Source organism: Ursus arctos, unplaced genomic scaffold (genome assembly GCF_023065955.2).
Source record: "Ursus arctos isolate Adak ecotype North America unplaced genomic scaffold, UrsArc2.0 scaffold_1, whole genome shotgun sequence".
NCBI classification, from domain to species: Eukaryota; Metazoa; Chordata; class Mammalia; order Carnivora; family Ursidae; genus Ursus; species Ursus arctos.
The window spans coordinates 38,384,853-38,456,941 of record NW_026622763.1 but is presented as its reverse complement, the minus strand read 5'-3'; positions in this window follow the sequence as shown (position 1 = coordinate 38,456,941).

Genomic DNA, 72,089 nt, shown 5'->3' with positions numbered 1-72,089 from the left:
AGAAATTGCCATATGTCCCAGCAATTCTAAGAATCCTAAGAGAAATGAAAACATAAATCCACATAAATAATTATACACAAATATTCAGAGCAGCATTATTCATAAGACTGAAAAATTGGAAGCCATCCAAATGTCTATTACCTAGTGAATGGATAACCAAAATGTAAAGGAACTTCAACATAGAAGACTATTCAATACTAAAGTGGAATGAAATACTGAGTCATATTTCAGCATCGATGATCTCAAAATAACATTAAGTGAAAGAAGCCAGACACAAAATATCAGATACTGTGTGATTTTTGCATATATGAAATGTCCAGAAAAGCAAATTTGTAGAGATAGAAAGCAGATCAGTGATTTTCTGGAACTGGGGGTGGGAGTGGAATTGACTGTAAATAGGCTCAAGGAATTTTAGGAATGAAGCAAATATTCTAAAATTGGATTATGGGGATAATTGTACAATTCTACAACAATTCAGAAATCATGAGTTATACATTTACGATAAGTGAGTTTCATGATATATAAATCCACACATAAATAAATAAAACTATAAAAATGATATATGCATCATGATAATATATAAAAGTTGAAAATATTTAAAGAACTTATTCTATTTAAGAGAAAATACTTTAAAAAAAGAAGAAGTTATATGAGGAAAACAAACATTAAATTTAAGATCAGATTGAAGAAGTTCAAGATCAGAAAGGGGAAGTGGCTTAAATTCTATCTATGTTTGTTACTAAATTAAATATAAAACAAACATAGAAAAAAGTTAAGGATTTTAAGCATTCCTATCATAATACTGTTAACATTCTAATAGTATATATATATTATATATATATCTTATATATTATATATATATTTGGTTTTAATATATTTATCATAAAGATAGATTTTACTATATAAGTTTATTGGTCTAAATAAGTTTCTCCAAATATTTGCTTGATTTGGATCATTTATAAAATGGTACATTCTACTTTATTCTATTCCCAGGATTATATATAAGGAATGTTTTTTCATATTTTTTATTTCGTATCAACACATCATTATTACTGATAATATAATTTTCCACCATATAGGTATGCCATCATTTAACCATTCCTGTCAGTGATATGAGTTGCTTACAGAAAGCAAAAGTTTGGTTATTATAAATAAGGACCTTATGATTTTACTTATTACTTAATTCTAACTCATCAAAATAAATCTAAGATAAGGTTGTAACTTGATGTTTTTTAGCTAATCTTTAGCTAATTTTTAAGACATCACTTACTGATTATTTTACTTTTTCCACTCATTAAATGCTACCTTATGCATAACAAATAGTAGATTAAACCATATAAGATTACTAATTTTGTAGATCTGGATAAAAAACAATTAAATATCAGTAATTTCATGTAGTTCAATCTAGTTAATATAACAGGACTATCTGTTATGCTCTTTTGATTTTTTAAGTTCTCCTTTATTTTGACACTCTGCTAATTATATGTTGAGTGGGTTGGTTCATTTCCTCCTTTTTTCCCTTAAATTAATGACTGTTTTTCTCACATGTTCCTTCATATATATATGAAAGAACATATATTCTAATATATCTATTAGATATACTCTGTCAGATTCCCCAAATAGTCCTTTATTTTAACTTGAATTGTGACATGCTTTTAGGTCAATTTGGGGAAAAATTACATGCTTACATATGTTGAGTATTTCTCTTTATTTGTCTGAATACAATCTTGGAAATTTTTTTGTTGGCCCATACATTCTGTGTTGAGGTTATTTCCCAGTATTTTATCATTTTTTTTCCTTGAATGAGGCAGTACGTATTATATTTTCTAATGATTTATTACTGTATATGTAATGATAGCCAATATTTATTGTACATATTCTACTTGCTGGCTACCATTTTAACTAGCTGTCTTGAAATCTCTAATCTTCACAACATGTGAGGCAATTACTAGTGTTAGCTCCATCTTTAGGAAAGAGGAAACCAAGGCATAGAAAGGTTAAATGACTTATCCATGATGCCACAGCTAGGAAGAAACTAAATGTAAACAGTTAAATTAAAATGTTCTAATTTTAACCTCATATCAAAAAGTTTTTTATTTATACATGTTTGTTGTATATCCTGTTACACAATCAAATTCATTTTTTAAAAGATTTTTAAAATTTATTTATTTGAGAGAGAGGGAGAGAGGGAGAGAATGAAAGAGAGAGAACACCAGGGGGCGGATGTGGTGGGAGGGGAAGGAGGAAACAGAGAAGCAGGCTCCCCACTGAGCAGGGAGCCTGATATTGGGCTCGATCCCAGGACCCTGGGATCATGACTTGAGCTGAAGGTAGATGCTTAACCAACTGAACCACCCAGGCACCCCCTTAACTGAATTCTTTTATTAGTTCTAACAGTATTTTAGGTATAGTTGCAGCTTCCCTGGGTTCTTCAGTTATACCTTGAACTATAGAATTAAACTTTCATTTGTTCCTGTCATCCTTTCTCCATGGAACAGAGAAAGATTCTTTTGTTCTCCCTAGATTAGGGATGTCTTTATCTCTAAAGAAGGGGAAGGGAAAAAAATATATATATATATATACACACACACATATATATTCCCCATTTTAATCCAACTATGAAGTTCTTGAGTCCATTGTTGTAGAGACTCAGTCAATCTATACTTTACCTAACAAATGTATACTGTTCTGTTTCATGCCGCAGTGTCTCTTAATCTGAAATACATAGGCAATACGTTAGTATCAAAAATTTATTTGTTCATATGTATGTATTAATGAAAAACCTCTAAAACTGCATGGTTCTGAAAATGTCCATAGGAGAAAGCAAACACATACTCAGCCTTTACTCACATAACCCCTGTGTTAACTTACACATATTTCGTAGTCAAAAAGCAGGAAAACAGTCTACGCACACACATCTAAGCATGAGAACCTAATTCCTATAAAATTTTACTAACAGGCTTATAAAACCTCTTTTTGCAAAAATTCTCACTTGAAGTTACAATAAACAGTTCTGCATAGCAATTAGATGTGTTTTTGCAACTTACTCTTTAAGTAGTTCAGATGGTAATAGGGGAGAAATTCAGCTTATGTGATTTTGATGTGTGACAAATCCAAGAATTGACAGAACCATGTAAATCATGTGTATTATCATGCCTCATCTGAATGTCTCTACAACATATACAAGTTGAAGGATTAAGTGTGAGAAGAGCTTTCAGAGCTGAATCGGTGCTGGGGGCTGTCTTGACACTGATTAAGACACTGACAGAGTGCACAAAAAACCATTTGTTGGCATGACATGTCAGATGGATGAAGAATCAGTCTTTGTCTATTGAGTTCAGTTTTCTTTCAAACTGACTTACAGATCAGCTGCAGTATTTTCAGAGGCAAAATAGTACATTGATTTTTAATATGGGCATTATGCAAAATACGTAGTAATGAAAACTTTTTAAAGAGGCTTTTGTATATAGTGTTCGTAAGCACAATGAACAATTGTGCACTAATTGAACAGTATTTCCTTCCATCTTCTACTTCTAAGAGCCACTCTTTAAAACAGTAGCTCCCATTAAAAGGCTAATTCTCTTTCTACCCATGAATAAACTGTGTGGTGAGGTTTACTTTTGTTTGGCACTGAAAAATAAATGATGGAAAATTGGAGCTAACAATATGTTCTGATTATTCCTATGGTATACAATATTCTCTGAATGTGACAAACCATGTTTATCTCACTAGAGAGAGCAAGTGAGGGAGGGAGAGATTCCCTGTGATTTATTGGCGTGTGTAGTGCTGTTAAATAGCCATTTTATTTTTCTGCCTTGACAATGGCGTATTTTATTTCACTTCTAAGAATTACGATTTTCATATGCAAAATCTTACCTAATTGTTGTATTGACGATGAGAAATAAAAGTTATTTGGAGCAGTAGTTAGGATCATTGGGTCCACCAAATTTTATGTTTCCCTTGTTACTATTCTAAATCATATTGTTTTTCCATTGTTTCTATCTAAGATGTTGAAAGTGGTCTATTTCCCACATTTCTACATTAAAAAAAAATCATAGCACAGAGCAGATTATGATTCTAGAATGCCAAATTTTCCAGTTAAGAAAGATTAGAAGATTATCTCCATATGCATTCTTGTTCCTACTACATTTCTAGATTAAGACTGATATTAATATAGAACTGCACTACCTAATATAGCCAGTATAAAAAAGGACATATTCCAAGAAATCATTGTATTAGTATCTCCTTAGTGATGATTGGCCTATGTCTATGGAAGGAGGTATTTCTTAAAGATATAGATGTTGTTGTTTTAATTTTTTAAACTATTAATTAATTAATTAATTAATTTGTAAGCTCTATACCCAATATAGGGCTTAAACTCACGATTCCAAGTGACATGCTCTACTGACTAAGCCAGTCAGGTAAAGATATTTTTCTGAAAGATGTGAGGAGAAACAAAAGACCACAAACACTCTCTTATCCAATCCTACTTGAAGTCAAAAATAAAAACCCTAAGAATTGGAAAAAAAAGAAAGCAACATTGTCTCCATTTGCAGATGGCATGATTTAAATATAGAAAATCCTTAAGACTCAACCAAAAAACTTGTAGGTCGAATCAATGAATCCAGTAAAGTCACAGGATAGAAAATTAACATATAAAAATTGGTAGCATTTCTATACACAGCAATGAATTTACTAAAATAGAAATGAAGAAATTGATCCCAATTGCAATAGCATCAAAAACAATAGAATACTTAAGCGTAAATTTAACTAAGGAGGTGAAAGGTCTTTACTCTGAAAACTACAAGTCATTGAAAGAAATAGAAAACACAAATCAATGGAAAGGTATCCCTCGTCATGGATTGGAAGAATTCATGTTGTTAAAATGTCAATACTACCAAAGCCATCTGTAGAATAAATGCAATCCCTATCAAGACTCCAGTGACACTTTTTTTACAAAAGTAGGAAATAACACTTCTGATATTTATATAGAACCACAAAAGACCCCAAATAGCCAAATAAATCTTAAGAAAGAAGAACAAAACAGGAGGCATCACATTCTGTCATTTCAAACTACACTATGAAACCACAGTCATCAAAACAGTATAGCAATGCATAAAAGCAGTCAAACTGACTAATGGAATAGAATCAAAAGCCCACAAATAAACCCAAATGTATATGGTCAAATAATAGTTGACAAGGGGGCCAAAAATATTCAATGGTGAAAAGACAGTCTTTTCAATAAATGAATAAAACTGAATATTCACATGTAAAAGACTGAAATTGGACCTATATCTTTCACCGCTCACAAAACTTCACTCAAAATCGATTAAAGACTTAAATGTAAGACCAGAAACTATAAAACTCCTGGTAGAAAACATAGGAATAAGGTTCCTTACAAGGGTTTTGGTAATGATTTTTTTTGGAGATGACACAAGTAATAAAATTAAAAATAAACAGTTGGACTACTTCAAACTAAAACTCTTATGTGCAGGAAAGATACCATCAACAAAATGAAAAGACAGCTTATGGAATGGGAAAGAAATTTGGACACCATATATATGATAAGGGATTGATATCCACAATATAAAAAAAAAACCACATATAACTCAATAGCAAAAACAACAAATAACCCAATTTTTAAAAATGGGCAAAGGATTGTAATAGACATTTCTTCAAAGAAAATTCATGAAAAGTCAACAGGTACATGAAAAAATGTCCCACATCAGTCATCATTAAGGAAATACAAATTAAAATTGCTATGCAGTATCATCTCATGACTGTTAGAATGACCATCACCTAAATGACAAGAGATAATAAGTGTTGGTGTGGGTGTGAAGAAAAGGGAACACTGTGACTGTGGGATTGTGAATTGGTACAGCCACTATGGAAAACAGGATGGAGGATCCTCAAAAAAGTAAAAGTAGAACTATCATATGATCCATTATTTCCACTTTTGGGACTATATCCAAAGGAAACAAAAACGCTAATTTTGAAAAAAAAAATCTGCACATCCATGTTCATAACATTATTTACAAAAGCAAAGACATGAAAATAACCTAAGTGTCCATTGATGAATGAATGGATAAAGAAGTTGTGGTATCTAGGGGCGCCTGGGTGGCACAGCGGTTAAGCGTCTGCCTTCGGCTCAGGGCGTGATCCCAACGTTCTGGGATCGAGTCCCACATCAGGCTCCTCCGCTGGGAGCCTGCTTCTTCCTCTCCCACTTCCCTGCTGTGTCCCCTCTCTCGCTGGCTGTCTCTCTGTCACATAAATAAATAAAATCTTTAAAAAAAAAAAAAAAGAAGTTGTGGTATCTATATACAATGGAATATTATTCAGCCATAAAAATGAGAAAATCCTACCATTTGTGACAACATGGATGGACCTTGAAGGCATTATGCTAAATGAAATGTTGGACAGAGAAAGACAAATACTGTGCAATCTCACTTATATGTGGAACCTAAAACCAAACAAAACAAAATAAAAACAAAAATAAACTCATAGAAAAAGTGATCAGACTTGTGGTTACCAGAAGCAGAGGGTACAGGGAGGGGAAATTGGAGGAGGGTGGTCAAAAGGTACGAACTTCCACTTATAAGATGAATGAGTACCGGGGACGTAATGTATAACATGATGATTATAGCTAACACTGCTGTATGACATACAGGAAAGCTAAGAGAGTTGTCGTCAAAAGGAGAATTTTTTTCTTTTTTCTTTTCTTTTTATTGTATCTATATGAGAAGATGGATATTACCTGAAACTATAGTGGTAATCATTTCACAACAGATGTAAATCAAACCATCATGCTGTATGCCTTAAACTTTTAAAGTGATGCATATCAATTATTTTTCAATAAAACTAGAAAAAAATAAATATTTTGTTTAAAAATGAAACTAAATCCAATCAAGGCTCTAGGTTTAGATATCAGAGGACAAAGAAACATATCAACCAATTGCAATAAAAAGGTCAATACATAAGATAGATAGATACACACAAACATATGAGACAGGTAGGGAAATTTAAACACCAATGGGCTATATGATGATATTAATACATTGCTAGTAATTATTAAATGAAATATGGTATTGTGAGCACATCTTCAAAAACTGTCCTTTTTAAATGAATTTTATTTTATTTTTTTAAGTAGGTTCCATGCTGGGGTGTCTGAGTGGCTCAGTAAGTTAGGCATCTACCTTCAATTCAGGTCATGATCCCAGGGTCCTGGGATAGAGCCCCACACTGGCCTGCCTGCTTAACGAGAAGTCTGCTTCTCCTTCTCCCTCTGCTCTTCCCCCCTGCTTGTACTCTCTCTCATGTGCTCTCTTTCTCTCAAATAAATAAATGAAATCTTAAAAAAAAAAAAAAAAAAGCAGGCTCCATGCTCAATGTGGGGCTTGAACTCATGACCCTGAGATCAAGACCTGAGCTCAAGAGTCAGATGCTCAACTGAGTGAGCCACCCAGGTGCCCCTGTATTGAATTTTTACATGTGAAATTCTATGCTGTCTGGGATTGGCTTCAAAGTAATCTAGCAAAGGGAGGGGGAAGTGGCTGGGGTATAAAACAACATTGGATAGGAGTTGATAATTACTACGGCTGTGTGATGAGTACACTGAGGCTCATTCATTACATTATTTTGTCTATATGTATGAAAATTTCCATAAAAATCATTTTTGAAAGATAAGCAGAAAAACATACTTTGTGGTTTATAAATTTTAGTTCTTTATCTGGAAGACTTTTTGGTATTTCCTATGTTTTATTTGAGGTTTTCTGCCTTATTGGTATTCCTTTGTATTTGTCCTTTGCAAATTAATATCTTTGCTTGTGACTGTTCCCCTGATTGTCAAGCCCATATAGATTTTATTTCATCCGAAGAAAAAGCCGTCCTCTTAAACTTGGGCTTATTCTTCATAGTTCTTGACATAGCATGTTTATCAATACTGCAAAATAACTCTTATTCTAAGAAAGCAATGTCTCGACTCCAATTCTGAATTCAAGTTTCTTTCTAGCTCATGATGGAGGACACAGCAACCCTACTGGGGTTAGTTCAATGATGTAGATGATCTTACGTAGTTACTACTTTATCTTATATATACTATAATAGCATTCTAAGTAATTAGAAATTAATAAGCATCATCACGTCAAGAAGAGGATGTACTCATTTTTATTATGCTAATTGATTTATAAGTCATTTTATAATCTTTAATCAATTAAAATGGAAGTGTAGTTATAGGACATTTCTGAGCTTAATACACAGTGTAACATGGAGAAACTGCCAGAAATGAAGAAGCAATAAAACTACATTTTAGGTTTTACAGAAATGTTAAAATCATTCAGATTATACTTCTATCCATTATATGCCCAACAACTACTATGTATAATTGGAAGCATTTGAATTTTGATTTTATGATATATGAAATCTCACTCTTAATTTCATCTAAATTATTCATAAGAAAGTATCACATGTCTCTTTAAAAGACAATATTTTCCTAAGACTTCTAACTTCTTTGCTCAGTCTCTAGAAAATACTATTGGTTTGGTAAATACTATGCTAATTATTACTGCTGTCACAACTGTCTTTTACTAAGTCTTAACCATGTTGCAAGCACTTTATATATATTCATTAATTTTTTAATATTCAAAATAACCTTGTAGTGATAGCCTTACTCCCACTGCATATTAGAAAACTGAGACTTAGAGAGGATAATTAATATGACTAAGTTTTTAATCTTAAATGAAGAGCTAGGTTTCAAGCTGAGATCTGAGTCCCTAAAGCCTACATTTCTTTTCAGCATACAGCATTATGTAGAATAACTGAAGCCATGTGTCAGAAACCTATTATAATTATAAAGACACCACCCCTCCAGCCTAATGTCAAATGCACTGCTCTTCACTCCAAGTGAATATCATGCACTTACATATTGCTGGCAAGCAAGGGGCACAAGATAGAAAAACAGAAATGATACCAACTCTTTGGAATGCACATTCCACTGAAAATGTTAAGATGATATTCTCAGTAAAAAAGGATCAGTTTGAGGTGACCTAGTATGTGATTTCAAAATACAAGAGGGCTAAATTAATCTGATTCCAGAAAACGTAACATATGAGAAAAATAAAGTCAAGAATAATGCATCATCTAAATATTAGAAAAATATATTTTACAAATAGATTTTGTTTACTCTGAGGTTAAGAACTTCTTAATTTATATAATATGTCTTTGAACACAAAAGTTTTCTTGTAGCGTCATATCTTTAACATTCTGATACATAGATTCACCCACATAAAATATATTTGGAGGGTTCTATAGGCAAATCTATCCCTTTATTTATATTGATAGTCCATGAAAAGATCCTAGGACTTAAAATTCTGCCCAAGAGGGATGCCTGGTTGGCTCAGTAGGTTAAGCATCTACTTTGGGCTAAGGTCATGATCCCAGGGTCCTGGGATGGAGCCCCGCATGGGGGGTCCTTGCTCAGCAGGGAGTCTGCTTCTCCCTCTCCTTCTGTACATTCTCTTTCTCTCTCTCAAGTAAGTAAATAAAATCTGTAAAACAAAAATAAAATAAAATAAAATTCTGCCCAAGAATTAAAATTTGGATCTTATTTTCTTCTCAAGAAAATGATTGTAGTGAGTTCTGCCATATCTCTTAAAAATCACAAATTTCCCATAATCACAGTTCAGATTAGTTGCAACTCTCCAGAGCAAACTTGCATATTTAGCAGCCATTAATTCTACAAGTGGTCATGCAGCCTTTCTCAGTCTGTGGCTACACATTGTTCTCTCACTTTCTCTACTCAATTCATACTGAATTTGGGAAACTTCACTTCTTTATAGCTTTTGTGTTCACTCTAGGTTCCAGGTAACACGAGCTGTTCTCCCTGCCTAAAACTCACTTCCAGCCCCTCTTCCTGGACTAACTCTCCCATCCTTCAGGGCTCCACTTAGACAACACTTTTTCCATTTGTTTGTAGCACATACAGGGATTTCTATTCAACAGCAGGAACCTTCCAGTATGGCAAGGGTTGGGTCTTCATCTTGATATTTGACCAATTCTCTCTCCTCTGGGGCATGGCAGCTAATACTTCCACTTTGTAAGTTTGCTAAAACAAAATCCGATCTATTTAGTGGGAGAACACAAGGGAAAGTTACTGGTTTTACATGGGGGTAAAGTGATTGTTAAAACAGGAACACTGTACATTAGGAAAACATAATGTTGCAGCCATAGGCTAAGTAGACAACTGCAAGTCGCTGTGTACGCTCTTTCTCCCATCACCACTGGACAGTACAGTGGGATGGACATCTAATTTCCAGAGGGCATCCAAAGAAAAGGAAATCAGAAGCGTGTCCTCTGCTGCTGATATGATATTTGTACTGACGATCCCAATCCCAGCTTGTCCAACCTGTTTCTTCGAGGCAGTCAATTTTATTTTTTCTGCAGAAATTGAAGGTTTCCATTCAAAATGACTCTCAGCTGTCACTCATTGGGCATCTACATGTAATACAATTGCTGCACCAATTGCTAGTAACCAAGATGGTGAAATTGAAGTGGGAGAGCTAGGTTCTTGTCTCATGGAGTCAAAGAATGAGTCTCATGGACAAAGGAGAGTGAGTAAAGTGATAAAGTTTTATTAAGCAAGGATACAGAAAAAGCTCTCAGGAGTGAGAGGGGCTCCGACAGCGTTGCCGAAGTGGGCTTTTAGAGTGGGTCTTTTATTGAAGGCTAACTAGGGAATTTATATCTTATTGACTTCTCCTACTGGCCGCACCATAGTTTAAGGCCTGGTGATAACACTTTTAATGGTTTACTTCTTTTTAGGGTCTGGTTATTCTTTGTTGGTCGCAGGTGACTGTCATAAAAAAGACACCCCTCTCGGACACCTAGGGCAGGATCATCTGGTTTGTTTCTGTATCTCTGGTTTCCTAATGCCTCAGCATTTTGGGGATTTCTGTGAGCCTGATCACGCAACCCCCTTACCTATTTCTCCCTACCTAGCCCCACCTGTCCTTTACTCAAAATCAGCTATTTGCTCGACTTCAAATATCTGGAAATCTTGTACCAGCTGCTGCAATTATGTCCCAGGTTAAAACTCTGCTAGGAGTAGAGAATTTTTAAGGAGGTGAAGAAATAGGTCATCCAAAGTTTGGCAAAATCTGTGGAAACGACGATAAATATCTGTTCACTTTACTTCATCGAGGACATCCTCTGATTATCTCTTTAGAATAAGAGCCAGCTCTATTTCTCTAGTTAACAAAAGTCTGCTTAGAAGAAAAAAATAGCACCGTGGGTATGCCATCTTAGATGTTTAAAGTGGAAAATGCCTAATTTGTGTGTTTTTGTGTGCATGCTTGTGTGCTTTCCGCATTTGAAACATGCCCTGCATACCACTGCACATCCAAAATCGGATGACGTACTCCCTTTATATGCTCTTATTGCCTCCTATACTTGCATCGTCATAGCACTGACCACACAGCACTGACTTGCTAATTAACTCAATGAAGGCAGGAAGATTATTATCATTCATTTTTGTGTCTGCAGTGCCTAAAAGAGCCCCAGTCACAAAGTAAGTACTCAGTATTCTGAATGAATATCATATCAATTAGAAAAGATAGAATAGAACATGGGTATACTTTTTACCACTGTCAACATATTCATGTAGATTCTTTATGTATGTTTTTGTGTATCCCAAATATCATTAATGCAATCAAAAGCACAACAATTTAGAAATTGTATGACTCCGACTCTCATGATAAAGCCAAAGTCCAATTGATCTTACTGCTCTGTTTACCCATCAACAAAATACACAGGAAGACAGGAGAAGTCCAAGAGCACTTTGCAGAATACTCAACAATACGTTTCTGCATTTTCAGGTGGTTGAAAACAGCAGCAAAAAGATTACTTTTTCAATTATTTTTAAATGAAAACACAAGCTGAACAGAGAATTCCACAGCAGAGGCCATAGTCAGAATGTCCTGGCATCAAGTGTCTCAAGATTCAATCAAGGGCAGAATAAATGCCCCGCTGAGTCATAACTCAGTGACACATCATATTACATTTTTCCTCCAAGAGCATTTTTGAATAGAATGTTACTGTACAGAGTCCGATTTTAGAAGTAAAAAATTGAAAGGTCATTTAGTCCTTTCTGAAGTGACCTGAAAGTTTTCTCTTTACAATACAGCATATAGTATTTTCTCCAGTTTGGTTTTTAAATATTAAATGTTTTTCTCAAATTTCCTCTGAAACTAATTTCCATGAATCTGGCTTCCCATTTCTCTTAGAGTAAGAGTCAAAGAACTTAGTGCTTTGGGCCCAACACGACCTGGCCCTTCCCTCTGCCCCCCCATTACATCTCTAAACTTTTCTAGTGCCCTTCATCTTGGTTGCCTTTTTCTAGCCTCTCTGTTTTTTGTTGTATATGGCCAGGAATGCTCCCACTTCAAGGCCTTTGCACCAGCTATTCACCATGGCGGGAGCACTCTTCCCTTTGATATCAACATAGATTCATCACGCTGGCCAATTTCAGACCTTTGGTCCAATGTCATCTCTCAAGAGGCCTTTCTTTGCCTGTTTTGGAACCTTGCCCCAGCACCCCTCATTTCTCTTATTCAGATATATATCTTCCATAGTATATACCACTTTCCAACATAGCATATAAATTACTATTATCTTTAGTGTGAGCTTCTCCCCTTTAGAGTGTAAGCTCCAAGCGGGAAGATCATTTTTTTTTTCTCTCTCTCTAGCACCTAGAGCAATCAGTACCTGGCATGTGTCAAGAAATATTCACTGAACAAATAAATGCAGTAGTTTTGTATTAAAAATAAAGTGTGCAGTTTTCCAAAGGGTTTAATGAAGATGAATAACTTATTGAAATGCTTAATTTAAAAGGGCAGAATTTTATGCAGTTTGATTACAAGTATGTGTGGTGATTTTAAAAAGAACAGGGAGGAGGAGGAGAAGGAGAAGAAGGTCTACACACAGTAAAACTCACGAAAATTGAAATTCTATGCTGAAACTATGAGTAAATTTCCCCTTCCTCTTAATTTTCTCAAACATCTAAATATTTAAAGAAGCATTATTTTAACAGTAAATAATAAACATGAGAAAAAAGTTAACTAAAATATATAAAATAACTTTAAATATTCTCTCTGAAGAACATGGAGATTTTCCAATAGTTTCAACGACCAATCCTTAAAGAGAATCTAAATTTAGGAAATGTGTTTTAATCTTTCTTGAGACTTTTTAAGTAAGGTGGAATTCAGTCATCTAACTTTGTCTTAAAACCCAGAGAACAGCATTCTCTTCAGGTACTTACGTTCGTCCTAAACCTCAGTGGTTTTATTTTGTTCTCCTCTTCCTTCTGCTAATTTTAACAGGAAGATTTAATTAGATAGAAGAGATTATTTTAGCCACCTTCAGTTGTATGAAAACCTCGGCTGTTTTCAGGAAAGAGAGTTTCAAAATCAAACCACATTCTATAAAAGCAAGTGCTACCCAATTCAATAGCACAACAGTTGTATAATAAGCAAATGCTTTCGGTATCAGTGATAGTTAAGTGTTGCTGTGTTTTAGCAAATGCACCAGCATTTATCGTAAGCACTTCACATCAACTTGAGTTCTTATTTCTATTTTTTATTTAAAAGAAAGTTTAACAAATAAAATAATAGGGAAGAATTTAAATCAAAAAACCTTTCATCCCACCCCTTTCAAACTAAAATTCCATCTTTCAGACAGGCACCCCTTTGAATTCAATGAATCCATTATCTGTTTGGATTATCTATTCAATTCACACACACTAATTCCCTCCTTTTTCTCTTTTCTCAGTATGTGTATTTAAATTTTGTATATTGGTTAAACATCTAAATTTAACTAAAATATTTCAATCTGTATTTCTTGTTCCATACACTTTCAGAAATACCTGTGTATTTTTATGAAAAATTCCAAGAGAGTCATTTTTTACTTTTTGCTTCAATAGAAAAATAAGTATATTTGAACACCACCTACTCCCTATTATATTCCTTTTTTTTAAGATGTTATTTTTAAGTAATCTCTACACCCAATGTGGCACTCAAACTCACAACCCAAACAAGAGTGGTGAGTCCTACTGACTGACCCAGTCAAGGGCTGCCTTCCTATTATATTCTTAAATTTTATTTTATTTTTTTAAAGATTTTATTTATTTATTTATTTATTTATTTATTTATTTATTTGAGAGAGAAAGAGAAGGAGTGGTGGGGAGGGGCAGAAGGGGGGAGAGAGAGAGAGAATGAGAGAAAGAGAGAGAAACAGACTCCCTGCTGAGCAGGAAGCCGGATTGAAGGCTCCATTCCAAGACCCAGAAATCATGACCTGAGCGGAAGTCAGACGCTTAACCTACTGAGCCACCCAGGCGCCCCTATATTCTTAAATTTTAATTGCACCTTCCTTTTTAAGAATGTAATTCTTTTTAAAGTATTAGTTAATTAAGTTTAGATTTACTTAATACTTCTCTCTTTCTCTCTCTGTGTCTTTCTCTCTCCCGCTAAGGCAGGAGAGCGAGGTTCTTGTCTCACAGAGTTGAAGAATGAATCTCGAGGACAAGGAGAGTGAGTAAAGCGATAGAGTTTTGTTAAGCAAGAACACTGAAAAAGCTCTCAGAAATGAGAGTGTAGTTCTGAATGTAGGTGAAGTTTGGTGGGGTCTGGAGCAGACAGTGAAGAAGGAATTCTTTGTTTGGTGCAAATGGTGGTTTTATTAAAGCACCCGGATAGGACCTGCGGGCAGAAAGAGCTGCTGCACTGCGGTTGTCCCGGGTAGCTGATTATATACTTGGGAGTTGGGGGAGGTAAGGAAAAAGGAAGTTTTTGTTTTTAAGATTTTATTTATTTATTTATCAGAGAGAAGGAGAGAGAGCACAAGCACGGCTAGCTGCAGGCAGAAGAAGGAGGCTTCCCGCTGAGCAAGGAGCCCAATGCTTGACTCCATCCCAGGACCCTGGGACCTTGACCTGAGTCAAAGGCAGATGTGCCTAACGGTCTAAGCCACCCTGATGCCCCAAAGGGAGGCTTTCAAAAAACTTTCATATGCTAAAGAGGTCCTACAGGATACTGGAGGCCTTGCCATTGTCATGTTAAGGTTATTTTTCCCACTAGCAAGGCATTAACATTAAGACAGTTGGGAGCTTCCTGGAGAAATGTCACATATATCCCATCCAGGACGGGAGGGGGGCCGGGAGTTGCAGGGTATCAGCTTGTGCTTTGTCCTCAGCTAGCCTTCTGCTCCCTCATCGCCCCCAGTTATTTTTGTCTGAAGTTTTGCAGTTGACTACACATTGCTTCTTGTCTGGGGTCCTTAGACCAGTATGATCTGTGTTGGAAGTACATTACTCCCATCCCGCAGAGTAATTACAAATATTTCAAATCCAGATACTTGAGCTAGTAGGAGAGGCTTGCCCCAGGCCTCAGATGCAAGGTTGAATCTCTGTCTCCCTTTTCTTAGAAATCCATTGCAATTTATACAGGCCTTAATCTCAGTGAGTGATTTGTTACAGCTCTAGTCAGCTTGCTCTCCAGTTTGGGGATGCCCTATTCCTGTCCCTGATCTCAAGCATGTCCAAGTAACCTTGAACAGAGAAATGGTAGAAATCCATTTTCTTGATGAGCCATTAATATTGTAACAAATTACCACAAACTAAGTGTCATAAAGCAGCAAAAGTTTATTATGTCGTAATTCTTGTGGTCAAAAATCTAAAATGGGTCTTCGCTAGAACCAAAGGTGTCAGCAGGTCTGGTTTCCACGAAGAGGCCCTAATGGAGAACTTAGTTCCTTGACCCTTCCAACCTCTGAAGGCCAACCTCTGAATTCCTTGGCCCTTATATCCCTCTACAAAGGCCAACAGTGCAGTATCTTTAAAATTTTCCTTTGAATTCTAACCACCCTGCTTACCTCTTCTAAAGGAATCCCTCTTGTTTTTACATTAGGACCATGAGCTAATCCAGGATAATCATCCTATCTCAATATTCTTAACTTAATCACATTTGCCAATTATGCTTTGTTATGTAAAGTTAAATATTCATAGATTCTGGGGATTAAAATGTGGACATCTTTGGGGGGGATTCATTACTCTGACTATTCAAGAAAGAAGTGATTGTGGCAACTTGGTGATTAGATCACTCTCACCACCACTGAGATGCAAGGAGACTAAACTTTTCCAGGGGGGTTACTGATAGCAGATCATGGGCTCACATTGTCAAGAATTACCGTATGGTTTGAATAGGAATTATTTCAAAGCATGAATTTGTACTGCTTTGGTGTGAAGTCTGATATATCACTTTCAAAAATATCACTTCATTCCCCCACTTTATCAGATAAAGACTTAGCTCCTCTTTCTCTATTTTTTCTTACTTTCCATATCCTACCTTCTTCTTATTGCTCTTCCACTTTAACCTTGTTAATGTTGTTAACACGAACACTGTTCTACTAGCAAAGCTGTCTTCCAAATGGCAGCCACAGATTGACTCTACAAACTGGAAAAACTATAAAACATTACAGCATTATGACTACGTAAAGATTTTTCACTGCTGAGCCATTTAGTATTCTAGAAATAAAATTTTTCCTCTCTTACTCAACTGTTCTGACCTCTGGATGACTTGATAGAAAATGTTCCTAACTTCAACAACAACAACAGAGATGGATCTATTTTCTTAGGCTACAATTGTGGATTTAAGTGATCATATCTTTAGTTGTCTCGTATATTGATCATGAGTTTCTTGAAAATATGTTCTTCCTGAAGTTTATTTCCTTTTTTAAAAAATATTACTTTTTTTTTTGTAGCCACAGTTTTTTTCAGGTTCTTAATAAACTCATGTCGTTCATTGAGTCTCCCTTTTTCCATGAGAGCCCTTCTCAGAACCTTCTAGCCTCTGCCTCCAGTCTTAAATGGTTGTTAGTGGAACTGAGTACGGTTGTAATCCTGCCTTCTCTGCTCAACTGAATTAAACTACATATTCCTGGATTGATCCCATATCTTTCTCATTCTTAGAGGATACCCTTGCTTTTCTGCAATATATCTTTAAGTAACATCCTTTGGAGAGTCTGTAGGCAAAGTGAAATTTCTAAATTCTTGCATGTATAAAAGTGTCTTTTTTTGTCCTATAATAAAAGTTTAATTGGTTGTAGAACTGTATCTTGAATATGTATGTATATGTATATACTTTTATAGAAAATTGACAACATTGTGGTATTCTAGAATCCACTTAGATACTTCATATTTCTTCTGTTTTTCCCTTTGGAAGATTTTGGAATCTTCTGTTTGTTTCCTGAAATTTCAAAATTACGTGTTCACATGTGGATTGGATTTCTAAAATTCATTTCACTGGACAGTCAGGTATACTTTCAATCAGAAAACTTATCTTTTGCCATCTTTGGAAAACTCTCTTCTATTTTATCTTTGATAATTTCCCTCTGCCTACTTTTACTATTCCCTCTCTCTCTTTCTTTCTTTTTTTTAATAAACACTTATTAGTGGATATTGGACCTTCTAGCTTGCTGACTTCTTTCTTATTTATTTTCTGTAATTTTTATCTTTTTGCTTTTTTGTTTCTCTTTGGGAATATCTTTTGTTTGCTTTTCCTTGGTGGGTTCTTTTTAATTGAGATATAATTGACATGCAACATTATGTTAGTTTCAGGTATACAATATGATGATTTGATATTTGTATATGTTGCAAAACAATCGCCACAATTAGTCTAGTTAGCATCTATCATTATACATACAGAATATTTTTTTTCTTGTGATGAGAGCTCAATTCTCTTAACAACTTTCAAATACACAATACAGTATTATTAACTATAGTCGCCATGCTATACATTACATCCCCATGAGCTATGTATTTTATAAACCAAAGTTTGTCCATTTTGACTCCCTTCATCCATTTTGCCTCCTCTCCCCTCCCCTTTGACCACATATCTGTTCCCTGTATCCATGAATTTTTTTTGTCTTTTTTTTTAAGAGTCCACATATAAGTGAGATCACATGATAATTGTATTTGTCTGTCTGACTTATTTCACTTAGCATAATAGCCTCAAGATTCAGCCATGTAACTGCAAATGTCAAGATGTCATTTTTTTAATGGCTAACACTCCAGTGTGTGTGTGTGTGTGTGTGTGTGTGTGTGTGTATACCATTTTTTTTTTTTTTTTGGTACATTCATTCATTGATGGACATTTAGGTTGACTCCACACTTGAGTAGCAATGCATCAGTGTGTATTACATTCCTTGCTGTTCCTTGGATAATTTCTTTCCTCCTATAGTCATTTTTCTGTTTATTTACCTCGGTCTCTCTCTTCAGTGCTACCAGACCTATCTTCCTAGTGATACCACATAGGTACGATTGAAGAAATTGGTAGCTAGTAAGGGTTAGCTGTACCATAGGTCCACGGGGCTGTTTTTCTGTTAGTCTTACCTCCGAGAAGAATTCCATCTGGGAGTCATATGTGGAAGAGCAAAGAAAACTCTCTCAGGTAGGGACCTGACTCCTTTCAGAATGTCTTGAGTTCAGGAATGAGAAGAGTTTCAGTGCCCCAAAGACTTAGTTTTCAACAGACATTTTAGGCCATATCTTTAGAGAAGACCTATGTGTTTTCTACCTGGAGGTAAATGTTAGCCTCCTACAGAACCATATGTGCATTAGGCCTTATGAAGGTTTTTAATGTATTCTTGTTTTCATCCCTGAATCTCAGACCAGCCCTCTCCATAAGGTGCTAACTCTGGGCCCAGGGTTTTCCCAGTAATGCCATTGACAGAAAACTGGCTTCAGACTTCTCTGCTGCTCTGTCATCGTGTGTCCTAGCTGCAGCTTTCCCATTTCATCCATTCACACATGCTCGTCTGTTTTCTGTCTTTCTGAAATCTGTTGAAATCACTTATGTCTGACTCACCTCACAAAATTTCTTCACGTTAGGAGATTAGTTCTTTTTGTACTTTTCTGCATTTATTCAGATAGGAGGAGGGTCCTGGGAAGGACTGGAAGAAACATGTATGTCTAGTAAGTCATAGTAATCTGAAAGTCTACTAATATAACTTAAAGCAAATATGAAAGAAACCAAACATGAAAAATACCCTTGGTGACAATTTAATACTCCATTGATCAACCATGTCTCTAATCTAACAAAAATGCAGTCTTTGATCTGTAGAAAGGTACAACTGGTGGTATATAAGAATAATTTGATGTTTGTTCCATAGTGGCAATGGTTGTGAACATTTAGCTGAGCTCTCTCACTTGTTTTCCTGATCAGACGCACTGATTTTCTAAGTCAACTGGAGGATGTCTCATCACAAGAGGAGTAAAATGATCTACCAGACCAGGGGAGATGGAACTGTTTACTTTGCTGTCACTGCTCTCAGAGCTCACTACTAAACTCACGTATTAAGCTTAATTAGATTAAGTATGAAAATTTGTCTTTTTTTTTCCACACAAACTATTTTCTGCATTAGGCTATTTTCAAGCACATTAGCATAACTGTAAGGACCAATGAATTTTGAATAGAGCAAATTTGTGTTTAAATCTCTTTACCAGGTGCCATAAGTATAATCTTGGACAAAGTACATTTCACAGGGTTCTTGGGAAGGGTTATTCATGGTACATTTTATATAACATGCAATAAGTACTGTTCAATGGTTTTGATAAATTATTTTCACTATTTTAAAAGTGGTCAAATGCCTGAAATAGAATGAAACGGGATTATTTCCTTTGTATATCTATAAAGTATTCTGTTCAATGCACATATCATTCCAAGGGTCAGTTTTGTTTTTAAACACACACACACACACACACACACACACACACACACAGAGCACAGTTTACAAAGTAATTTGGTTTTCAACATTTACAGTGTATTATTTTTTCAAAACGTATGAAAAGTACATTTGGAGGGGGTTGTACTATTTTTTTGGATTTTAATTCCAGCACAGTTAACATACAGTGTTGTATTAGTTTCAGGTGTACAACATAGTGATTCAGCACTTCCATACATCACCCTGTGCTCATCCAGGTAAGTGCACTCCTTAGTCCCCATCACCCATTTGATCCATCACCCCGTCCACCTCCTCTCTGGTAATCATCAGTGTGCTCTCTGTAGTTAAGAGTCTGTTTTCTGGTTTGTCTCTCTCTCTCTTTTTTTCCTTTGCTCATTTGTTTTGTTTCTTAAATTCTACATATGCATGAAATCACATGGTATTTGTCTTTCTTTAACTGACTTATGTCACTTAGCATTATACTCTCTAGCTCCAACCATGTTGCAAATGGCAAGATTTCATTCCTTTTAATGACTGAATGGCATTCCACTGCATGCATGCGTGTGTGTGTGTGTGTGTGTGTGTATGTGTGTGTGTGTGTATACTCATCTTCTTTATCCATTCATCCATCGATGGGCACTTGGGCTCCTTCCATAATTTGGTTATTGTAAATAATGCCACAGTAAACATAGGAGTGCATGCATCCCTTTGAATTAATGCTTTTATATTTTGGGGAGAGGGAGTAAATAGCCAGTAGTACAATTAGTAGATCATAGAATAGTTCTATTTTTAACTTTTTTTAGGAATCTCTATACTATTTCCCAGTCTGCAGTCCCCCCAACAGTGCACAAGGGTTCCTTTTTCTCCACATCCTTGCCAACACCTGCTGTTTTTTGTTTTTGATTTTAGCCATTCTGGCAGGTGCGAGGTGATAGCTCATTGTAATTTTGATTTGCATGAAAAGTAAATTTTGAAAGAATGTGCAACTGGGGCCCTTTTAGAAAACCCATGGGGTAATGAATTTTTTGATTGGCACAGAGTAGTTAGTATGGAAACAAGACAAATTTCCTTATTTAATTTAGTTAAGCTTAACATATTTCCACTTAGTTCAACAGTGAGCTCAGAAGACAGTGACAACAAATATATCCACACATACACACATTTGTGAATTTGTGAATTCAGGTAATTTGTGAATTCAGTCGTGTGTATATACATGTATACATACATACAAATTTTCAAATATACATATGTAACTGAGTTCCCAAATTTTAAAAACACAGCATGGCAAATATAGGGAGCTCATTCCATCCGTTATAACACCCTTAAAAAAGTAGACAAAAAAATAGACATTTCTAGACTTGCAGGTATCTGACCAGGAAAGGATCTCTTACAAGGACTACACATACCCACCCACCTTAACTTTCCCTTTCCCTCGTTTTTTCTAGAGAAAATCCACTGTTCAGGGTGGGAAAGTGTCTGGATCACACACCTCTTCCATTCAGGGGCCTGGACATGAGGCTGCTCAAATTTCCCCCTCAGCCTCCGTTTATAACTCATTAGTCTCCCCTCAGGAAACTTCAATGGCCGCTGTGGTCACTGATCTCAATGTTGCTTTGCCTCCCAGACACAATCCTCCCTCTCTCCCTCTTCTACGTCCTGCACAGTTACCTCAGACTAATCCTTTGCCCTTTAGCAATTCCTTCCATTCATGAATACAGAGAGCAACAGTGGTCTCAATTGTGGCTCCTAAGCATTCATGATACACCTGTAATAAAGAGTTAGGGAGAGTCTCCAATTGTGAAGTGAAATTAGACACAGTCGCAAGCCGGCAGCGGGCACCGCGAGAGCCCTTGAGTGGGCCCAGGAGTCCCCTTCAGAGTTTCCACACCGGTCTCCACCTACATCCTCATCCTCCTCTAATTAAACCTGCTTTCCTTAAGCACCGTCATTTCCAAAATAGTCCTTTTCAGTTTTGTTATTTTCCTGTGTTGTTTGATTACTGGTATGAAAACACCCATCATTTTTATAGATTTTCTCTGAAAATGTAAAACAATGTTTCAACAACATTGTGTGTTGGGGGAAGGAGGGAGGTTGGCCTGAGCTCCTAATCCCCATTATGATATTGTGACTGCAAGACAAGGCATTCTGAGTTCCACACAAGTGACTTACAAATGAACTTCCAGAATATAACCCATACTGAAGGAGGGGATTGCCTATATACATTGTTTGAAACCCACTGCAGCTCCACTCCATTAAGCATCAAAAAGTCTGCAACTCCGCATGTAAATAATCAAATTACTCTGCAGCCTAAACAATTCTGCAGCGAGTTATCTGCTCATTTTTGTAAGTTCATTTGTTTTCCTTCACCTGGCATAAATTGTTATTCAAACCAGTCACTTAAACCACAAGACTAAATTAATACTAATAAAAATAGTGAGAAGCCACACAGAGAATGTGGAATAGCCAATGTTCCAAGAAGGACAATAACCAAAAATAAACTCATATATAAAACATTGGGCAACTTACGAGATGTTTAAAGACATTTCAAAAAAGTCAGGAAATGAAAGCAATCCTAAGAAATCAGAAAAAAATTTACAAAATAGTAATAAGACACCGTACGTTATTAATAAAGTCTTCTTGAAAGAAGTCTGTGACAGTAACCATTAACGACCACTCATCACCCCTGGTTCTTCCAGCCAGGATTTAGATGGACAAAGAAATTGTTTTTAAAGGTGAAAAAAATTTTTTTCAGATATTTGCCACAAATATAAATACTCCTATTGACCAACTGATTAGATTACAGCAGCAATACCTATTTGAATAATTTTGGATTCATTTTGATCCAGGAAAAAAAAAAAACGGCGGGGAATGATTATTATTTATACTTGAACATCCTGTTGGAAAATGTCACTTGAATGTTGCTTGAATTATATTTCCTATGTGAAAAAGAAACGGCCACACGAGTTCCTCTAAATCTATAGTGTGTGTCTATGTCAGCAGTCATAGAGACAGGAAAAATTTGTTTCACTTTTCATATGTAAAAAGCAACAACCTTGCTGATTTTTTTTTTCTTATTTTATCATGGAAGAAATGACATCCTCCTCCCATCCCCATACACACACATAAAATTATGTTGCTGGCCTCAAAGGTCAATGAACACATTCATGCAGAAAGACATGGATGGCTATTTCTTACCATAATAAGGGCTTGCATATTTGGGCCAGGAGAAATTTGCACAAGGACATATTCTTCTACAGGTAATAGTAAGCAAATTCCTTAGGTTCAAAGGGGAATTCAGTGAAAATATGGTCTAACAGAACAATGCCGTCTAGCAAGGCTTACCTGGGTGGTGCTGTTGGTGTTTGGTGGCAGACCTACACAATTGCTTTTGCCACCTATGTGCCCCTCAAATACTGCCACTGGAAGATTAGTTTCCTTTGCTTCAGGTATGAATCCTGCAGAGGCTGACAGATACAACGTGGTGAGGTGTCACTGGATGTGGGAGAGATAAATGTCAATTTGACTGTGACAGAAGGAGGGCGTTAATGGATAGCTTTATTTGTCGCTTTGAAGCCTACTGATGTGGCAGGAGTTGAGAAAGTGGAAAACTTTGTTTTTGCCTCATGGAATGGGGTTCCTTATGAAATGTGCTTCTATTAAGATACTGCTGCAGTTTGAAATCTGCCTAAATGTGGACAGGAAGCCTAAGTTTGGTTTAATTTTTAAAACGATTTTCTAGACAGTTTCAAGCTCTACATGCTATTTGGAGGCTTTGGGGGCCTAGCTTTCCACTCCCTTTGCTTTTCAGGCAGGTTGAGAAATAAATTATATTGACCTCACATATGAGGAAAAGTAAAAGAACACAAAAATAAAAAATTAGAACCCTGGGTTTGCGTACTCTTAGATGGCCACATTAACTTTCTGATCTCCCTATCCCTCCCCTGCCAAGTAGAGGTAATAATAGAACCTTACTTACCTCACTGGGTTTTTGCAAAGATAAAATAAGATGATTTATATGAAAGCCATTTATAAACTTTTAACACTAATAGAATTAACTGACCTTTCCAAATTGATAGCAGAAAAGCTCAAAATAGTTTCTCCGAGTTTTTATGGAGAGCAATGTTGAGTAAGTGAGTCAAGCATTTTTGCAGATGAATCCTATGAGGAAAATGTGATCTAAACATTACACTCTAACTCCCTTCAAGTCCTACTTTGACACTAAAGATAACATACACAGAACGATCCAGGCATTCCCAACGCCAGAAGGAAGAGAAGAAGAAAAATCAGTTTCCAAATGCAGGTGGAACTTCAGCATTGAAATTGTTTATTTTACAATTAGATTTTCTCTTGTAGAAACTCACTGCTCCTTTCTGGTGTTTTATTTAGTGAGAATTAGTTGAATGAAAAAGAATGGAACATGATGTTCACCCTCCTTTCATAAAGTAAATCTCATCTCAAACTGTTGAAAGGAAGATGAGGAGCATGCTTTATCCTTGTCCCTAAGAGCGCTGTGAGCATTCACCAAACTCGTATCTTTCTTCAAATATATTTAGCCCGGTAAGCAAGCAAAGGTGATATATTTGGGACTAGCAGGAATGGTGATTCATTTCACAGTCAGGGAGAGAAGAGACTAGGAATTAATTTCTCAACTGCGTCAAGACACCTGCATGTGTACTGGATATTCTTAAACTCCAGAGGTAGCCCTGTTTTAAAAACCCCGTCCCCAGGATCCTGCCAGAGAAGGACTCTAACTTGAAAACCAGAGCAGAAATGAGAGAGGGAAGACAAGTCTGAAATTAGTATTATTTAAAGAGTGGCACTGGCACCGATGACATGAATAAAACTAATTAGTTTAACATTGTGTCTCCTCCTGACAGTTTTCTTTTCCTTTTTGGATGTAATCAAGCCCATTTCCTTCACTGTCCTAACTCATCACAGGCTTCATTAGAACCGCAAAGCACAGCCTGCTGGGGCGTCTTTGCCGCGGCTACAGCTCTCTGTTCCCGACTTCGTCAGCCTGCAGGCTCCCCGCACTTGGGAGCACCCGGAGCTCGGGAGGAGCGGGCTCCTGCTTTATTTGTGCATGTCCTGAGTCCTCCAGCATTCTGAGCCTGTTGCAGATGGCCCGAAGCTGTCAGGGATCAATGCAAGGGTTAAAGAGACCGGGTGTCCCTGGGACTGGACCACAGACAGACCGAGTCTCAAAGCTTCTTTGTTAGCCTCTCACTTAAGCCCCTTTCCTCCGGATTCCAAGTGCGTCTCGCTCACGGGCACAGAGGTGAAGTCCTTCCCTCTCTCTGTTGGGTTCTGTTTGAGTTTGTTGCATTTGTCCGGATAGGGAAAATGTGTCCCGAAGAAGCGCTTTCACCTGCGATTGAGGTAAACACATGGTGCACTGTTTTGCCAAAAGAGGGCAATGTTGCTGTGCGGAACGTCCTCGTTCTGTTCCCGGGGACCTGGTCTCTGGAACGGTAAATAATCGCACTGTCTCTTCCCTTTCACCGCAGACAAGTTTCCACATGTCTCTGCGCTCTGTAGTTAATCAGGACTTTGTAACTATCTGTCCTACCTATTAACTGCATCCACTCCCAAATTGTTTAAAGGTTAACACATTTCACTCCATGCATGACTGGCACACACAAGCCAAGTGCTGTCTCTGAAATTCGAAATTCTTCCTTCCCATTTGCCAGGGAGAGGCAGGAGGGGGAAACAACCTGCTTTAGGGTATTGTGAAAAGTATGTTTCCTGTTGTCCCTGTTCTCAAATATTCAGTCAGTGTGTGATCTACTCATGGTCTTCATCCGTGACCAAACTGAACATCAAAGGGAGGAAAAAATACATGTTCATTTTCAGTGAATTTACTTCAAAATTAGCCATCGTCTTCTTAGTTGAAACATGATTCCAAATTAACACCAGGATGTTGACAATAATCCTGATAACTGGCCCTCAATTTCTTTTGTGGGGAGTGGGGGAGTGGATTTTGCCTGCTATGATTTTAAATCATTTAACCCCACGGTGAATGCAGGCTTCTGTGTAAGCGTTGTTTTCTTTAGGAAAGTCTACATTAGTAATTTTCCTTTTCAGTAATAAGATGTTGAAATTTTTTTCCCTTGGCAGCTTATTATACTTTAATAGGTTATTTCCACCTATTTTTCATTCCTTTAAAAATCGTAATACAGTTGTTTTCTGGAAGCACAATTTAGGTTTTCAATGGAAGGTTTGTTTGAGGAGCAGAATTCTTGGAATTCTTCTGTCAAAGAAACACTCTCAGTCTATACCAACACGCTTGTTTGTGCTTTTGCTCTCTGAAGCAATTGGCAATGAAGCTGGAGTACTGTAGAATGCTCCAGAGCAAGCTGCTCTTGCATTTAATAAACCCACTCGTGCATCTCCTTACAAACATATCTGTGTCTATGTGTGCATATACTGTGTACACACACACACACACACACACACACGAGTGTGTGTGCGCACGCACTTGCTTCTGTTTCTGCCTTTGGTTTTTTTCTAGTTCAGAGTCCTATTTAAAGTTCATTAGAGGGAAATAATTGTCGACATTTTTCTTGAGCATTAAACATTACTGATCTCATTTCCTAGAAACTGCAACTAGGTGTTTTATCAGAGCCAACAGTCTGAAAATATGAAAATTACAGTCACTAAAATTAAAAATACATTAAGAGAAAGAAGAATTGGGTGTGGAGTGGCAGGTTCCTGGGGCAAGGGACAGTCTTAGATGGGCCTCTTGGTTTGTCCAGTCTCCAAAGTGCCCCATGTTCCCATAGTTAACTGAGCTTGAAAGACTAAAGGAGTCTCCTATCTCAGGAACACCAGTAAAACTCCAAGAAAGCTGTGTCTGCAGGAGGTGGTTCCAGGAAGCCCTTATTTAACATTGACTTAGTTTACCGTGGCTTGGCTTTTTCATTTCTTCTGCGTTAGAGCCTGTCACCTCACGTGTGCTTCCTTCTCCGGCACCTGTCAGCATATGTACATGAGAAAGTCTCCGTTATTAAAAGACTAATAACCGTATTGCAGGTTTCTGAGCCCAAGATTGTATTTTCTTCCTCAAATATTCATTAAAAAATATAGATTGTGTTTTATTGAAAGTGCTCTTTAATGAATGGTATTCCTGTTTGCGTACAAGGGGCCCTTCCAGAGCAATTCTCTGACAGTAATTGTGGTCTGAATTGAGAACGTACAGTAACGGAGTGCAGTTAATGGCCACCCTGTGGATCGAGTGCTCCACTTTTGTCATATCTGGTGACTTTTTAAAATGCAGAAATTAGTTAGGCCAGTAAAGAGTTAATTATGTTCTTGTGTCAGGAAACCCTCAATAAGCAGTCAGAGGGAGGAATTCTTTGTCTTTAATGCAAAACAGAAATTGCAAAGACCATGGCAGATGATAATGTATAAATAGTAAGTGAGCATCTATGGTGTGTGTGTGTGTGTGTGTGTGCACGCACGCGCATGCCGTGTGTTACGTGAGAACAAGTGAAAAGCCTCCCGTAAGTCAGCCCACAACGATAAGGAGCACTAAATGAGTCAGTGGCACCTTTTCATTTCCATACAGCTCGAATAAATAAACAAGACAAAACTCCTTTCCAGCCAAATTTCATTTTTTCACTTCTTTACTTTGATTTCATTTCCTATCACCTGATGTTTACTTACATGGAAAATAGCACACCCAACTTAAGAAACGGGTCCTTTGTGTAAATATGGTCTCCATCGTGTCCAGTCAAAACAGACATGTCCATAAATGGGTTAAGATGAAAGAGATGAGGTTTGCAAAGACGAAATAGATGCTGGTATTTGTTAAGATGTAGGAAATAGCAAGCCATAATACTAAAATAATTAAATCTTCTGATTTGTTAGAACTTGAGGAAAAGGGTAATTTAAAAATATATGTGTGTGTAAGACACACACACACACACACATACACACACTTTAGAGTGATCTGGATTATAACTTTGCCGCAGGGAATTCACTCCGAAAAGCAAAAAGCTAACACGGGCAGGAATGGATATTTCCTAAATCTATCCAAGCTTTTGTGACAGGGAAGCTAATATGTCCTTCTCAAAGTCTTTTCTGAAAGGGAGAAAATCCTTTAAAGGTGGAACATTTGACAAAATTCCTCCGTTACTATTTAGGGTCCCACACCAAGGGGGAGTGGTGCATCACTCAACCAGCCCTGCACGCTACCCCCGACCTCTCCAGAAGCACACCACTAGCCAGGGCTCTGCTTCCTGAGACTGTCCACGTCTTGTTTGGTGACCAGGATTTACACCTCCTTTGAGATGCTAGTTTTTATAAAACCATGGTGCTTAGTAGCCTATTTTGAAAAATCAGATGCTGAGATTGTATCAAGAACCCCGTCATTATAATCATAAGAAAAATCCAGTCCCCCCCCCAAAAAAACAATTATTTTTCAATACTTGTCCAAATAATTATTTGATTCATTTTTGCTTTCAACTGATTTGTTTTCATTTTTGAACTGACTACTTTGGCTGGACAGAGTCTGAGTTTCCATGCTCAATTCAGGAGCTGACCTCAGCAATGGCATACATTTCCTCTGTCTGCAGCACAAAGAACCCTCATATTCCTGTTCAAACTGGCACATGAGCAATGTCATTATGATTCAAAGCATTTTATCTAATATTTCAAATCCTTTTCTTTTTTTTTTATTTAAAGATTTTATTTATTTATTTGACAGAGATAGAGACAGCCAGCGAGAGAGGGAACACAAGCAGGGGGAGTGGGAGAGGAAGAAGCAGGCTCATAGCGGAGGAGCCTGATGTGGGGCTCAATCCCAGATCGCCGGGATCACGCCCTGAGCCGAAGGCAGACGCTCAACCGCTGTGCCACCCAGGAGCCCCTCAAATCCTTTTCAAGCAGTTTTTACTTCCTGCCTTGCTTGAAATTTTATTTTGGATAAATGAGTTTAATAAGTTGACCAGCTGATTTTCTTTAAAACACACTTAGCATGGTAGAGTATAAAACAAATCGTATTCTCATGCATCGTGTGGATTTGTCCAGCTAAATTCGGATCCTCCCAATCCACAAGGTTGAGGTGAAGCAGGTAGAACGTCACATCATAATGTTGAGGTCAGTTGCGCCGAAAACCTGGCAAATCTCATTTAGATCTTTCACTGAATCAAGTGTGACACATAAATATTGGTTGTATTGGAAAGGTGTATGAAATGGCTCACAAAGGCTACAAATCTGCCATTTGGTGGTCAAGGTAGTGGCTCCCAAATTCAAAGTAGTGTATAACACCGAAGGAGATGCCAATATTACCTGTGCTTTTTTAGAGAGTATTAGTTGCAATGCAAGTGTTAAATGATATGTGAACACTTTAAAAATGTAATCAGGGTAAGTTTCAAGTCCTTTGGAGTGGGGCCTGTCAAATGCCAACATTGCCATCTTTGATCCATGACATAGATGTTTGCATGTTTTGGAATTCATTTGAGGCGATGGTTGTTTTAGGATTGAGACATGGACATTGATACATTTTGGTATATTAGCTAATCGAGGTGAAATGATAATGAATAAAAGGGAATATTCCATTTAAAAAATCAGTATAACTTAAACGACTTTCCAGAGTTAACAGGTCACAACCTAAAGATGTACTGTTCTTCAGTATGATTTAGAAGACAAAGTTTCAGAAAGATGTTGCGATACAAGAGAAAAATGTACGTGTCCAATACATGTATACTTATATGGACAATTTTGTTCCAGTTCAATTTAGTTTCATAGCATCAATAGTACTTATGTTTGAAGTTGTTTTAAATTTATGTACAGTTTGTAATAACTTCCTCTTTCTTGATGACAAATATAACACAGGGTTTTCAAAGTAGTGTAACTGAAAGAGGGATTTTTTTTATACTCATTTATGAAAGTAGAGCAATCGTTGACTATCAGCAAAACATGTCTATGCAGGGTAACAAAATATGCCAGTTGTCTATTTAAATAAATAAATAAATAAATAAATAAATAAATAAATAAATAAAAATAACATCTCTTGGCCAGTTACCAGTCAGTGCTCCTATTAGTCTCTGCTTTAGACTGTTGATGATGTGATCCGAGAGTCCTTCTGGCTAGAATATTTGCATCACAACCAATAATAATATGTTAGCCAGTGCCAATACCATTTTCCTGAAGACACCTTCCTGAGACATCAACTCCAAGTATTGTCTTATTTCCATGTTCATGTTTACCTAGAAATTCACTCTTTAGAATTCTGAACACATATCCTAAAGAAATATCTGGGCATTTGGACATTAAAAATCATTGCTAAAAAACAGAATGACACTTAAACATATGTGTTCCCAGAATATGAGTACACTAATATCTGGTATTACAGAATTAAGTGAGGAAATTATAACTAAAAGTATGCAAACTTGTGATTATCTTTATTACCAGCCATATATTAATGAGCACAATAGCATGCTTTCCATTTGCCAAATCTGCTCGCTTGTGTGATATTTTTCTGGCTCAACTTGGAGTTATGCTAAAGAATTTATAAACTGAAAATTGAGTCCTGAGTTCCTCTATTAGGCTATTATTTAAGTATAAATACAATATTTAGAAATGTTTAGTAGAAAGGGGAATGCTCAAGAGATTTGAATACATAATTAAGGGGCAGGGCTGCTATGTCCTAAGCTTTTCCTGCGGCTGCCTTACTGTGTGATTTCGGGTGTCTTCCTCAACTTTTCTGTGCTTTTATATTCATAAAGAAAGCTGAATCACGCTTGGGGGTAAAATATTGCAGCATTTCTGGATAAAAGGTTCAAGAGACACCGTATACACCCTCCCCAGCGAAGTACAAATGTGCGCTGACAATTACATAAAAATAATAATAAAAACTGGAGGACTACTCTAGTTGGAATAGAAATCAATTCCTAAAATGATATCTTGGATAATATTTAACCTGAAATACAGGCTTATATAAAATAATTGAATTCTCAGTCAGTGTGCTGCATAGCACAGGGATTATTAACCATCCTGAATAGGAATATATTTATACAGTGCTTTATACTTTCCAGAATCTCTTCATTTACATCATCTCAACTCTATCCATATCTCAGCATCACATAAATTATCCCTTAAAACTTACCCGTCTTGGCAGCCTACACCACCTCCGTTGTTTCCTCAGCTTTTGAAAAGGATTCCACAAGCCACAGTGAAAATCCGTCTTATAACTTTACAGGCTCAGCTCATATATACGCTTATGGTGGGAATTGATTTCTGAGGAAACATGTTTCCCTAACAGTTAGGCAGGAAGGAACTCGAGTCCTCAGGCAGCCACCCACAGGGAGTGGGGACTCTACTGTGTTCCGTGAGCCCTGGGCTGTTAACACTAGGAAGAAGGGCAGGGGAGGCTCTCTCCTTGCTGTCTGGACTTGATTATCCTTCAGGAAAATCGGCTGCATGGTTATAAAGCTGACAAATTGTGTGAGGAATCGAACATTCGCATTTACATTTCAGCTAAACCCATCAGCTGCCCTTTGCACTTCTTACCATGAAGCTAGACTAACAGTTCCATCCAAACGTGCATCTTCTGCAGTACCTGGGAGAGAAATCCCTCTTTTCCTCTCCAGCTGATCTCTGTCAGGGCCTGGTGGGGCAGCCAGGGATCCTCATGGAAACAGATGTCTACGTGACACCATTGTTAGGTCTAGGTGTTATTCACCGTACGGTTACTGGTTTCTGTTTTTTAATTTTTACTTTAAGGAAAACCTGCTGACCTCTTACATTCCAAAGCAGCCCTGGGGGAATACTCAAGTGTCTCAAAGGGAGAGATTAACCAGGCAACACAAAAATAAGCCCATTTCTTTCCTTTTCTTTTCCCATAATTTCTTTTACTCACCCTGTTTTGCTTCCTTTTCTTTTTAATTATAGTACGTACATCATAAAGTTGAGACGTGGATTAAATTGGTTGGCACAAATCACTTAGAATACTTACTGGCACAGAGTAAATGTTCCAAAATATTAGCTGGCATTATTAAAAAAATCTGTATTCTTTTCCTAAGGCTGCATGAGCAAACACAACAAACTGGGTGACTTCAAATGGCAGACATTTATTGTCGCACTGTTCTGGAGGCCAGAAGTCTGCAATCAAGATATTGGCAAGGCCATGCTCCCTCTGAGGGCTTTGGGAGAGAATCCTTTTTTGCCTCTTCCGGCTTCCGGTGGTCCGTAGCAATCCTTGGAGTTCCGAGGAGGAAGGAACGGCGTATATGCGTTGCTCCTGTGCTCTGTGTTCATATGGTGCTGTCCTTGTGGCTCTGTGTTCACATGGCAGTCTTCTAAAAGGACACGTGTGATATTGGATGAGGGGCCCGCCCTACTCTAGTATGACTTCAACTTGACTTTAGTTACATCTTCAATGATCCTTCTTCCCAATAAGGTCACATTCTGAGGTACTGGGGGTTAGGACTTCACCATCTTTGGGGAAGGGGAGTGGAGGACATAATTCAACCTACAACTAGCACTCCTGCCTTCAAGGGACCAAAGCTGAACTTCCTGCTCCCACAGGAAGCAGGAAGTGTAGGCAGTCCGATCCTTCTCAGTCACTCCAGTCTCAGAGGATGGCACCACGCTCATTTCATTCCCCAGGTCAGACACTAGTGTCGTTCTTTCATTCCTTTCTTTTCTGCACCCCCTTGTTCTTATCAGTCATCAGCTCCTATGGGGGCTTCCTCATTTCTGTCTCTTCATTAGTTCTCGTCTCTGCATGTCCGCGGAGAGCACCTTTCTTCTGAGCTACTCAGGTTTCCTAGCTGATGGTCTAGCTGCGCCCTTCTTAAGTAGTCTCCAAGACACAGTCAATGACCACTTTCAAGGGCAAGTCAGATCATGGCAAGACCTTGCTTACAATACTTACTGGCTTTTAATTGCCCTCAAGATCAAGTTCCAAATGTATATCCATTTTCTCGTCTTGGATCTGCTCATTATTCCAACTCTATCCCCATTGTGCCCCTCCAACTCCCAGCCATGCTTGACTATTTGGGGTTCCTCTACCATATGCCGTGTTCTCTTTGTTCCTCGTGTTTGGGTCCCACACTTTTTTCTCTTCCCCCTTTTTCTCTAGCCAATCACTTGCTCCTTCAAAAATCGGCTTCGATATCAAATCTTCACCCAAATCTTTCCTAACTACTCTCCGTAAACCCCTGCCAAGGCTGAAGTAGATGCTACTCCCATGGACTCCATAGCACCCCATAGCCTTTACCTAAAACTGTATGTTTCACGTTGCATTGTGTTTTTCCATTTACTTGTCTGTTCCCCACAGGAGATTATAAATTTCTGGAGGATGGGGCCTGGGAATTAGACATCACTGTATTGTTGCATCCCTAAGATTGGCACATTTATTCATCCATTCAACAACTACTAATTCAATGCCTGCTCTGTGCCAATAACTATACTATACTTTGAGAATGCAAATGATGAACAAAACAGACATTTCTCTTGTACTACAAAACTTTATGCACTGTGAGAAAAATATTAAATTCAATAAGTACTTAAAATACAGCCTAATAAGTGCCTTGAGAAGGGTAGTACAGATTTCTCTGGTCTCAGAGTCAGCATGGAGACCTGAAGCATGAACTGAGTTGTCAAGGTAAGGAGTAGCAGGTATAGACTGCCAAGAGGAAAGGAATAGCATGTGTGGACACTGCAGTGAGAAGCACAACGGTGAGCAAGAGGCAAGAGCACAAGGGGAAACAATCCTGAAGGCATTTCAATTTACGTTAAAATGTTTTTAATGTATTCTAAGGAAATTGAGAAAATACGAAAGGATATCCCATATTAGAATGACTTGTGGATCTATAGTTCAGAAATGTCACTGAAGCAATTACGTGGATAACTGATTGAATTGGGACAAATTTACCAGTTACTACTATTCCGGTGACGGGAAATGGAGGCCTGGCCTAGAGCAGGGACAATATGACAGGGGAGAAGTTAGGCAGCCTGGATCAATAATTAAGAGGTAGAAAAAGAGAATTTGGTGATTGTGGTAAGAAAGACTCAAGAATAATTGAGAGATTTCTGGACTTGATGTATTTGGATGGCATTCACTGAAATAAAGAATTTTATACAAAGTACAGAGTAGGACCATATATACCAGCGATGATGCAATTTCAAATGTGAGGTAGGGACCTTGCAAAGTCCGGGAGGGTGCAGGCAGGAAAACATATACAGGAGGCAGCTACGTACAGGCCTAGCACTCAAGGAAAAAATTGTGACTGAAGGTATCTATATGTCTTATTCGTTCATTCTAGAATACAGGTTCTCATCACTGGCTGTGTATTAAAACCACCAAGGGATCTTTTTAAAAAAGCAATAAAACTATGCCTGGTCCTCATTGCCAAAGATTCGATTTAATTGGTCCCAGGCATTAGTATTTCTTAAAAGCTCCTCAGGGAATTCTAAAATGAAGCCTGGGTTTCAAACCAATGCTCTACAGTAAAAACAAACAAACAAACAAACAAAATCCTTACTATGGACCAAAGAAAGGTATTGTGCAAATCAATATAAGTTTTGTTTTTCAGGCTCTTCCCTTGCCTCTTCACACATTCTATACATCCTGAGTCAGAAACCCTGATCTCCTACTTCTCCAGATAAGCCAAGGATTGACACACTCCTTTGCCTTTACCTGTGTTCCTCGCCTGCTCAAATCCACTTCGGGCCACTTCCCTGAATTCCTATTCACTCTTCAAGGTCCAATTCATATGTCACCTCCTCTCTGAAGCCTTACCCAACCCATCTGGATACAGAATTAATCTCCCTCATTTATCACATCATATCATAATTATTTGATTGCATTTTAACTGGATCATTAGAAAGACAGTATTGTGCATTCTTGGAAATGTCAATGAAAGAAGGAAAAATAAAGAGCATGATTACAAGGTTGTTTTCTTCACTGAAAAAAAAAGGCAACTTACATTTGCATAGCACTTTCATAAACATTTTATTTAATCCCTCAGCAAGCTTGTGGATTAGCAGGGAAGTATGACTTCTCTCATCAATATTAGGGATTCTTCCCTCTACTTTTCTAAACTATTTTTTAAGAAGACCTCTTTAAATAGGTTTGCTACATTTATTTTTCCTCTTATTTTACTATAATACAAAATCGAAGTACTGCTAGAAATCCTAATTTTCAAAACAGCTTATAAAGAATTTTTTTTAAAAAGATTTTATTTATTTATTTGACAGAGAGACAGCCAGTGAGAGAGGGAACACAAGCAGGGGGAGCGGGAGAGGAAGAAGCAGGCTCCCAGCGGAGCAGGGAGCCCGATGCGGGGCTCGATCCCAGGACTCTGGGATCACGCCCTGAGCCAAAGGCAGACACTTAATGACTGAACCACCCAGGCACCCCACTTATAAAGAACTTTTTAAGTTGAAAACAAACTGTTTAGATTCTGTGCTGGCTCTTCTTTTCTTGTGGCCACCAGTCAACTCTCAAGTATGATCCGTTCTGTTCTCGGAAGGGAGAGCCTCCCTATATCGACAATATCACCAAGCACCTTTGCCCTTTGACTTGGCCATGTAGGAACATGAGTGGATGATCAGAGGCATGGGAGAGTGGTGTAGGGTTGCCAAGGGTGACTGCGTCCTTTGACTGAAGGCCATGGGTCCCCTTCAAGACAGCCCTCGCCCTACAACCCGCTCCGTAACCGCCCCTCCCCCTCGTTCCTCAGGCCTGCAGTGGTATTTAAAGTGTTCTTACTAGTAAAGTATACAAGTCACTATATGGGGCACTATATTACCTCTTGTGGTTTTTCTAAGCCCTAGGCGTACTTTTCTAAATAGTTCTTTTATTAAACTCTTTTTAAATTATCCTGCTTTGACTGTGCCATTTGCTACCTGCTGGAACATTGACTGATGTTAGCCCCAAATTTATACTGGTTTAAATCAATGCTTTTTCAAAAAGAAAACATGATTTTCCATTTCAAAAAGATATGTGATTTTAATACAGCATACACTTTTGCTGATCTTTAATATTCTAAATTATGGTGGTTCTTAGTAAAAAGTGGCATTGAACAGTCACTGGACAGTTTTATAGAATAAATTGGAGGTGGTTAATAAGACCCTCTGACATAATCATTCTGTTTGTGGTTATTAAACACTAGCCTTGGTTTCAGTGGGAATAAACCTTCAGATATATTATCTTCCATCATAACATAAGTTTTATGATATTTGAGAAGGTTTTATCTTTTAATGGTTGGATCTTTCTTAACAAATTTCAAAAGATTAAATACAGGATATCAACTGATACAAAAAATGTCATTGCTGTTTCACAACAATTTTCTCTCACCTTAGATAGACTATTCCATTTCCAGGAAATGTTTATGTCATACTGGAAAAACCCACTCATTCTTTGACTGATTCATTTATTCTTCAATAAATCTTTATTGAGCTAAGTGTTCTGCTAGGCATAAGGAAATGCAGCTGTCAACTAAAGTAGATACAATCCCTGACCTCCTAGATCATAGAGTATAGTATAAAAATTACGCATTATGCTGAATTTTTAAGGGTCATCAAAGTTTTTGACATGCAAATGGCATATATTATTTATGTGCTAAAAAAGAAGGCTCAACAAAGGGATAATCAAAACCTAGGAAAGATAAGTAAGTAATTGAGCTACGAAGGGATTTCTTCAACCTATAGAACCCTCTTTTATATCTAGATAGTGAGAACATTTAAATAATTGAGTCAATGTGTGAGTAGTCCAAGCAAAGTTAACATTTATGACAAAAACGTACAGCTAAGTGGTTAAGGACTCAGGTTTGAAATCATAGCAACTGATGTCAAATCTTGCCTCTATTTGTGGTGGTTCTATGACCATAACCAGACAGTCAACATCGTAAACCTCTTTTCCTCTCTGTGGAATGGAGATACTAAAATATACCTTCCTCTAGGGTGTTTGGAGTACTGTATGAGTTAATACATGTGTAATATGTAATCTAGAGATTAAGTGCAAAATAAATATTATAAATTATTATTATTATTAACAGGACTAAGAAAAGACTTTAATATAAACTTAGTAATAGCTGAAGGAAATCCACACACTAAACAAATTCTTGTGCCAAAAAGATCAATTATAATACAATACAGCTTTGTTTTAATAACAAAAGGAAAAAAACATTAAAAATATTAAATATATGTCCCTTATTTATTTTTGTGTATACAATAGATATTGTAAGAGCACTTCTTGAAAGGATTATGGCAATAGAGATTGCTAATGTAAGCAATATTCAATTTATGCACAGACGAATCAATCTCAATCAACCCCTCCTTACTCAGCTCATCTGATGAACCACTGCTCTCCATTCCTTCCATGAAAAGTTGTGATGTTTGCTCACAACATTTTCAGTACTGGTGCTGATAGGTTACCAGCTGAGAAGATGAACCCAACAGTTGAGATGAATGCCTCCTAAGAATTAGTTACGTTTGTTCCCAAACCTATTTATTTCGAGTGCATGCTGTTATAATTATGTAATTTCATATGGTTAACTAGTGAAATATAAATATAGAAAGATAGGTATTTCTTTTAAAACACCCCAAAGATATTTGGAAAGAATTAATTAGAGCTATTTTAAAAGTATTATGTCAGTTTGTATGTGAATGAAAAAATAACTTGAAATTTTTTAAAATGTTGAACAACTCTGCATATAGGTTGGCTTACAAGTTCTCATTTCAATTTTTAAAAGCCAACCTGGAAATTGTTTGCCTATGGGTGTGATTTTTGTAAAGAAGACAATGCAGACTTCCAATCAAGGACCTATATTAAAAGAAATGGCTTAAAAACTGCATTGAAGGGGTGTCTGGGTGGCGCAGGCGTTAAGCGTCTGCCTTCGGCTCAGGGCGTGATCCCGGCGTTCTGGGATCGAGCCCCACGTCAGGCTCTTCCGCTGGGAGCCTGCTTCTTCCTCTCCCCCTCCCCTGCTGTGTTCCCTGTTCTCTCGCTGGCTGTCGCTCTTTGTCAAATAAATAAATAAAATCTTAAAAAAAAAAAACTGCATTGAAGATTGGCAAACACATTTAAATTTATAGTTTAAAATCAATGTTAAATATTTTTATGTACCTTTAAAAAAATCTCTTTTTAAATTATCTTTTCAATTAACCTCTGGAATACTGCTCCCAATTTCACTAGAATAGAAATTTCCACAGTACTATGTATTCGATCCTTATCATGTGCTACTTTATATAACCATGCCATTGTTCATCAAATCAACTCTCCTTTTTCTGGGCACACAGCTGCATCATATTTTCCAGGCTCCCTTGCACTTTGGTAAGGTCAAAGGCTAGATTTTGTTTAGGATCTTAAGAGCAGGGACACCTTCTCAGGCTCCTTCCTTGCCATTAGCCGGACACAGATGACACTGAGACCTTAGGGACCAGTGGAGTCACAAGATGGAAGACTGAATCACCACACAAAGGAAGGCCACCTGCCAAACAGAAATACATGTATCTGTTCTATTTAGTTATTATTTATTTAATAAACAAACATTTATTGGGAACCCAGTATATCTTAGACACCTTGCAAGGTATAATTAAAATAACCAAAAAGATAAATTCAGTAACCCAAATTACTACAGTCAGGGAACCAGCTATACAGGTCTCCACAAACCTAATTGCCATAAACTCCCATTACCCTCAAAGAGTCCCTGAGCTATTTCTAGGCCTTCTTAGCGCATGGCTTTTCAAACATCTGTGGCCATAACCACAAGTCATGACCCAAGATAACCATGTGAAAGTTTACAAAAATAATACTGTGCTTAGCCTTAATATACTGATATTAAGTATTTTATACACTGATATTTTTATTCTATTCTATTCTAATCTATCTAGTCCATTCTAACCTCATTTATCCTATTTCATTTTTTGAATGGTGGTATCACCCAGGGAACTGATTTCATTCCCCATCAATGAATAGTAGCCTATATTTAGAAAGTACTATTCAAGAGGGCTCTCTCTCATGGATTCAGATTCTGGCTTTCTCCTCATGTATTCTGCACTGCTCGGCTTGCTGAAGATGCCCTTCCCTTCCAAGATTCCCTGTTATGAACAACTTTCCATTCCATGTGATTACCTTAATAATGCCACTCCAATCTTGAAAAGGATACAGCTTTCCTGTAGCTGCTTTTTCTGAACATAGACATGTGTTTTGCAATTTTTCTTAACAAAATATACACAGAGTCTTACTTTTGACAAGATTTTGCTGAAGGCTTGAGTATAAATAAAGAAAGTACGACTCTTAGGAATGGTAACCCTGATGAACTATTGAGGTTACAGTACTATTATGTCTGGGAATGCTTCTATGCTAATCCTGTGGCAGAGGGCGTGGCTAGAGTATAGATGAAACCAATGTGGCCACGAGCTAAAAATGGTGAAGTTGAATGACAGGTACAATAGGATTTGATATGATATTCTCCTGTTTCTGTATGTGTGTGAAGTGGGTCATAATAAAAGGTAAAAAACAAAACAAAACAAAAAAAGCAGGGGTAGAAAGAAAAAACATAATATACAGGGAAGGAGGACAAGAGAAATAGCATAAGAAAGGAAAAAAGAAAGAGGGAAAGAAAGGAGAGAGGCAGGAAGGGAGGGAAGGAGGAAGGAAGGAAAGAAAGAAGGAAAAGATAAGGGGAAGTGACCACTCATAACCCATATGTCAAATTTGATCTCAGAATGCCTGAGTCAACTCCCTATAGCTTCTGTGTGGCAAGACCTAATGTTTTCCCATCTCTGCAAAGAATATGCCCTTGTCGTACATCTGGATATTTAAGAGGACCACCAACATGGCTTTCTCTGGTTAAAAAAAAGAAGAAGAAAAGAAAAGAAGAAAAGAAAAGAAAAGAAAAGAAAAGAAAAGAAAAGAAAAGAAAAGAAAAGAAAAGAAAAAAAGACTTCTTCTTCAAAGGTGGGGACAGCTGGTAACTTTTGAATAGCCAGTTTTCAGCTTTGAAAATTTCGAGGTCTAGATTCCATAGACATATATGCACATGAATATATATGTAATGGCTGTTCCTTCTATATACAGAGTCCCTTAAAATCCTCTCTGAAAGAAACTACTCTTCCCTGCCTCCCCTAGGTTTAAGAAACCATAGAATACTGCACATTTGCTTTTCCACCCCCTACCATTTTAGACCATTGTCTAAACAAAACTTCCCAAAAATTTCCTCTCTATTTTATACACATGCTCCATATCCTCAGTACTATTTGTTCTGACCTAGAGGCTATTTCACCCTATATGAAAATCCTACAATTTGACTTATTATTACTACCTATGGTTAGATTATATTTTAGTTGTTTAACAAATATTCTTTCTTCTTCCTCCCACCCTGCCTCCAGAGAAAGAGTATATTTCTCTGTCCAGCTGACTTTGGTCTTGGTCATATGACCTGTTTTGGCAAAGGGGGTGTTAGGAGATGTGATGTGATCAGAGACTTCAATTATCTTGCATGATTGAGTGTGCCTTCTAGAGCCCATACATTTTGCCAAGAGAAGAATATGTCTCTGTTAGCCACTGACCAGCCCAAGGAGAAGGAAAGACCATGGAGCAAACCTGTATTTAACCCATAGGTTGAAGTTAAGCTTAACATAGATCCACCAATTCATCCGCTCTCTCTCTCTCTCTCTCTCTCACGCACACATGTGTGTGCATCTGAAATGCAATTTTTAAGACCAGAGAAAGAGACATGTTTCCAAAAGAATTGTGGGTGTGGCTTTTTAATACTGGAATTTGACTGGAATCAAATATAGAGAAAACAAATGAGGATTTTGAGCTAAACCCTGGCACTAGTGCTACCAACACAGACTGGAACAAAAAGAGACTGAACCAGTTGGAAAGGTAAAATACCTCTCAACTCCCAATTTTCTACAAGGTGAATGTAAGTTGAGTAACTTGTTCAGCAGCCAAGAAAGGCATATTTTTCAAAGGCTTCAGCTTCATAAGCTGAACTGGCCAAGGATGGTGACTGAAAAGGAAGGGTAGATTCAAGAGCCATGGAGCGTGATGAACTGATAGGGACTCCTAGGGAGGGTATCTGGGACCTGGCCAAGTAATATCCTCTACCATAGGAAACCTGGTGACATTACACTAGCAGAATTTAAGAATGTGAAGTGAGTCTGACTGCGGCATGTGTCCCATTCTTCCCCGTCTTGCACGAGTTCACCATAATTATCTTTCCTTATTCCAGTATTGTTTTGAGTTTGCATGTGTTAGATAAGAGATTGGGGGCAGAAAACTTGTCCTTTAAGTGTATAGGACTCCACACTAGCAAGACCCACAGCTGTACCTATATAGGTAATAATATCCTAGACTTCAAGCCTGATGTCATGATTAGACGAAACTTTGGGGTTTCCAAAATGGATCACAGAGTATTTTGCACATGGGAGGGACAGTGAATATTATGAACAGGACAGATTATTTTTCAGCAAATATTCACTTTCTCTCTACCACCTCAACTCCATGCTGGAAGTACCAATCTCAATACCCTTGACTTCGGACTTAGCAAATATGATTTGTTTGGGCCACCAGGATGTTGGCTGGCATGAAGCTAAAAGTGTGCTTGTACAGTCAGGCTTTCCCTCTCGTGTTCCATCTTTTGCCATGAGAATAGGTGGTCCCCAAATAGATGAGAGTTTTGTGAAACCGACTTGAACCCAGTCCAAATCTTTCAGTCAAGCTCTACTGAAACCAGCCAAGATCAGCTGAGCTCAAGACAACAGGCAGACACATGAGTGAAAAACAGCTGTTTTTTTGTTGTTGTTGTTTTAAGCCACTGGGTTTTGGGCTCGTCCACTACATGGGATTATGGTAACTCATACCTGAAAAATATACTATCCTGACCCCTAACTTCACTTTCAGCACACCAACATCCATGTCTCTGATTTTTTCAATACCCTGGCAGCACGATTCCTTGATGGCCATTCTAATTAAATGGAGGAATGTTTAGTTTAGCCTGGACTTGGGAGTCGGACACATAAGAATTTGAACCTCAACTTGATCATTTTCTAGTTGTATGCCTTTCAAAAATGACCTATCCTTCTTGAATTTTAGTTTCCTTATCTAGAAAATAAGCAAGTTTATACTTCATTCATATAATAGTTGTGAGGATTAAGTGAAATACACAAAGTCGATGAATAAATATTATACCTCTACTATATGCTATACAAGCATACCTCATTTTATTGTGCTTTGCATTCCTGCACTTGGCAGACTTGCATTTTTTTTTATTATAATGATTTTTTAGTCACCATACAGTACATACAGTACATCCCCGGTTTCCGATGTAAGGCTCGATGATTCATTAGTTGTGTATAACACCCAGTGCACCATGCAATACGTGCCCTCCTTACTAGACTTGCATTTTTTATACAAATTCAAGGTTTGTGGGGACCCTGTATTGAGCAAATCTACTGGTGCCATTTTTCTGACAGTTTTGCTCACTTTGTGTCTCTGTGTCACATTTTGGTAATTCTGTCAATATTTCAGACTTTTTCATTATTATCATATTTGTTATTGTGATCTGTGATCAGTGATTATGACTTATTGAAATGATGGTTACCATTTTGAGCAATAAAGTATTTTTTAATTCAAATATGTACTTTTTTAAACATAATGCTATTGCACACTTAATAGACTACAGTATAGTGGAAATGTAACATTTATATGCAGTGGGAGACCAAAAAACTCAGTTGACTCACTTTATTACAATATTTGTTTTATTGCCGTGATCTGGAGCTGAACCCGCTATATTGCTGAAGTACGTCTCCATAACACATGAGGCTTCAGATATAAAGAATTCTGCTCTCATGTAGATTGAAGACTAGTAAAGAATTCAGACTTAAACCCATTTCCAAAAACAAATTAAGAGACATATATTGGTCCCCACCAACTTTAAAGTCGAGCAAAGAAGTCAGGTTTGAGCTCCTGAGCAAAAAGAGAATAAAAGTCCTAGCAACTCACATCACATCATGCCCGCTGGGACCAAACCTCACAGAGCACCATCCTTTAGAGAAAGGTTGGAAACAGGGTCAGTCACAGGGTTGTGGGCGCCATTTCCCATTCATTCTATAGCAGCACAGATACAGAGAAGCCAGACAATCATCAGACTCCCGGGAAAGGTAAATTCTTGTGGGGCTTTTAAGCTGCATGATTAAGATGGAACCACTTCCACTAATGGTTTGATCAGAAGGGCATGATCAAGGATATGACATGGTAGAACCCTGACGTAGGCCTTCTCTTGCAAAGTTTGTGTTTTGATTTAGAATAAAACAAGCTCCTCTTCTGCTGTGATCACATTTGTGGTTCAAGGTTTACCGTTCCTGCTGAAGGAAGCAAGCCGGAGGAGGGGTCACCACATTAATATTCATGGTTGTGACTGAGATCCAAGCCATGGAGTTGACCAAGATTGATGGTCTTAAGCAGTGGGCCTTACCAGATTCCATGAAGCTTTGCAGGAAGCCTCCTTCCATGGCAGCCTACAGAGATCCATCCTGTACCATTTGTCTTACATCTCAGTCCATGCCCTGATTCTAAGGGGTGCCCACTCATCATCAAGACACCCTGTGAGCAACACTCCGCATTTCAACCTATAATATCTGAGCTGCTGGCCCCTGATGGTCTTGTAAGAAACACTCGAGGACAGTGAGGAATTCCAGTTGACCATATTCAGTGTGTATAAATCACTGACATCAAAGTAGGCAAGAGAGAGGCATTTATAACATTAGCCTGGGAAGCATGTATTGTTCAGGTCATGAAGTTTAACCACACTGGTGTCTGGGTTGCAGTCCTGAGGTCTAAGAAATGCTACTAGGACTTATAACATTGCTCCCAAGTCCATTTCAGTGATTGAGGAATTTATTTATTTATTTTTTCCTGAAGCAACGACAAGCTACACTCCTTAGTAGGCTTGCTCAACCTTAGGTGCTATGATCCATGATTGACAGTCTCCAATTCAGAACTAAATCTTACCTCAAAACTCTAGTCCAAGGGAAGGTCCTGACTGACAGAATCAGTCAGCTGCTGTCACTCTTCTTAGCACCAAGAAGTGACGCTGGCTCTGATCTCTTGCTTCATATGGGATAATCCCCATTAGATCATGAGAGTCTACTTCCCAGACTCTCTTTTCTGACTTTGGTCTACAAGCAAAGTCCTCACTTACAGATTATATTTATGTATGTTCCTGGTTCACAAAGCTGTTCATCTTGTTCTTGCAACTGACTGTTTCTTTTTGGAAATATCTATCACTGCTTGATGTTTGGAGGGGTGTGTGTTGGGGGTATGTTTGCTTAGTTTTTTTTATGCATGAACTCCCGAGACACCTACATTGAAATCTCCTTATATTCCTTTTTATACTCAAGCCAAACCATGGGCCTCTTTATTTCTCATGTGTCCTTATTTTCCTGTCTCAGTGCCCATGCTCTTCACTTTTGTAAATGGTCTTTCCCTATTCTGTCATTCTGTTCAAATTGTGTTAGTTTTAGCTTATTTAATTCTCAAGCTACTTTCAGAAAGCCTTCCTTATTCCTACCAGCCAGGATTAATAATACAGCTCTGACTTCGTAGGACACATTATCTTTCTATCTCTTCGAGAACCCTTTAAATATTCTTTCCACAAATGTTTAGGGGTCTGTGCTGTGTCAATACATGTCCTTGGTTCTGCCGCTAATGGAGGTGTGACTCCTCCTTTGATGTCTTGTATGTTGTGCCTATTTATGCACATGATTTCTTTCCCCTATTGAAATAAAAGTTCCTTGAAAGTCAAAAAGTCTATTTTATTCCATTTATTCTGGTTTGGCCTCTTTGCAAAAGTGATACTCACTGAATTAATACAAATTGGATAAAGGAATAAATTCACGAATAAGTCAGGTATTATATTCTCAGCCCCATGCAATATAATTTACTGAGAGTGACCATGTTTTCTACATTTTGGGCTCTCAGGATCTAGAAAAGCAGTCTATTATATAGTTACATTCAACAAATAATTGTGGAGAATGATAATGGTGATATTTCGATTCATATTTTAGTCAACTGAGGTGTGCAAAAACTCATCACAATATAAAGTATATTTTTAAGTCATCTTATTATCAATATTTTGTATTGAAAGTTATGGATTGAAAGATACTTTTTCCATTTGTGTCTCAATACTGAACTAGAACAACTTTGCTCCTTTTCTTCATTCTATGTGTAAAATTTTGTCCTCCTTCAGGATTTTAATCAATCTCTCTTTCCCTCGTTGTGCTAATTATTTCTTATTTTATCTTTACCTTTATATAAAGTCCTGCAGAAAATTATTTGAAGACTCTGTTACTGTTTTTCATATTCCAATTGGATTTCCCAATTCTGATGGAGGAAATGCAGATGTCTTTCTTCTAAATTCTCATATTTCTTCTTTTAATGTTCTCTGTGTAGTTTCCTCTCATTCCTCTGCCATGGGATTGCTGGAAAGGTGATTGTTGGTTCTAAACAATACCTGTTTAAACCCCAGGTAAGTAAGGTTTTCGATGAGAATCATATTCTTCTTAAGATACCTGAGGACACTTTATTTATCTTGCTAGTCATAATTTTCTAGAAAAAAACTATTTTATATTTTAATGTTCTTGACTTCTTCATACTATCCGCAGATTTCAAAAGTTACACCCATAAGGGTTACATTAAGAGTTCTCAGAAATTATCAGACTCAAGACTACTGATTAAATACTTTTCAGAAGACAGGAGTTTTACAGGGTGAGGGGAATATGTGGGTAAGATAATTGAATGTAGTTACCTTAATCTTTATAACACACTGCTTCCAACTTCATTGCCTTTTATTCCTTCAGCTTCCCTGACACTAAAGCACTTTCCATTTGTTCAGTGAAAATTTAATAAAAGGAGAAAACTGCTATGTTATTTTCCCAAATGTTTACTGTGTGCATTTCTCATTTGCCAATGTTTTGATTGGCAGCTTTATATGACCCTGGATTTTAATTTTATATGAAATTTGATGGGAAGTATATTTTAGAAGTCATAATCAAAACTGACTGCTGCTCCCCTGTATGTGTCTTTCTAAGGAAGCTTTTGTTTCCCTAAGTGGAGATTGATAGTCCTGAGACACAATGAGAAGGATATGCATTAACAGGCCGCGATCTCTTGCTATTTGTGGAAATAAATAAACAATTGCAAATCCTTTGAAACATGACTTAGGTGGAAATAATTTAGTACATATTTGTTACATTTTTATAAGTTTCCTAAAATTTCCTTGGATGGCTTTCATTTTTGGTGCTTTTTTTTTGGGGGGGAATTGGAGGAGGGTCTTTTGAATGCCTTCTGACTAGATAGAGCATAGAGCAATGCGGGCAATGGCCATACAATGAGGGAGCTCTTTTCATTACTGCCTTTGATATTTGTCCTCAGGACTATCTGTTCTATGATCTCTAGGCTCCAGCTAGGGCAAGTGCAAGTTTGGCCCATAGACCAGAGCATTGGCAGCCCTGGGCAACTTGTTACAGACTCAGGTCTCACTGCAGACCTACCCTACAGAATCTGTATATTAAAAGAAACTTCAGGTGGGGGCGCCTGGGTGGCTCAGTCGGTTGAGCGTCTGACCACCTTCTGCTCAGGTCATGATCTCAGGGTCCTGGGATCTAGTTCCTGAACAGTAGGGAGTCTGCTTTTCTCTCTGCCTCTCCACCACCCCCCAACAGCTTGTGCTCTGTCTCTCAAATAAATAAATAAAACCTTAAAAAAAAAGTAAAAAATATGGAAATAAAAGGAACCTCAGGTAATTCCCAGGCCTTTCAAATTTTGGCAGCCCTGGGCAACTTCTAGATAAATCTGTTGTATAATTTCAGACCATTCCCACACCTTTTTTAATCAGCAGATTTTAAATGTTTCTCATGCCCCAACTTAGCTCCTCTACTGTAAAGTTCATATGGTCCAGTCATCCAGTGTCAGAGAAGGAAGTTATCATTACAGTGGCAGGGAAGAGCATCCCAAATTTCCAGCTAATATGAAGCTATCACTGTTTGCGTCATTGCTTCTTTATTTTAACTATATGGATGAACAAACTGTCCAAACTCTATCACATATATCCGAATCTCTGAAAATAGGGTGAACTAAACATAATTTAATCTTTTCTTAATAAATACTGGTTATTATTATGAACTTCAACAATAACACTGATGGAAACAAAAATAAACTTAAAAGTTGGTGAGTTATTCTGGCATTAATAAATCTTTTAGGACTTTCCACAGACTACTACGCTGTTTTAATTCATTTCTTTCTTAATTTAATTAATTTCTTTCTCCTCCGCCCACCCAACCTTCGTAGTAACGTCACTATTTCATTAAGTTTCACCGCTCTGAGCGGGATTGCTTCTTCCCACTCATGCTATGACTTCTGCTTACTCACACGGCTCTCCCCTTTATTGTAGCAGGTCGCTCTTTCTTGCTTTACCGTGTTTATTTTTGCTGTTGTCTAGAATATTTCTTTTCCTTGTTTTTGCTTTTTCTTTCTGCTACATATTATCCCGTCTGACAATTTTATGTTTTTGAATTGCAATATTTAGTTCATTTACATTCAAAGTACATAATGATATGTGTAAGTTTATATTTACTATCTATATAACTATTCTAGCTCTATATCCACATACTTCCATTGAACCACCTGTTTCATGCTCCTTTGTTCTTGCCTAATTTTGTATTAATAAAATTGCTTTATTATTTCCCCTCTACAGCTTAATAATTTTAAAATGTTGATATTATTGTTGTGGTTACCCTAGATTATAGCATACATGTTTGATTTATTGAAGTCTTATAAAAATTATTAATTTTACCACTTTCCAAATAATGTTAAAATTTTAAAATATTTTAATTCTATTTACTTTTTTAAATTATATTTTATTATTGTCATGTATTTTAATCTTATTTATTTTTTAAAAATTCTACATACATATATATTTTAAATTCTCAGATATGTTACTATTGTTTTCACATTGTTATGTTGATACATTGTTATTATATTATGTACAGTCAGTATCCATTTGGATTTACCCACCTATTTATCCTTTTTGTTGCTGTCCATTTCTTTGTGCAATTTTATGTATTTTTATACTTCTCAGATCGCAATTTTCTTTTAGCACTTTATGATGTCATTCTATTGTCTTTTGCTTCCATCATTTCTGTTGATGAGTCAGCTGTCTCTTTCATTGTTGCTCTGTTGAAGATAATATTCTTCTCTGGTTACTTTTAATTTTTTTTCCCTCTGGTTTTCAGTAATCTGACTCTATGTGTCTAGGTGTGTTCTCATTATATTTGAGCTGCTCAGGCTTATAGAATGTCTTGAGCCTGTGGGTTGGGGTACTTTGGGAAAATTCTCAGCATCATCTCTCCAAATATTACTTCTACCTCATGCTTTGTTTCCATTATTTCTGGGACTCCAGTAACACATACGTGAGACATTTTCCTTTTGTCACAGAGGTTCAGAGGTTGCAGAAGGAATATCTGCTTCCGAATGGATTCAAATAGTCCACAAAGGAAGGGTGCTGCTGAGGCAATAAAATCAGAGAGGAGCCAATACAAGAAAACAGAACCTCAGAAAAATGAGATAATATGTGAAACTACTTTTACTCGATATTTCAGGTTCTTGACATGGGGAAAAGACTGAGAATCCAGAGTTCAAAGTGTCCACTTTCCATACATTTCACAAGTTGCAAAATCAAAGAAGAGACTTAATTAATTACTTAATTAATTACAGGAGCATGGTCAGATTTCAAGTCCTGTTTTCTCATGTCCTGTGGTACAATAATGTGGTGCACATAGCATTGGCTCTAAATTTAAATAAGTCTGCATTTGAATCCTGGCTCCACTATTAAGTATGTGACCTAGAATACATTAGATAATCCCTCAGAAAATGTTTAGACATATTTAAAATGGGAATAATACTAGTAGAAATATTTTGAACAACTGAATTAAATGTGTTCGGCACAAAGTCGGCATTCAAAATGGCAACTACTTCTAGTGAAGAATGCCTAAGTCATCATCGTTGACTTTTACGTGATTGATGAATTAGTACCAGGTGCTTTAAAAATAGTACCGTTCTTTGTGCTGAATCAGAAGCCTCTGACGGAAACCTTGCTGTAATGACTCAGATGTGAACTAAAAGACAGGAGTGATATAATCTGTTTTCTACATGACCAAATTTGTCAGCTATCTAGGCTCTTATCTGTAGATCTGGGTGTGGTTCTGTAGGAATGTGAATTCTCAGACCTGTTGTAGTTCTCATTTTACCTTACCTTACTTCATCTCATTTTAACTTACCAGCATTTCTTGATCCTACGTTAACTCATGCTGGAGACTAAGTAAGATACTAAGACAAAGAACTTTATTGGAAACAGGGAAAAAATTGTTTCCGTAGGCTTGTGTATCACACCTTGGTCATATTTGTGAAGTTTGGGGTGTGTACGTGCTTTAATATTTATTAAGCATATACTGTGTGCCAGACACTAGTCCACTTATTTCACATCTATTAATATGCTTTACTCCTCATAACAATGTTGTGAGGTAGTTACTATTACAATCTTTATTTTGTAGATGAGAAAACTAAATTGGTATTTTAAATAGTTTTTCCAACATTTCACAGTGGGGATGTCATAGATCTAGGATAACAACTCCAGTGGTCTAGTTCTTAATCACTATTAATAGTGGCTTTCACAATTACTACTATTTTCATTATGAACATTACCTGAGGGTTTGGAATATTGGCTGGTTAAAATCTTACTCATTAAGGGCAGGAAAAGGAATGTTTGTAGGTTTTGTTATGACTAAACTGGGAAATTCATTTTCTTGTTATCCATACCGAATTTAACAAAAATTCCCTGGGGAAAACCATGCTATTCTTTTAAAACTATATTGCAACTAATCTCAATGTCAGATAAGTACATCTACCCCAAAAGTGCATAAAAATATACACTGGGGAATTTTTATCATAATGTAACATTTTTTAAATGCTCACAGAATAATAGCTCCACATTTGGTAGTCTTCTATGTCTAGTATGAAATGCTTTCCTGGATCTATTTTTTCAATAGTAAATTTTCAAAAAGGGTTATTATTATAAAAGAGAAGCCCCCTGAAATTATGTCATTTTAATTCACTCCCTCATTCACACCAACTCATAACATGGGTAGGGAATTTTCTTGTATTTCTGCCATGTTCATAATTTATTTAATTGGAAAATCTCATAGTCATATTATGAAAAGTTTTAACAGTGTACTTACACCTTAAAAAGTATAGAAAAATTAAAATTCTGTGAAATAAGACCCTAACCATACAAAATAGGAAATTTGATATTGTCAGCAAGTGTTCTGGACACGTGAGTATGACAGCCAGTCTATTTATTCATCATGCATATCCAACCCCATCATTTTTTTTTACCTTAGTCGCCAACGGAAGAGTCATCAGAGTCCTGGTAAAACCAACTTGAAATCAAGACTAACCCACAGTTTGGAAGTTCTCCTAGAATATAAAAATTCAGAACATGAATGCCACTGGTCTGATGGCTTCTCCAAAACCGTAGCTGTTAGATGTGTTATATACGAACAGTCAGATCTTCTGAGGAAAGGGGTAGAAATGGAATCCATGAACCATTTTTCTGTCTTTCTGCATTATACTCGCAGCATTCTATGTTAACTAAATGTGTTCTTTTCACAAACTCTCTCTTCTGTTACTTGCACATTTGGGTAGCAGCCATGACCATAAGCTGGCTTCAGGAAACTCAAATATGTGAAATTTAAAGAATAAAAAAATCTGGCCACTTTTTCGGGGCTCAGGTTTTAAGCACATGAACTTAATCCTGGTGTTCTCTGGGTTCTCCTCCTTCTGCCAGTCACAATTTCTAATTAGCTCTCTCAATGGAGGAAGAAGATGGATTATATTTTAATATCTAGAGACTAAAATTAGTTTATATTTTAGCAAGTTAGCACTTCTTAGCAGTTGATTTACTCTTGAAGCTACAGACTCTGTGAGCTTTGCAATTAATCATACGTTGGTCATTTTCTTTCAAAAATGTTCAGTTTGGCTGTCTGTATCATAATAGGGGAAAACATGTAATTTATGCAGTTTAGAAATTATAGCCCTGTGTTTAACTATGTCATAATATATTTTCTCACCCGCTCATTGTTCTTAACACTATAAAAGAATGTCATTTCACTGGGATTTATTTAAGCCAAACCTTTAAAATGAGATCCCCAGCAAAACAGTAACCTCTTGGAGTTGTGCTTTATTTTTCTTTAAATGGATGCTTTTAGGGTTTATTTTGACCACTCTTGATTTTGTGGCAACTTTTAAAAATGCATTTTTAAACAGAGGAGTACATTCTTGGCTTTCTTCTTGCAAAAACAATGCTTTATCTTCTGAAAATTGTCTCTAATATCCTCATGTGCATAACACATGTAAAAGTATTCTGTTAATATGCAGAATACACAAAACAACTCCCCAGTGGCAACATGATAATTTAAAGACACTATAAATTCAAAGCAATAGATATCTTTTAATTCACTGAATTTTTTTTAAAAACAGGCACTTGTTTGAAAATCAAAAACAGTACATATTTTAAGCAGTTTCCCCAACTAACCTCTGCCAGAAAATTAACCCAAAAACTGTTTGACATCCTTGAATAGTATATCACAATGCCACCAGCATACTGATCACTCACTGTGCTCTGAAACAAATCAATTAGCCTGTCAATTGTGTTCATTAGAATTCATTCATATCTTTATAGAAAGTTAATTAAAAGTATGAGTGAGGAGAAAATCACGCCTAACGTTCTTATTAAATCCAAATTACCAAAGTAATTTCAAATCTAAATCAACAATCATTACTAAAACTCTCCCTGCAAAAGGTATAGCACACCTAAAAAATCAGATAAAGCAGATGGGAACCTATCACTCTTTGATAAAGATTTCCAAATCATTTACTCTATTATTATGACAATGATGATTACATTTTCTTGCTTATTTCCCATTATTCTGATAAAGGTGTCTCTTTTTGGCTAAACCTCTGCATTTTCTCAGCATAGGTGAATGCTGAAACTAGCACTGTACGCCCTGTGTCAAGAAACTCAGCTTAATATAACATGTTAAAATGAATGACAGCACAGAAAAACCTGCGGAACATGGCATCCTAAGCCAAACGAAATTATCTTGATATAAGGACCATAGCATGTAGAAACCAGCTGCCAAAACAGAAACAAGTCGACAAGCCGTAGCTTTCTGATTCCTAAGAGAGACTCTATTCCTAACATAATATAGAAATGCCTCCGGTAGAGCTGCTAAAAGCAAAAAATGTTTGAATATGAAATGTTCTGATTATAACATGAAGCTCTCTCCCAGCCTATTTCTTCCATATTGGGGAAGGTATCCGTTCCTTTTGTTTCCAGAGGTCCAAAAGGAGAGCACCATGTGAGGGTGGAAGCTTCCTGACAAGCCGTGGAAAGCTTTAGACTAATTTCATATTCAGTTCTTGGCACTGAGGTCTGGGTGGAGGTGGGCAGGTCCACCCTGCCTTTCAGTCTCATTAATCATTTGGCTTTCCCTGGCTGCTCGCAGCATCTTCTGGAGGAACCCTTCTCTTTATTCATTCAGACAACCCTTTGGATTAAACAGAGCCAGCTAAATGTCAAAGCAAATCTGAGTCTTGATGCAGATAATCATTTCAATAATATTTCTCCATTTGTGCCCAAACACCAGGGGAATAAAGCTTTTCTGCTGTCAGGTACTGTAAGACTGCAGTTGGTGTAAATGCTTGACACTGAGCCAGATGGCTTAGCCGTGCCTCAAACATATGTTCAACAAGCAGGCTTGCACACATTGGAATTTTATTATTTTGAACTGGTGAGGCTTGCATATTTATTTACTTGACCCCCTTTGGTGTCACTTTGGTATTAAAACAATCAGTTATAAAGCTTCTCCAAGCAAGAGGGTAGGGCTAGTTTATAAACTACTTGTCAGTTTCATATCAGCACCTGCAGTGAAGTGTTCCTCATCTTGTGGCCTCTTCTTGATAATTTAAAGGAAGAAGGTGGCAAAGGTGCATGTGGCTAAGGGAGGGAGCAAATGAGAATTGAAGGAGAGAACGCCGGCCCGCCCCCAAAATAAAGATGAACGTTGTTTTTCCCAAGCCAACTCATTATATGATCTGGGGACAACTAATTTTCTCATATATGACCATGTATACATTTCACTCAGAAAATGTCTGGGCTTTACAGAAATCAACCATTAATACACATGGCTGCATGTACCCTTCACAATATCAGAGATAAATCTATATATGTGCATACATACACACATCTTTGCACCTACTTTCATATAGATGTGTAACTGTACGTTCATGTGTGTAATAAAAGTGGAAACCCGTGGTATTGGTTTTACCAAGGAAGAGCTTGCAATCATTATAAATATTTATCATGTTGCTCATATATTCCTCAAAATAAAATGTAAGTGGTTTACTACTTAGTGAAAAATTTATGTATATAAAAGTTAATTTCATATTATTTATAGATTCAAATGCAGCATTAAAAAAAGACCAGAGAACAGATATGAAAAACTATGACTATTGCAAATGAAATATGCAGGTTTCTGTATATAGATTCTACACCATGAAAATAAATGTCTACCCATAATAAAATGTTGTCTTAGGGATTTTAGAGTTCATCAATTCCAACATTTTAATAGAAAGAAATTTCAGGCCCAGAGAAATTTATTGATTCACTCCAAATGACACAACAAGGAAATGTGCATCAACTCCAGGCATGTGTCGCCCCCCAACACCAGACCTTCGATCCATGTTAGGTACACCTGCCCTCCTACCAGACTAAACTTTTTTTTTTAAAATATTTTATTTATTTATTCAACAGAGATAGAGACAGCCAGCGAGAGAGGGAACACAAGCAGGGGGAGTGGGAGAGGAAGAAGCAGGCTCATAGCGGAAGAGCCTGATGTGGGGCTCGATCCCACAATGCCGGGATCACGCCCTGAGCCGAAGGCAGACTCTTAACTGCTGTGCCACCCAGGCGCCCCCAGACTAAACTTTTGCTGAACAATTTTCCTGATGGGAGACATAAATCTCCATGAGATAAAATGCTCCTTAGGACAGTTGTTCTCAACATTATCACACCAAATATACCCCATTTTCTAATAAACATATCTTAATGCCCCTATTACTACCCTGAACTAAAATTCACAGGAAATAGAACTTACCTACATAGATAACTTTTAAAGATTTTATTTATTTATTCGACAGAGAGAGAGACAGCCAGCGAGAGAGGGAACACAAGCAGGGAACACAAGTGGGAGAGGAAGAAGCAGGCTCATAGAGGAAGAGCCTGACGTGGGGCTCGATCCCAGAACTCCGGGATCACGCCCTGAGCCGAAGGCAGACGCTTAACCGCTGTGCCACCCAGGTGCCCCTACATAGATAACTTCTAAACATCAACTCAATGCCTTAACTATAATATAAAGAATAAATGAAAGGAAATCAGTAATTGATGGAGTATGTACATATGGGGTGGGGGGTTGCCATGTTAAACACTTGGAAACAAATATACTAGATAGTATAACCAAGTAATTAGACACTTGCCCCTTTAAAAATTGTCACGAACACAGAGCTGCAAAATGCAGGGTATTTAGTCAGTGATTCAAATACCATGAGGGATTGTTGCTGATGATTGACAAGATTTTCCAAGATGGTGAGCTAAATCTTGGTAAAATTCCAAACCAAATCGCAAGCATTGAAATTTTATTATTTTGATTACTCTTGTTGTGTATGTGTTTTGCATTCTTAGGAAAATTTGCACATTTTAAAACTATGCAGATGTTCTTCATTTTAAGATGTAAATTGAAATAGGTTCTAGGCTCCAAGTCATTATCAACAGCATTTTCAACTCCGTAAATGTCTACCTGGAAGAGTATTTAAGGACCGTGCCTCATTCAGGACAACTCTTCATTGTAGGAACTGTGACGGATAGGGTGTTTAACGTCCTACCCCCTGCCCAATAAGTAACATTAGTTCCCCTCCATTAACAGCAACAACCAATAATGTCTCCATAGCTTTCCTAATACCCCAGAGTAGAACCATTACCAGGGAATGCTGTGTTTAGGGTTTCTGCACCTTAGGAGTCAAGGTAACCAATATCAAAACATGAAAAAGCTCATCATATATGTAGAATCATTTTAAATGAATTCTTAATTTCAAACATTATACATGCCTAAACTTACATTCTTTACACATCTGTAGAAAGAAATTTCATTTTAAAATAATAAGCTTTAGTGTCTTTGCAAATAGGTAACAGAACATAATTTCAGAATCAGAAATCCTAAACTAACATTGATATGAAATATAGTTTAATTTAAAATGTAATTCATGCTAAATTTAATATTGGTTTAATTACATTTTATGAAAACCCAATACTTGAAAACAACATTAATTTTTTTTTTTGTAATAGCAACATGTTTTTCTTCTGTAGATGTGAATATTGAGTAAATGCTATTTACTCATAATATAGAGTTTACAAGAGATCTTTATGTCGGTCTGGGCAAACAGTACAACTACCTTTGAAAATGAAAGATAACACATCATCAAACTTAACTTGTGTTAGTTATCCCACATATCTGCATCTTTATATTGGCCTATGATTCACAGCAATCAGATTAAAAAATTATACACTTTCTGAATTCTTAATTGACCAGAATGCTGAGTATTCCTCTTTTTCAAAAAAGATTTTATTTATTTATTGAGAGAGTGCACAAGCAGGCGGAGGGGCAGAGGCAGAGGGAAAGAGAGAATCTCAAGCAGACTCCTCGCTGAGCGTGAAGAGCCCCACACAGGGCTCAATCCCAGGACCCTGAGATCTGACCTGCGTTAAAATCAAGAATACGATGCTTAACCGACTAAGCCACCCAGGAGCCCCAGGAATTCCTCCTATAAGTGACCCATTAGAAGCTTTTAACCCTTTGACCTACCTGTATGTCAGCAACCTGCCACACAATTGCTAAGAGACTACCTCATTATATATATAGTTCTGATATATTATGAGCCATAATAGATGTTATTTGTTCACTTTCTTTTCTGAATTAACTTTCATTTGCAGCATCCTTCCAGAAAAAGACAAAACAAAACATAAAGATGCCATCTGCCTCTTACTCTCTTCTTGTACATTTATTGTGTATCCAAGATCTCTGCCATGTCTAAGAAATAGGCACAATTGAGGAACGATCGCCCATTTCTATGTCATGATGATGCTACGCTAAAACGTACGGTGTATCTTTCTCTTTTTAAAATCACTTCATGTCATTGGGTCAGTCCCAGGACTCTAAAACCTAAGGAAAACTATCAAATACAAGAGCATTTACAGTACAGCATTATGGGTAAGCTTCAGCAAGCCACGTTCTCACCAAATTAACGATCAAGTCACTGTGACTTGGACTAGGAATAAGATTGAGGAGACATCTTTCATTCCCCCACGGTAGCACAGAATAGATGACTCCTTTTCTGAGGTTAGTGTGCCAATAATATGCCCCGTCCTACCAATGAGACTTGTTTTTCTCAATCAAAGTAGCTGGCTTAACACAAAAAATAACCCACTTGTGGTGGGATGGAAAAAAAGCGAAATTTGGGGGCTTTGTGGCTGGGTAGTAGTAGCATTATTATGTATAATTTGTTCTTCACCTTGTACATGGGTCATAGGGGATGATATTCAAAGGTGAGAACAGAAAATGACAGAGATAAGCACCTAGTCCATTGTTTCCCAGCCACAATCCTCTTTTTCCCACTCACAACCAAGTTGGCAGGATGAATACCTAAACCCAAAGTGCTGAGAGGCAAAATCAGAAAGATCATTGAATCTGAGCATCCATGTAGACACAAACAGCTGTTGCCAGGTTGATGCAGTCTTGGCTTTGATGTTACAGTAATTAGTGGGGAGACTATTTCATGCAACCGAGCAGCCAGAGAGAACATCGAGATGAGATCTCTGAGGGCATGGAGCTGGGGCCAATCCTTTAGAGCAGCATTTCTCATTTATCAATGTGTTATTCTTTCAGAGATCTGGTTAAAACAGATTCTGGTTCAGCAAATCTGTGGCGTAGCTTACATTGTGTTTTTCTAACAAGTTCCCAGGTGATGCTGATGCTGCTGATCTGTGAACCACACTATGTGTAGCAATGCTTCAGAGAGCCCTGGAAACATAACACCTTTCTTGAGAATGGGGAGGCTGGTGGGGGAATGGAACATGGCGACGTACATGCAAAGGGAAATGCAAGAAGGAAATGCTGATGAGCAAAAGGAAATGGAAACCTCGTAAGGTTAATGTCAGACATCAAGAACAAAGTACAACAGGTAAAGAAAAGCCCAGAGACAGAAATAAAAACCACCCAGCATTTCAATGCCATGCATAAATGTGCAAATGGAACAACATAAAGCAAGATGAAAAATGAAGGTAGCAGAAGAGCAGTCAAGGCAGAATGCCTTTGTCTTGTGTTTTATAAACTTGAGCTAAAAATATTCAGAGAGATAGAAATCACACTTTTAGAAAAGAAAGTAGGTGACTTATGGATACAAGCACAAAAGCCAACAAAAAATGTCAACAAAAAACTGCATTTATACTCCAAGTTCTAATGGCTAAGCTTCATCACTCTCTTGAGAGGAGTCTTTGCCGTTAAAAGATTCAATCCGGTGTCATCTATGATAGATTCGTTTCATAGATGCCTAAGATAAGGCCCTAATAGTCTTTTTGCATTTAATTAAATATTTTATTTAATTTCAAATGATAGCTTTCAAAGTTCTGAGTTCCAACCAAGATGAGAAGGGAATATCCGAACAAGAGGGTAACCTACTGGCCAATTATAAAGATTGTGTTTGCCTACTCACCAATTATACCAAGGTTTTTGAGGAAGCACTTTTCAAACCAAACTCCTTGGTTTAACTCAGGCTACAGAAAAAGCAACAATTCCTATCAAGATTTCCCTTATAAAAGCATGCAATATCAGATAATATATAATATATGGTGGAGATCTTGGCACAAACGGACACTGCAAAACTGTTATCAGTTTTCATTCTAAAGAAAGGTAATGCACTCTGAAAGCTCCTGAAATTTAAGTTCATCTGGTTAAGAATTAGGATATGGGAAAGAAGTATCCACTACTGAAGAGTTTTAATCCTAGATCCATATCACGTTAAACACGGTTGCACAGAAAATATTTCTGAATGAAGGAGTACCGAGGACAAAAACGTATAAATGCTTTTTATGATAAGCCAACTCTAATTTTGTATTAATTTGGTTCTTTTCTTTGGTTCTTTTTTAAAGTGCTTTATTTTTATTCCATATAGTTAACATACACTGTTATATTAGTTTCAGGTATACAATATAGTGATTCAACAATTCTATGCATTACTCAGTGCTCATAGTGATAAGTGTACTCTGTAATGTATTAGTTCTTGTCATCATTTTGATGCAGAAGACCACCTCTTATGTTCTGGAGAATACAAGCCTTTAGTATAAATATATTTGACGGTGACCTGAAATCTATAAAAATTTTAGTAATTGAATTGGATTCTAATTTGTGATTCATAAAATTATATCCCTCAATATTTACATACAAAATCCTTATAATATGTACTTTTTCCATAGGTGACTTTAAATTGTATTCAGTAAATTGACTTCAACTTTAGCAACTCCAGCACATACACATTGACCACTTCTACAATGCTCAGGAAAAACTAAAATAAGTGAGAAAAAGATTTTTAATTAAGAACAGAGAATAGGGAGCTCTTTCTGAAATTGGGATGCACTGTGTCTCAAAATGTGATATGCCATTCTTTCTCATAAGCTCTCAGGGGCCCTAGGGAAAATTATAAAATGACTTAACCCCACTGTTAGATCATCTACTCGGTCTACTTTCTTACTTTACATATTAAATATTTGAAATCTATTTTTTTAATGCTAAGTGCTCTCTTCCCACTTGAACTACTTTCTTTTCTTTCCTTATTTTTCTTGTTTCTTATTCTCTCCATATTCCTCCTTGATTTTAACATCTTTCATCTTCCTACACATGCACACACACACACACACACACACACACACACACATAGAGCAAGGACAATATATCCAGTCTGATTTTTACTAGTGACCCCCATGAACTTTGCTCAATGTCAGTTGCAATGAAAAGGATTAAAACTAGCTAGCTAAAGGGGCGCCTGGGTGGCACAGCGGTTAAGCGTTTGCCTTCGACTCAGGGCGTGATCCTGGTGTTATGGGATCCAGCCCCACATCAGGCTCCTCCGCTATGAGCCTGCTTCTTCCTCTCCCACTCCCCCTGCTTGTGTTCCCTCTCTCTCTGGCTATCTCTGTCAAATAAATAAATAAAATCTTAAAAAAAAAAAAGTAGCTAGCTATGGCCTTTCGAGGTTTCTGTTTGTTTATGTGTTTGTTTGCTTTTAGTGGACAAGCTGGCATTACTAACACTCACATCATAATCCTATAAAACCAAGCCCTCATGGCTTCAGGAACCAGAAATCAGCCCACGAAAATATTGCTACCCCTTGCAAAGGGCTCCAGGGGTAACAAAAGCATATAGATGCACTCCTATAACTCGAGATGGATCCTGATTTCAATGGCATTCTATGGGCAGTCTGTTCACCCAGTCCAAATCCTTCAGGGTATTATGGGTTTCTGGGATGTTAGAGATTATACCGTACCATCACCCAAAAGTAGAATGTGAGTCAACTGTAGCAAATGCATCCCCAATATTACACCACAACTGTTTCTAATATTCAGTCCTTTATTTAGACATGACAAAGTTTTAAGTATTACATGTGGACCTGAAACACATTGAGTCATTATCAGGGGATGGGAGGGGGCTGGGGATTGGGGAATGATGGGTGTGGCCTTTAGGGAGGGAGCCTAAGGACAAGGCTAATAGCCATCAAAGATGCTGTCCTTTGATTCTGGTACTTCTTTGGATATCTGCATTTCCCAGTGAATGTAAATGCAATTTTTTTCTACTACAGGAAGTAACTATGCTTTGCAGTTAAAATAAGAAGTAATGTTTTAAAGAAATTCATAGGCCTGATACACTTGATGAAGATAAACTTTTTATTATCTAACCTTAGGGATGGTCCATAGTTTGTGCAATACGTAACTTTCTAAAATAATTAGTTTCCAGTTTACTTAACAGATTATATTAATAAGGAAACTTTCCTCAGATAACTTAAAAAATTGATTCCATTGACAAATAACTGGCATGTAAAATTCCAAATGAGTGCTAAACTCTTTTTTTTTTTTTAAAGATTTTATTTATTTATTTATTTGACAGAGATAGAGACAGCCAGCGAGAGAGGGAACACAAGCAGGGAGAGTGGGAGAGGAAGAAGCAGGCTCATAGTGGAGGAGCCTGATGTGGGGCTCGATCCCATAATGCCGGGATCACGCCCTGAGCCGAAGGCAGACGCTTAACGACTGCACCACCCAGGCACCCCATGAGTGCTAAACTCTTATAATCAAATTATTAACCTTAATAAAGCAGTTGGTCATTTTTAAATATATGTAAATGAAAGTAATAATGTAGATTATCTCTTTTAAGAGAAAGTCAGCTTCTAATTAGGATTGGAAAGGAGTACTCTGTGGGGCGTGTGCGTGGCTCAGTTGATTAAACATCCGACTCTTGATTTCAGCTCAAGTCATGGTCCTGGGGTTGTGAGATCAAGCTCCCCAGCACTGGGCATGGAGCCTTCTTAAGATTCTCTCTCCCTCTTCCTCTGCCCCTCCCCCACCTCTCTTCTTCTCTTTAAAAAAGTAAATAAATAAATTAATTAAAAAAAATAAAGGCAGGGAAAAAAAAATGAGTGTACTGTGCTATCACCACATCTCCCAGTAGATCTTTGCATGTGATTTGATTTTTTTTTCCCTCCTCCTTGTGCCCCTTGTGAATACATTCACCTTCTTCCGTCAGTGCCTCTTTCTCAGTGTCCCTGGAATCCACACACTCAATTCTCGCTTCATATTCTACTTAAGGTTCCTTTGACCTCCTGCTCCTAGGAGTTTCCAATGGCTTACTCCCCTCCAAAGCTCTTCAGAGTTAATTTCATCGTATCATTCCTACAATTAATCCTATCCTTAGGATAAATTGGTTATCTTTTACCCTAGCATCAAAGGGCTGACACAGTTTAGTGACAAAATATCCTTCCAATTTATATTTCTGGTTACTTCCCTTTCTCCTTCCATGTTCTCTAACCCCTAACTCTAGAGTATGGCCATTCATACCATCATAATTTTGTTCATGGTGCGTACGTGTGTGTTCAGAATTCTCTCTTCCGGTCATCTCTGATCCCCTGCAATCATGAAAGATGAACTCACTCTCCAGTTCACTCATAAAGTCTTACTCATCCCCTCTATCTACTCAGCTTTGTCTGTTCTGTAAAGTCCCATTACATTTACTTCTGCATGGTTATTTGTTAATTATCTACTGTCTGGAATTATCATTTACTGTTTCTAATGGACGTTTTTCTTTAGCTAACAAGTGTAAAAACTTGAAGACAAGAGCAGTGTACTTTATTTATCTGCATAGTATCTGGCCATACTATGCACATAACAGCTACCATATATATGATATATATTATCAAATATATATATTTGAAAGATCAGGTAATAATGACAGAGCAAAACTTTGATACAACTATACCAAATCAACTTATCAAGAGATATTTCCATAAAATGGGCTATACTGAGTATGTATTTTCATATCAAATTATATTTTAAAATGTGCTGTTGAAACATATGTGTTAAAGTGAAGGGTACTTTGGTAATATGCATAAATGTCTACTGAATTACGTATTTTTAAAATTCAGATATTCACAAATAATGAATCATGGAACATTGCATCAAAAACTGGGGATGTACCGTATGGTGACTAATATAACAAAATAAAAATTATAAAAAAATAAAAATAAAATAAAATTCAGATATTCATATATTATCATTTTTAATATACCTATAATTTATTTCTAAGGTAATTAATTGGAGGAAAAGTTTTCTTTAAATCAAATTAAATTATATAACAAATCCACAATATAAATATTCCAAACATCAAACTGTAATAAATAAAAGTCAAAGAGAATATTTAAACCAGAATATATCCATAGAAACTAATTAATAATAATAGTGTTTAAGAATTCAGCATACTATTTCACTTACAGGGTTTTTCAAAAATATCTCAAGATAATGTTCTGTGTTTCAACAGAGACTTTCATATTCTTCCTAGAAAATAACTATTAACATAACATGGCTCATGTAAATATCACTTTATTTAAAACCACTTCCCTTGTCCTGGCTATTTCCCATCTTTATCATTGTATAGAGGGGCCTTTGTAGCTCATTAAAAAAAGTTCATCGTATGAACTCAGTTATTAATTAACTCATTTATTTAATTAATATATGTGTTAGCAGTTCAAAAAGTAGAGAATTTTGACTTTGTTCTCTTTCTGGCCTCTTATTTCTACAAGATACATGTGTTACCTCAAGATCAAATAACAGTTAATTTCTGGAGGGACGTTACTGCCATAGTAACTGGTTGGAGTTCAGGATGATTTTGCCACTAAGGCTTGTCAATTTTTAGCTTAACTTGAACTCTTCTTGAATGTCAGTATAAATGTGGAAATGCAGTTTGCTTCTAATTCGTGCTGTGATGTGCAAGATATTACTCATGTAATAATAGCCAATGATGACTAAAATGAAGAGGTGGCAGCATGGAATGGTGCAGATGCCCTGACTGGGAATCAACAGATCTCTGGACCTATGTGCAGGTGTTCCCTGACCTTCTAGATCACCTTGAGCAGTCTCTGAGGCAGAACTTTTTTTTTTTTTTAATATTTTATTTATTTATTCAACAGAGATAGAGACAGCCAGCGAGAGAGGGAACACAAGCAGGGGGAGTGGGAGAGGAAGAGGCAGGCTCATAGCGGAGGAACCTGATGTGGGGCTCGATCCCATAATGCCAGGATCACGCCCTGAGCCGAAGGCAGACGCTTAACCGCTGTGCCACCCAGGCGCCCCCAGAACTTTATCTCTGAAATTGCAACTGAGGTGCCAGGTCATGGTAAGTATGAGATGCCAAAGGAAGGGCCTGACCTCTTGAAAACTTATCAAGATCTATTTCAGGTGTCTTGAAATTCCTTACTCACTCTGAAAGCATGAAAAGGTGAAGAGTAGATTTCAGAGGGTGTTTCTTTGGTGAGACTTGTTGCCAAACCCTCATCCCATTGTGAATGGGCTGAAGCCTGTGCCTCTCACTTTATATGTAGAAAAAAGGGGCAGTTCAAAGACCTTCATGTGATCCTCAGCAGCCAGCAGCAGAGTGTACCAGTGTCCGGCACATGATACGGAATTTCAAGGCAAGCAGCTATGCTAAAGGCCTGAGGTGAAAGAAAATGGAGGTCCATTGTGTAGAAATGTTCTCTTACCCGTGAGGGGCACAGAATGTGTGAACGTTTCTCACTTATTGGGCCAAAAAGGGTTAAGAATGACCTGAACCACTTCAAATTCTGCTCGGAAGTGTCACTTGGAACTTTGAGACCAGGGCCTGGGGAAATGGCTGGTGTAGCTACAATTGGAAGGCCTAGCAAAGGGAGTGTCAGGGAGCAAGAATTTCCTGTCCCCTCAAGGTCCTTCTAGCCATAATAAAATTCAAATCAACATGAGACAGATTAACAGGGGAAAATCAAATGTAATAGTGCATGTACGGGACACCACAGAGACATGATAAATTCCAAAGACAGACAAAATGAAGTATATATGTCATCCTGAACTAAGGAGAAGGGGGTAGGGATCTGGGACTTCAGAGAAGAGAAATTTAATTTATAAAAAGAGGAAAAAAAGTAAACGTTTGGCCAACAAAATGTTTGCTGGGTCACTCAAAATCAATGGGACATAGAGGACTTTGAACAAACAGGTTTTGTTAGGTTCCTTCCTACCTCCTTCATAAAGTAGTTACCTATGGTGCTAGCTCTCCTCCTGGACCACGTCCTCTATCTAAATTCTTTTAGGCAGTTGTGGGGAAGTAAAGAGCTTTGCTTGCATCTGCTGTTTTGATTGCTTTTTAACTCAAAATAATCTTCATGCCAAAGTGGCCCATCTTGGGGCAGCCTGCCCTTGGCCCCTACAGGAGGCCCTCTGAAGAATCCACAGAAGTTCCCAGGCAAGAAAGTCATCTCTAAATAGTACCAAGACTCAGAATGTGAAGCAATCTTACATAATACGAGTGTACTTTCTGTACCTTCTTTCATTTTCTCCCTCTCGGCACGCCGTCTTTGGAAGAGCCAGAAACCACTTTGCAAGCTGAAGGAGGAGAAGCAGATAATGACAGAAGGTACTGACCGTACCTACTTACCAGGTGTCGATAGCTTATCTGAAATCCTTCTCAACTGAGAGAATGGAGAAGATTTAATTCTCAATCAAGTTTGGAATGAGGTGTTCTAATCCTAAATTGAGACCGTTTAGTGAGTTAGAGGGAGTGTGGAAGTTATCACGACCTAAAAGTGACTGCCAAGTCATGGGATCCCCAGATTTTTCATCCTGCTAGCAGCCAGGGAAAAATTTGCCCTATGGTACAGATTTTGAAGGGGGAGTGAGAAAGAAAAATAAAGTTAATTTTGATGATATCCCCCTGGGTTGTGCTAGTTCAAATACAGGTCATGCTACTGAATTTGTCTGTCTCTCAGTTTCCCCTTGTGTATGACAAGTGTGGAGAAGCTGTTTTCAGAATTAACAATTGTGTAGTACAGAAGTCTGTCTTTTCTGGGAGAGGGGAAGTGAGGAAGAGTGTAAAATCATATTCTAGGAGAACAGCTCAAACCGAAGAGCAAAATCTGATTAAGATAGCCCGTGTGCACCCACAGACACAGTACACACTATTAAGTAAACTCTTTTATGACATAGAGGTGAACCTTCCAAGTAAAATTGAATTCAGAAGTATATTAAAGAATAGCAAACCATGACAAGGTAAGTTTTTATTCTATAAATGCAAAGATGGATCAATAAAAATAGATCTTCTAATATAACTTATCATATATTTATCCTAGATACTATAAACACATTTTGCAAAACTCAACAAAGACGTCTGATTTTTCAAACAATATTCTGAAATCTACATGAAAAAAGTTTCTCTTTACAATAATATGACTGTCTAATTCTGCAGAGAGCATCATGCCTGCCATTAAGACTCACATAACTACTGTGTGTCAGGAAGAGAGACAATTTCCCACCACGAACTTAGTGTTTCACATTGCTCTCAGGTAACACAATAAGAAATAAATATAATTAGATATAAGCAGAAAAAAATATTATTTTCAGGTATCTTTTCTTTGATGTCATAATTAAACTGGCCTCCTTATCCCAGAATTATTAAAATAGCCAATAATACGTCTCCTAATTCTTTAATGTATTTGAAATTTAGAGTTAGGCAGTGATCTTGATTTTCTCCACATATCCAGGCAATCAGAGCAAAAATATTCACTGAACAATCATTCCCCACCCCTCATTGTTGCAAAATACTACCATATCCTATACAAAATGTTGCATACATATTCTTGAATCAGTTTTTGGACTCTCTATTCTCTTCCGAATAATCTATGTATTTCAAGGCCAACATCACACTGTGTTAGTTATTATAGCTTTGTAATGTATTTTGAAATTTGATAAGAACATCTGCCCACCCGTGCAGGCCCACATTCTACTTGACCGAGAAGTATTTGAAGTTTTGTGTTTTATAACTGCCATGAGGGATTTTTTGTTCTATTGTAGTTAAATATTCCTGAAATAATAAATACAGCCCTGTTTATGTTTGGGAGATTTATCGAAGATAGGTAAGTGTTCCATGAACACGGAAAAGAATTTTCTGTAGGATACTAATTTAATCACCTTCGCGATCATTCCAATTTTCCATATCATTCCTTATTTTGAAATTTCCCAGTTTTTCATCTGATTTTTAACGTATCTGTTTTATATATGTAGTGATTTTTCACATCTGTAATTCAGGAATATGAGAAATTATTCTCCCTAATTGAAATTTATTTCTCTCTTGAGTCCCCGTCTCCCCTGACTGAAAACTTGGCAATTGAGGGAAAGGTGTACTCCTCCAGGTCAAACTTAGGGTGTCTTTAATATGCACTCAGGACAATTCTTTCTTTCTCCTCTACCCATATTTTTTCTTCTCTTCTCCTTCCTGGAAGATCTGAGCTCGGGGGGACTTCCATATTTTTCCAGTTCTAGTGGCAGACATCTGGGCTTTCCCATGAGGCTTACAGTGTCCACCTGAGTCTGGCTTATTCTCCCTGTCAATACGGGCTCTTCTTTTAAAGTCAGTCTCTGGCTTGTATTATATGTCTCTTGACATGTAACTTGCAAAACCTTTTCAAGCCTGCTGCTCTAAACAATTGCTCTCTAGCTTTCTTGGGAAGCAGAAAATTTTAGACATTCTGTGGAATCTCTACATGACTGAACATTCTACATGATCAGACTTCAAATGTGATTTAAATTGTTATGATTAAAAACAAAGCGGAATAAAAACTACAGTTCTACCGACTTCTCCGTTTTTTCTCCTCAGAAGCTTCCTCCAACATATACACGCTTCCCTAAATTCACTAACAAATATTTTTGTTTCTGTTAACTTGATACTTCTTCTAATACAATTTGCTCTACGTGATACCGTCTGACTTCGAACACAATTTTCTCTTATAAATACAACTAAATCAAAGGCCATAGAAGAGTAATTGGTCTTAGAAAGTACAAAAAGAAAAAAACCTTTTTTACCATCTCCCAATTTAATCCTTCTACTTCTGTTTCATTGCTGTGTTATCACCTGCCCACACACAATTTTGGTCATTCTACATATTTTTTCATAGACTGCCTTTTTTTTGGACATTTCTTTTTTTTTATTATGTTCAGTTAGCCAACATATAATGCATCATTAGTTTTTGGTGTAGCGTTCAACAATTCATTAGTTGCCATAGACTGCCTTTTGAGAAAGTAGGATTAATCTTGTCCCGTTTACAGTATTTAACTTGAAAATGTATATTTGCTATATACATGTACATAACGTATATTTGCTAAACACTATTTCTGTTATTTTTTAATTTTATTTACCTTACATATCTTTGTCCTCTTTACTTTTAATCTACATGTCATTTTGTTTTGGGTGTTTTCCTTAGGCATCGGTCCTTGTTTCTAAATAGGATGTTTGACTCATCTATAGTGTCCTATCTTATATTTTTAATCTTTTCATTTTCTTAACTGTGTTTTTAGAAAACATTTCCTCGCTGTTTTCCTTGCTTTCTGATGATTGGTAAGTGAATTATGCTTTATTTGCCTCTTTTCTTTGGAGATTTAGAAGATATCATACTTGACTAATTTGGAGATTATGTTTATAGCTTTTCATATGCTTGTGTTAAATGTACGTTTGTGTGTGTGTATATATATATATACACACACACATATATATATGTTTAGTTTACTACCAAAAATAAAATTGTCATTCATCGATTCTTCCCTTTGTACAATAAGGAACAAACATAATTTTAATTTTCTTTATAATTTCTCTAAAAATGTTTTTATTTTGTTGCTATTATTAAGATTTTGGACCCAGAATATGATTAGTAAATAATTATTTTATACTGTACTTTTTTTTGTTCAAGAACTGTTTTACAAGTGCATTGGTTTTTAAGTATATTTTCCAGGATTGTTCAAATGTAATTCTGTAATTTACAAATTATACCATAACTTCCCATTCTTGAAATCTTCCAGTTGATGTAACTATTGGCCAGTTGACTTATATCTAAATTTTTGGGGAAAGGAAGTTAAGAGGTATACTCTTATTTTTTCTAGGCAAAGGACATAAGTATAATTGTATCTATAATTTTGGAATGGCACATGAAAGATGGGAATTCTGGAAGCTAGAAGAACTGAGACTCTTTTGCTATGGTCTGCATGCATGAGTTTTGATGACACTATTTTCCCTTCTCAAGAACTGACTGAATCACTACGTTGTACATCTGGAACTCATAGAATATTGTGTGTCGATTATCCTTTGATTAAAAAAAAATCAATTGATATTCCTCCCTTTATTTCTGATAATTAGTATTCCAGAGAAATCTAAAATTAGGATGATTTTTGTAACTCTTAAAGTAACCTTTTTTATCTAAATGCTTATAGAATGTTCCCTTCCTGTTTTATTAGAAAACAAACTCACCAGGAATTATCTAAACATTACCCTCTCGTAGAGGCACTTTACCTGAAGAGTTCTGTTAAATCTTCAGACTAAATTCCTTTACCCGAGGAAAATTTTGTTTGATATCGTTGTGCATTGATTGTTTCATTTCCTCCCATCTCTTCGTCAGGGACACCAATGATCTTTATTTGACCATTTTTTTATATTTCTGGTAGCTATCATCTTCTCTCATCATCTTCTCTCGTTATTAATTTTTAATAGCAAGATCCTGTGCTTTCTTGAAAAATTTTTTCTCATTTGTCCCCAACGTAGACTTTCTACTTCTATAATATAGATTTTGCTCTTTATTACTTTTTTTTTTTTAAGATTTATTTATTTGAAGAGAGAAAGAGCGAGTGCAAGAAGGGGGGATGGCAGAGGGAGAGAGAGAATCTCAAGCAGACTCCTGGCCGAGCATGAAGCCCCACATAGGGTTCAATCTCATGACTCTGAGATCGTGACCTGAGGTGAAATCAAGAGTGGATGTCCAACCGACTGAGCCACCCAGATGCCCTGCTCTTTATTGCTTCTAAAGCATATGTTAACTGGTTTAGTGCATTTTAGGCTTCTTTACAATCTTTCCATGTTTCTTGGTTGATTTTCATCTTTGCCTATGTAATTTAGCTCCATTTTTATCACATCTTGTCATTGTTATTATTTTTCATCTCCTCCTTAACAAAAATGTATTATAAATAAAAATGTTATAAAAATTTATTTTTGCTTTCATAGCATAAAATTTTAATTTTTTCCCCATATTTTAAGGACAAAGTGCCTTTCTTTTCATATATATATAAAGAATACTTTCAAAGTCATGTTGATTATATTTCATTGTAGATGTCCTTTGTGGTACACAATTTTACTACTTTTCTCACATTTACTTCTTTCTTGTACAGATATCATCAGGATACAATCTATGACACATCTATACCCGGGAAGATTGTGCTACTGGGACATCTTATACTTGTATAACTATAGAAGAGTGGCCATGATAGGGATGATAGGAAAGGAAATGTCCCTCGTCATTTTAGAAAACAGCCACAGCATAGTATCTTCAGTCCCCCAGTCAACAAAGATCTGATTTCACTGACATATGAGTAAGTGTTAATGGTTGGTAAAAATCTGCACACTGCCTAATTTTGTTGAGCAGAAATTTCTTATAAAATTATGCAGATAATTGATGAAAATCCTCTACTGCAGAAGTATTCCACTTTTAATAGCAGAGGAGTCTGTGAGCATTTCATAGAAGATTGGGAGAAGAAAAACAATTGCTGCTAGTTCAGCTCTATTATGTTAGAACCAACCTCCTCATCTATATTTAAACAGAAGGGATGATTATTTTCCTTTCAGGACACTTCTATTTTTCACTATTTTCAAACAGATAATTTATTTTTATAGTTAGATATAGAGTGCACTAATTTATTTAATTATTGATTTATTAATGTATGTATTTATTATTAATTTAATTCTATGCTGAAATGGACATTTTAAAAAACTAAGAAAATAATAGGTGTGCTTTTCTCCACCCTGAATCTCAACTGGATCCTTAAAAGGCAAAGGCAATCCATTTCTAATAACTGATCTGCTAACAGTGACTCTTGTAAAAACCTAAATTAAAGAAGGGAGTCACCAATTTTTGCATTTATATGCTTTTGCACCTTTTAGATTTTTCTTAACAAAATCTGGGATTATAAGTCAGTATAACATTTAAAATTTCATACTATGAGCACCCGCTATAGAGAAGACACTGCAGCCAGTAAGGTATCAGACGGGGTCTTTACTTAAACTGTAGATTCAGGAGCCAGTACACATTCAAGAAAAGAAAACTCACTATATTGCTTCTATTAATTGCAGTGTCACTCTTACCTGAAATAAGTGTTTCTGAATTGGAGAGGCTCAAAAGTCCACAGCCCCATGGTTCATAGTCATATTCTTACAACAATTCCTGTTTGACAAGCTAGAACCGAATTAGATTTTTGGAATCCTTATTTCCATGTATGAGATGCATTCTAGATTTCTCAAAATAAAAATGAAGTTTCTAAATTAGAATTTTTCAGTAACAAAGAAATCTATGCTCTATATGGACCTTTTATTATGACCATTTATCAAAGTGTCATGTCCTTTTGTCATTTTCTTAAAATTCCTTTCCATCTACCTATGCTGCTAGAACCGAAACTCCGCTTTGAGGAAGATAACCCAATCCAATGTCAGCAGAGTTTTTCTTTAAAAAGACCTGTCAGTTTGTGTCAATTGCAGGAATTTGTGTCAATTTCTGAAGTCATTTCATATTTGCTTTGCATTACATCATTTTGCTCATGTCTCAAGCAACTGAAGATATACCTGAAAATTTATTGGACAAGACAGCTACCTTCCCAAGCGCAGATAAGCCTGAAAGGCAAACGTGAAAAACAGTAAATGTTCTAACAGTACCTAAAATATCTTACTGAAATAAAACAAAACTTTAATGTTTAAATTTAATTTGGTGTCATTACCATTGACTTTAAAAATAATAAATTGAGCTGGAATTGAGTTACACTTCACTTTCTGTTTTCCTAGCTATTTTTGTGAATCTTTGATTTAAAATTTATATATATTTTAATACCTATCTTTTAAGTAGTTGAATTTTATATTCAACAATAAAATAAAACCGTTTGCTGTCTTGCATACAGTAGTCTCTATGAACTGAATTGCTTTTCTAACAGTAGAGACATTTGGAATATATCACTAACCCTCAACACTTTTGTGTGAGAGAGTTGTGGTTGGCAAGTAGACTCTGTCCATATAAATGTTATCCCATATCGGAACAGGCATCATAATTTAGCCAGATGAAACAATGTTTGGCTTATTTCCCAAAGCTAATTATTTGAAAACAAATAAGTGCTGAAAGATGAGGAACTCCAAAGCATCTTGCCATCTTGAAATTCTTCTGTCCCCCCAGATCAAGATTTTCTTGGCATCTATATTTATTGCTCTAAAGCAGGACCATTGAAAATTTAGCATACCACACTGAGTTAGGAATATAAGGATTAATATTCAGTATATGGACAGTATATGAAAGAATAGGTCTTTTATGACATTTCTTTTCATGAGTGAGAAGGGACCTAATAAATTACTTTATTAAATCTCTTACAAGTGAAGATAAATGTCATCAAGGGTTTAAGTTCTCATGTATTACATATAATGTACAGTTCTTCTGTCTATCTTCTTATATTTCTATATTTTGTCAATCTCATCCAATGGGCTTTACTTCATCATCAAATACTTTTTCCTTTAAGACAAAAAAATAAATGATGCACTGATAAGAAAATGTCTGATTTCACTTAGGTTGCTACTCTACTCAGTGTATCTCTTTTTAGCTTACTTTGCTATTATACTTTCGTTCCTGTAATTTTTCATCTCTAAGGGCTGAACAGATGCAGGTAGTGACAGCATTGACTTGCTATGTTAAATAAAAATTTAGGGATGTTTTGGATCCTTTCTTATTCATCCTTTGTGTCTTTTTAGTTTTTCTTTTTCTGAAGTGATATTGTTTCTCCCAAAACTTGCACCTGCTCTTGGAGTAATTATCACGAAACACCCAGTTATAGAAATAAGACACAAAGATGCCACCCTAAACTCTTCTGTGACTATCAAGCCACACAACTAACTAAATTCTAATCTATCGGTTCTATATTTTTATTATCATTCCTATGTATTTCCATTTGCTACTGCCTTGTCTAACTCTTCATAATATTTTACCTAGATAATTTTTATAGCCCACTAAAGCAGTGGCTTTCAAACTGTTTTCCTATCATCATGAAGAAATACATTTACATTATGGCTCATTATACACGTATATAATTAAAACTGAATACATACTGGTAAAATAAAAGTTTAAAAAGTATTCTTCTTAATATATTATGCACACCGTTTTCTATTCTAGTCCATTTTTAAAGGCAGAATTAATTTTTACAAACTCACTGATGTGGGGTTGCTACCAGCAATTTGAAAAACACTGCAAAAAAGTTGCCTTGTCTCCAGCCAAGACACTGGCCAAT